General features: G+C 33.0%; 2 protein-coding genes across 5 annotated transcripts; one reads left to right on the top strand and one right to left on the bottom strand.

The window, feature by feature from the left end:
* Positions 1-15437: 15437 nt before the first annotated feature.
* LOC129788793 (frataxin homolog, mitochondrial) lies at positions 15438-16756 on the bottom strand. Its single transcript, XM_055825130.1, has 2 exons — positions 16375-16756; positions 15438-16315 (listed from the first exon to the last, which is right to left on the bottom strand). Exons 1-2 carry the CDS (start codon positions 16684-16686, stop codon positions 16052-16054), a joined length of 576 nt encoding a protein of 191 aa, XP_055681105.1. The 5' UTR covers positions 16687-16756; the 3' UTR covers positions 15438-16051.
* A 552-nt stretch (positions 16757-17308) lies between these two features.
* On the top strand, positions 17309-57376 carry LOC129788731 (moesin/ezrin/radixin homolog 1). 4 transcript variants are annotated; one of them, XM_055825048.1, is made up of 7 exons: positions 17309-17513; positions 20673-20812; positions 36148-36327; positions 48661-49242; positions 51507-52079; positions 52167-52373; positions 54726-57376. In XM_055825048.1, exons 2-7 carry the CDS (start codon positions 20801-20803, stop codon positions 54888-54890), a joined length of 1719 nt encoding a protein of 572 aa, XP_055681023.1. In that variant the 5' UTR covers positions 17309-17513; positions 20673-20800; the 3' UTR covers positions 54891-57376. The 4 variants fall into 4 exon arrangements, with proteins under 4 accessions (XP_055681023.1, XP_055681021.1, XP_055681020.1 ...); XM_055825046.1 differs by having other exon boundaries at positions 17351-17513; positions 52149-52373; XM_055825045.1 differs by having other exon boundaries at positions 17353-17513; positions 20673-30751; positions 52149-52373.
* Positions 57377-60948: the final 3572 nt, after the last annotated feature.

Consider the following 60948-nt stretch of genomic DNA (forward strand, 5'->3'; position numbering starts at 1 on the left):
AAAATTTGAATTGGTTATTTTTCATGAAACCGAATAACTTCTGCTATTGTAACTGATTAACTTCTGCTAAATTAGCTGTTTCAGTTTGGTACAGTGTCCGATAACCAAATAGCTTCAGCTTTTTTAAAAAATTTGAATCGGTTATTTTTCATGAAACTGAATAACTTCTGCTAAATTGGCTGTTTCAGTTTGGTACAGTGTCCGATAACTAAATAGCTTCAGCTTTTTTAAAAAATTGAATTGGTTATTTTTCATGAAACCGAATAACTTCTGCTATTGTAAGTTATTAACTTCTGCTAAATTGGTTGTTTTAGTTTGGTACAGTATCCGATAACTAAATAGCTTCAGCTTTTTGTAAAAATTTGAATTGGTTATTTTTCATGAAACCGAATAACTTCTGCTATTGTAACTGATTAACTTCTGCTAAATTAGCTGTTTCAGTTTACTGCAATATCCGATAACCAAATAGCTTCGGCTTTTTTAAAAAATTGAATTGGTTATTTTTCATGAAACCGAATAACTTCTGCTATTGTAACTGATTAACTTCTGCTAAATTAGCTGTTTCAGTTTACTGCCATATCCGATAACCAAATAGCTTCAGCTTTTTTAAAAAATTGAATTGGTTATTTTTCATGAAACCGAATAACTTCTGCTATTGTAACTGATTAACTTCTGCTAAATTAGCTGTTTCAGTTTACTGCAATATCCGATAACCAAATAGCTTCAGCTTTTTTAAAAAATTTGAATTGGTTATTTTTCATGTAACTGAATAACTTCTGCTAAATTGGCTGTTTCAGTTTGGTACAGTATCCGATAACTAAATAGCTTCAGCTTTTTTAAAAAATTTGAATTGGTTATTTTTCATGAAACCGAATAACTTCTGCTATTGTAATTGATTAACTTTTGCTAAATTAGCTGTTTCAGTTTGGTACAGTATCCGATAACTAAATAGCTTCAGCTTTTTTTAAAAAATTGAATTGGTTATTTTTCATGAAACCGAATAACTTCTGCTATTGTAACTGATTAACTTTTGCTAAATTAGCTGTTCCAATTTGCCTATAATATTAATTCACTGAATAACTTCAGCTTTTTTGACGATTTAAATTAGCATTTTTTCCTGACACTAAATAACTTCTGTTATTGTAACTGATTAACTTTTGCTAAATTAGCTGTTTCAGTTTGGTACAGTATCCGATAACTAAATAGCTTCAGCTTTTTTAAAAAAATTGAATTGGTTATTTTTCATGAAACCGAATAACTTCTGCTATTGTAACTGATTAACTTTTGCTAAATTAGCTGTTCCAATTTGCCTATAATATTAATTCACTGAATAACTTCAACTTTCTTGACTATTTCATTCTGTTATTTTAACCAAACAACTTCTGTTCTTTTGACTTTCGCTGTTTTGTGACCAAATGACTTCAGTCATTTTTACTAAATGGTTCAGTCATTTTAACCATTTACATTGATGTTTCTTTCTTTCATTGTTCAACTTCAGTCAATATAACCTAATGAATAGGTTATAAAAACTGAAATAATTTGGCTAAAATGCCATATGACAGATTGATTTGGTCAATTTGACCAATTTTTTTTTAAGAGTGCAAACAAAAAAAAATTTATGAAAATCTATGGATCCGTTCTCGAGATATGGCCTTCCAAACATTTCTTAGGGTATGACTTTTCTACTTTTCCCGACTTTGCGCGTACTTAAATTAATTCGCGTTCTAGTTTGCTCTCACAAAATTGGTACACTGAAAGAAACACAGCTCTCGTAAGCTTGGTCAGCTTACCAGTACATTTCTTAGTGGATTATGCTCACGTGAAGTTTTCCTTACTTTTTCCCTGCAAAAAGCCTTAGGGAGTTTATCACGAGAGTTTTTCACTCTTAGAGAATATAGCCCCTGGTGTGATTTGCTAAATTTCCATTCAATAAAAGTTGGTTTTCTGACACGTTTTTCATCCCTATTTTGAACTCAATTTCCGGAAGTGTGAAAATTCTTAAGGCCATGAAAAATAAATTGAAAATATCTCAGTATTCGTCTTAATTTTCACAGCTATATTCATTTTCTTTAGCTTTGAAGCTTACTCAAAACTTGACTTTGAAAGTTTCTTTAGATATTTCTAAAGAATCTTAATTTTCTTAACATCTGTAAATTCTACAGGTAAGAATTTCTAGCTTGTTAACCCTCCCCCTCCTCTTCCTTCCGATTAAACGTAATTGTTGCACTTAAAAGGGAAATTATCATTCTAGTTTGTTTAAGAAAATATTTAATCTAAAAAATATTCTTTTGTAGTACATAATTTTGCACACAATGTTTGCCACAGGTATATCCCTCATGTTTGCACACCCTTGACGGTGCAGCGAGATGCAGCGTTAGATGGCTGAAATTCTTGATAAAGAATGTATGAGAGAGTACCAAAAGTTTTCCAACATGGGGTGAACTATTTAAAAGTGTCATACACTCATATATAGGTAAATATTGTCATTACTAACTCAGAGATTTCTCAACTCTCTGCAAACTTTGTCGTCTCTCTCTGTGTGTATTCTAACGTTCTTTTCTAAACCATCCATATAGAACTTTGCACATAGCCACATAATCCCCCCATCCCACCACTCCGCATACAAAAGAGGAAAAAGCAACTTATATTTTATTAAATTGAATATGGTTGAAAATTTATAATTAATTCCTCATCTTAAATTCCATGGGTGAATTCCTCATATTGGGGATTTTCCATATATGCTGTGTTTTCTTTTGTGGGTTTTGCCACACCCACTCACATATCCACATAAGGATAAATCTTTGCCATATTTACATGCATTTACGGATTTCCTTCAAAAATTTTTAACATTCACCGTAAAAGAGGAGAGAAAGTTTTTCAAAAGGAGTCTACGTTCAGGAAAATGTGGGAAAATTTACAAGAGAGTTTTTGTTTTGTGGGAAAATAACCGAAAAACAAAAATAACATTAAGCTTCTTAAAAGTTTCAATCACCCCCCAGTTACCTTAATGGGTAGAATTTTGGGTTATAAAGTATTATTGTATATTTAATTCAAGGTAAATAGACTGCTTGAAAGCTTCAAAAAACGTTGTTGTGAAGTATTATTAAAATATTAATTAATTTCAAAATAATAGTCAATCCTCCCTAAAATATTAACTATTTTCCTTTCAATTATTGAGTTTTCATTTAGCTTTTTTTTGGTATTCTGTAAAAAAAAGAATTGAAGTGTCCACTTAGTTGAAGAATTAAATCTCTTATTCACCCCATTTAACAATAGGGGAGACCGGGGTTAAAAAAGTCACTTAAGGATTTATAAAAAGCTCAAAATATCATATTTCCCAAATAGATAAAACGAAATGTATAGCTCATTTTTTTAGGTAATTTACTGCCCTACAACTCTTTCTCAGATCATTTTGTTCTATCTAGCTAGGAAATATTATATTTTAGGCTTTTTCTAAACCCTTAAGTGACTTTATTAGCCCCGCTCTCCCCTACAGAAAACATCATTTGTCTGCAGTTAAAACACCTTGACTGAATAACACGAAAAGACGTATAGAAAATTTTATATAAATATTCAATAAGAAATCCACAGCATTGTCCAAAATTACGTAGAACGTCTTGAAGACATTGAAAAGAAAGAAAGAACATTCATCGGTGTGGGTGACAAAGTAAAAGAGAATCCCTCCATTTCACTAAATCCGATTAAATGTCAGTGTATTTATAATATTTTGCTTATGTGCGGAAATGGTACATTAAATAACGAGATTTCTCGTGCTCTATAAACTCATTTAACAGCGTGAGGTTTTCTCATAATTTGCTTAATATCACCACAAAAATATATACCGGAAGTTTAAGACATCGATAGCTTGTTTTTCCAACCACTCCCTCCCTCAATATCCTTCCTCATCAATTTTGTGTCGATACGGTTGAGAAAAGTTTTTTGCCATTTTCCCCAGAGTAGGGAATGGGGGTGAGGGAGGAAAAGTTTGTTATTATTTTAATATATTTAACGTACAAAACTTTTGATTTTTATTCACTACCCACCAACTGTCTTAATTACTATTGCCAAGGAATTTATTTGACTTTTCTTAATTACTATCTCTCCATATCTCTTTGGGTGAAGGAAGGCTAAATATTCAACTTATGTGTTAGTATATAGTTAATAGTTGGTATTCTATACAAGTGAGAATATTGAAAAATGAATATTTTGTAGAACACAATGAGCCCTACTCAAAGCAATTTTTTTAATTGAATAATTGATCAATTTAATAAAGTTTCTGACTACAAAAAATTTCAAATAAATTTCCCATAAAAAATCTACAAATTTTTAGAATATAAAAACCTAAAAAAAATAAAATTTACTTTGCAAAATAAATTAATTTTCATTATGTAACATTATGTAGGCGTGGAGCACTTCATGAAATTCCCATCACCCATAAGGGGTTCACCCACTACCCTATTTTCTTCATTTTAATTTTCTTCCGAACTGACTTGCCAAGGTCCATGGGACAACAACTTGATTAGAATCTTTGGCTCTGTTTACAAAAACATCTCAATGATTTCCGTATTTGTGAGATACTTTAACATTTCTATGAGTTAATTTATGGCAAATAAGGAAGATTCCCATCTTTATTATCTCAAATTATACAATAAAAAGTTTTTCAAGTTGAAATTTTTGAATTATTTCACAAAGAGTTTTTATTCATGAAACATGAAGGATCTTTCCTAAAGTTGTAATCAATTTTTGATTTTAAACTATTGTGGAGCTTTGTCAAAGAAAAGTGTGGTTATTTTCCCGAAAATTGCTGTTCTACAATAATTTAAAAAGAAACCACATTTTATTGACTTTGTGTACCATGAATGAGACTCTTTTATAAAAGTTCACGAATTAAATTGGGACTTTTTACCAAAAAAAAATGCAACTTGAGCTCAAAATAACTCAAAAGGAATATTTTCACTAAATTAAACTCATTGAATAGGTAGGGGTCCTCAAAGGGTTAATAGGGGATTAATTCTTCATGCGAGGAAGAAATAATGTTACCTGTTGGTGGGATTGAGATGATTTGAGCTTTCTCAACATTTTCCAGGGAAGAGAGAGAGAGATCAAGGTGAATTAAGCTACAAAGCAAAAGTGAAGCTTTTTCGGGTAAAAGAAGAGTCCCCGATTGACCCTTGAGATTTTGTGGCTTTTGTCGTGAATGTGGGCTATGTGAATGATGGTGTAGTGGGTGTGGGTGTTTATTGAAATTGTAAGCATCAAAGTGATAAAGTTCGTGCACAAAGAGCTAAAGCTCATCCTTTCATCAAACACCCTCTCTGTCGCTGCTAAAGTTTTGTGTCCAAAGATAATCACCCGAAATCTCTGAGAATGATACAATCTCATGGTAAATAGACCATGCTTGAATTATCTGCCACCCTCTACACCCACACATACAGCCCTCTGGGCAAGCACAATTAGTTTAAACCCCCATCTTCGACACAGGGTTTTGTCACACAATCCTTTTCACTTTCTCTGTGCAAAATGAGGGGATGCCATAGTTGCAGGAAAATGGAGCAATTTATTTTAAAAGTTGATTGCAAAAGTTTCCGCTCTGTGTGTGTTTGCGTTTGGAGTTCACAACTTTTTGCAAAATGCACCCACCTCCCCCTATAAACCCCCTATGTTGGGGGACGATGCCTATAGAGAGACACACTGAGAATTGTTTGGGGTGAAAGAAGAGTTTCATTGTTTGGTAATGATATTCATAATGTCCCTCTCACACCCTATATTTTCTAACACATTGTAGCATTAGTGTGGGAGCAAGTATAGGGGTTGAATGGGTTTTTCATGCAAGGGGTAGGGGCACTTTGTCGGTTGAGACTGAATGTTCCTCTAGCCACACACATTGCTAGATGAATTTAACGGTGGGAATGCAATGTTTCTCAACTTCTTCCCACATCCCACCCCCACTGTTATGTGTGGTATAATGCACAAAGTGGTGACGAAATTGCATTGTCTTTCCATCCCTCCCCGTCTAGATAGAAGATTTCCCACCCAAAATAGCATCAAAATGGGATATTTCGGACCACTTTTAACACACCTTAGGAATGACAATTTGGGTGGAAAATTATTTTCCACACAATATTCCCCTTTTCACAAAATATATTTTGGAGTTTAATTGCCCGAAGAGAATTTCACAAAGTGAAATTTCTCCGGTCGGCGAGTGCGGGGAGGGGTTTATTCCGAGCATTTGGAATCTCTTTGACCGTGAAATTCTGAGTTTAATCAAGTTTAGAATGGCAATGGGAAGAATTTTGCCTTTTGACTACACTCAGGCGAATTCTTGGAGTGGTTTTTTATTACTTTATGGTGGCTGCGGCTTGACTTGGGGGATGTCAAAGGGTCAAAGGTATAATTCTGAATTATTTTTTTAATTGGTGATCTTTTAAACGAGAAATAAAAAGATTTTTTTTGATATAAATGTTCTTCATGTTCTATACTTTACTCATGCATTTCTCAGGAAATTTTTAGCACAATTGACAGAGCACTAAGCTCGTACTCAAAAAGTCTACGGTTCGAGTACGGAATTTTCTCATACAAACAGCTCTGAAGAACTTTTTTCTCTTCTTCTTATTTATTTTTCACCTCATTTTCACCTCAGTGTGTTGTCATACTTTTCATTTATCAATCCCCTACCCCTATTCTGGGGAAATTTCAACTCACCAAAGTATTCCCCCCACCCGCGCACTTTCGCACAAAAGTAGACAATCACATTTCTTTCTCCCTATTAAACAACTAACTTTCCCAAATTGTCTCTCCTGTCTTTTGTACAAAAAAGTTCTCTTGCCTGGGTGGGTGTGGGCGCGTGAGAAAATAACCCTCTTCTGCGAAAAAGGGTGCGAAAATTTTTCACTCAACAGGAGAATATTTTGGCGAATAATTTCCACGGGCCATTGTCATATTTTTCCGCTCAATTTTTCTTTCACTCCTTTTTGTGTGTCCCTTTTTTTTGCAAACAAAACCCGCTGGCGAAGAATGTCGGTAAATTAGTGATTTTTTCACGAAGTAAAATTAGTGCCGTGCTATCAAAATTCCGGATGTATCACGTTTTTAATTAAACACAAAAAAAAAAGCTTTTAAATTTTCATCCCGCGTGCAATGGCGTTGCCCACGAAGAGTAGGGGAACATGGGGCAATTTGTTAATTTTAATTGAGAAGTATATTTTCCTTGGTATGTACTGAGAAAATATTTTAATTTTATAATGACGACTGTCTTATAGGAAATTTTCTGGGCTACAACTTTGTCTCACACGATTTCTTTCTATCTCAATGGGAAAATGCATTTTCAGTCCATTTTCCGAACCTTGCGATATAACATTTTACCCCAGTTACCCCTACCCAACCTGAGGGGGGTGGGGGTGGTTTCAATAAACCCCTTCAAAACTATATGTACATTAGAGGGGTGGGGGTGAAAACTAAATGAGGAAAACAAATGAGGATGAAATTTCACCTCAATAAAAGTTCGAAGTTCATTGAAAAAAAAGTGCCCACATGAACTGTTTGCCAATGTACGCGAGTAAACTGAGGGCAAATGAATTTAATTATGCTAATTCACACCACAATTTTGTGTTATTTAATAGTTGAGTAAATTTACTTTTTTTTGTAAAAAAAAAAACATACAAAATGTAGTTGCCAAAACTGAAAGCATCAGCTGTTTTTTTAATGGAATCACTCGCATGTTATGTATATTCCCTTCACATAGCAATGACGGGATTTTTAATTCCATTTTGAGAATTAAAACTAATACCTATATGAAAATGGGGAGGATTATAAAAAAAAACAAATATCCATTAAAACGAAAAATATTACCAACCAACATTTTTATGCTTTTTTACATAACAAACCACTAATATGTAAAATAGTAATCCCACCTAATAAAATCATCTCGTAATGCAAGAGAATTCATTTCATTGAGGCTTTTTATATTAATCCATTTTTCATGATGAAAATTACAAGGAATTTTCATGTCATTTATTGCATGATTTTCCCAACATTGTGTATAAATGTTAATGCACATGTATGCAGCATTAAATTATAATTTAATTATGTAAAAGTATGGGCTTATTACCTTAATTATGTGCCAATAAAAAAAGGGGCAATTTTATTGTCATTTAAATGTGTTAGGAGATTTTAGTGAAGAACAAGGAAAATTAGGGGAAATAACGATTTAAAAGAATCTCTAATTGAATGATGATGAAAATTCGCTAAAGAAAATCAAAATATTCAGCAAATACATATTATGTAGGTAGTTTTTAATCATAAAAAGAATCAGATTAAGGAACAACTCAAGCCTCAAAAGTATTTAATTTAAGCTTAAACAATACTAAATTTAAGCCTATAAAATTGTAAACTCAAGCCTAATTAATAAAAAAATTTAACCTTTTTTGCCACCCTTCCACTCATTAAACCTATAAAGTACTAAATGCAAATCTAAATGTACTAAATTCTAGCCGAATTCTTGCTCTCTTAAAAGCTCAGATTTAAAAGAAAAAGATTAATAAAATCACTTTATTCAAGTTTAAGAAAAAGAACTAATTTCAAGTTTCAGAAGTATTAAAGTCAAGCCTCAAAAGTACTAAATTCAAGACCAAAAAGTACTAAATTTAAGCTTAAAAATTTCTTTCAAACCTAAAATTTACTAAATTCACAAGCCAAAAAAATCAATCGGTTTTTAGCAAGGAAATATTCGGATGATTCATAAACAATCAAAATATTTATCAGATAAACACCCATTGAAAAAACTTCTTTTTATTTATATTACGCAATTAATGAATATTTTTCCCATCAGTAATCAGGAAATGAAAAAAAAAAAACATAATTAAGCACAGATTTTCATCTTCTATGAATTTTGTAATTTTTCACCGGAAATTCCCGCCAAAAATTTTTGGTTTAATGATAGACGCTATTACAGATAAAAGGAATTAATTAAAATCTATCAATCCGGATATAAAATGGAAAAAAAAATGAAAAGATTTTTTTCCACTTACTGAGCACGAGGTCATTTATAAAGTGGGGGCGGGGGAAAGGGTGCGGGTGTTTTTAATGAAAATTGAGAAGTTTTTTTTTCGAGTGACCGGAAATTGGAAACGAGACTCCCTAAATCAGGTAGATCAAACAGGATATCCCCCTATGGGTGTTCCAATCTACCCCAAAATATAATTCAACTCAATTATTTTTCCCCATGGGGATCACGATAGGTGTTTTAGATTGAGGTTTTAATGATTTTGGTTTTGAATTTGAATTTTGACAAAATATCTCCATACACGGATCTCGATTTAATGCAAATTTCACCTCTCCTTCCACCCCCATTGCGTATTTTATCGCTGTTTCCATGCAAAAATATCATTGAACAATGCTGAGCTTTTTTGTATGCTGAGAACTCTTACAGAGAGAATAATTCTGAGAACAATTTGACAAAATGCTTTAAATTATTTATTCAGAGACTTTTTATTTGCTTGATTTGTCTTCGCAGCTTTCGCAGAATTGAAGGAAAGCTTCCCAACGAACAATTTGAAAATCAAAGCGTAAAGAAAAATATGTAGTTTTTGAATTTTTATGAAAAAATTATGGTGATGCTTCACCTCAAACCCGTTGTGGAGAGCTGCCCCACAGACAGAGGATGTGGAGGAGAAAATAGAATGGAATTGTGTCTTCATTTTCATTGTTTTTCCGTACCGTGGCGGGAAAAACAGGTGTTTTCCCCGTGATTCACCTACCGTTACCTCAATAAAATATTTTCCATTAGTTGTTTTTCCAACCCCAGGACACAAAAACACTCCCCCCCATCTAAATGACAGAAAAAACATCCACAGGGGCAAAGCAGTGCAGAAAAAAAATGAGCACACAAAAATACATTCGTTTGGAGAAAAGATTTCGTTCAGATGGATGGCCCCAGTTGTGTGCAAACAATAAAAAATCACACACACACATTTTATTCCCAACACGATGAGAGAATGAAAGTTTCTAATTTAACGGGGATATGGGTAATTTTTCTACATAGCACACGGGGAGCTTTTTGCAGCATACCTTCCCCCCAAAAAAAAAAGAAAAAGCTCCAGAACCCAACAAGTGGGACGAGCAAAAATGCTACGAGATTGTTCTCCGAAATGTGCTGAAGAGGAGAAAAAAAAGGCGCGCTTGCATGGCTCCAAGTAATACCGAGGGGAAAAAAGAAGCGGAAGTTAACCCATTGAGAACCAATGGACTGCACTCTGTGAGAGTTTGTGTCGAGTGGGAAAACACGCTTTGCTTTTCACTATACAATTAACTTGAAACTTTTTCCTTTAACCATGAATTACGTATAAAAGAGGGTGGTTTTCATGTTGTTCGTCCTACAGGGTTGTTTTTCCATACACTTTCCCGTGTTTTTATTTTGCAGCATTCTCAAGAATCTCAAGCTATATACCCTTTGTTTTATAGAGTGTTGCACAGTGGTGTTTACAATTGAATTTACATTTATTTTAATTCAGTCAAAACATCGCAGGAATGCAAAAAGTACGTCGTTAGAAAGTATAATGAGGCAGACATTAAAAACTCTAGAAAACAATTTGAGAAAAAATAAGATTTAAAAGGAAGAAATTAATAACCCTCTTTTATGTGCTTTGAACGCTATGAAATAACTATTGAACTGTGAGCTTTATCTTTGACCACATAACAGTAACTATTAGGAAAACAACAACATAGAGAAACTGACAATTTAATAATAGATAATATCGACACAGCATAACAAAGAAAAAAACTATATAGAACAAATTAGCTTTTCCTAGAGGTGATTATCTGGCGAATATTTTGATTTTTATGCGGAATCTTTATGAATAATAAATAAATCAATAATATTTCTGAATCTTTTGAAATATTTTAGATTAATTAGAATATTGATGATGTTAACAAATCTTAACGAATTCTTAAACAAACGAGAAGAAAGCTTTGAAAGTTTTCAATAAAATTCTTACAAACTGTTAAATAAAATGGATCGAAAAGATCCCTGCATAAAAGTCTTTTTTAGTAGAATTTAAATTTTATTTTAATCAAATCGTCCTTTTTGTATTTTAAACATTTCTAATTTAATTTATTTTATTTATTTTGTAAAATTTTTAAATTCTCTAAACCATTAATTAAATCTAAATTATTTAAATTTTCTCATTAAATTACGTTTAGTACACACGGGAAATTTTTCTTTGCTTACTTTAAATACATAAAATAGTATTAACAATTTTTTTTTAATTTAGTAAAAGTCAAAAAGATTCGTTTAAAGGAAAAGTTTTAAACCATTTTGTATGAAACTTCAAGAATTTTTACTGAGAAAATTACCCTAGAATTGATTTTCATTGAGAATTTTGAAATCAATCATCACAGAACTTTTTTTTAAAATTTTGTACATATCTGGGTTAAATACATATTTTTATTCTTAAAAATTTCCAAAATTATTCGAATATCTGCAAATATTCCGAATATTTTATTCAAAATCAGGATCATTTGATCTCCCCAGATAAACACCCCTTGAGCTTTTTTATTCAAAGTGTTGAAAAAAATTAGCTTTTCAACGTAGATTTAACTTTGAAGCATAAAACGCATAAAAGATTATCGCCGCAGCAAACTAAATCAATAAATTAAATGCGGACTCCCGGTCATGCCATGTCGAGCGAGCTCCCAAAGACGGAAAAAGGGGATGATAATGTAATATTAAAATGTACAAATTCGCTTTGCACGGATGTCATCCATATGCTGTGGTTTTGCCCATTAGAATTCCGCTGAATAAAATGACCGATTGGCCGAAATGGAGTCAGATGGAGTCAAAATATAAAGCGATTAGCGCTTGAGGGTAAAGTTCTCATCATACCACCCCATGTGCGAGGGATTCTATGTATGTATATTTCCCCGTTGATAAATTACCCATTTCCGTGACAAGTCTATGTCCCACCACCCACTGGCCATTACATAAATTCCTACATGAAATTGTCGCTCTAGGTGGGTATTTATGAGAATGTCGGGTAGTTGGGGGGGCTATGCTTTTGAGATTCTCCAAGAGAGGTGACATTTGCACGACCCCTCAACCCTAACCATCCCACCACCCCCCATTGAGCCTTGGGATGGAGCTGCCTTGGACAAGAAGATGGGAGGGAAGACCTGAAGATGATGCGATGCTCTATTAAATGTCTGCAAGGAATCATTCGCCCACACACTCTCACAAACTGCGAGACATTAGATTACCGGAAATTAATACGATTTCAAATGACATAATGCGACAATGTCCATGTCACACATTATGCTCACGGCCCCTTCAGTTTGCCCCGCATATATACGCCCAAAAGTTGTACATAATATAGAAATATTTCTTCTACCTTTTAAATAGAATTAATGTAGGGACTTTCATATTTTTTCTGAAGTTTCTCTCCATTTTTCTCAAAGCTTTAAATCTTTTTTTTTTATACATCAAACGGAAGTAGATCTTTGAAAGCTCTATAAAATGTATTGTATATAAACAGGGGGATGCCCAACCCCGAGAAATCAGTACTTTTAGTGAGGCAGCAGGTTCTTCCGATCAAAATAAGGGATCAGTTCGCACAATTCCACTTGCAATCGAAAGTACATTTAATTAGCTTTCGATTGATCCTTATCTCATTATCGAAATAACATTATTAATATTAAAAAAGTTAAAGTGTTTCTCGGGAATCGGTCGAGATTGAGCGAGATTCGAGAATTCCTCATACATTTTGTTCAACAAAAAGTGACTTTTCTTCACTGAAAATGAGGTTAAACCATCCCCTTGTATATAAAAAAGTACATAGCACACTATTAGTTCAATAGATAAATGATGATGTGAAAGTAAAAAACCTCAGTTTTCGCCATTGAGCTTGATCAAACGAACTTTTGAATTTTTAAAGCTTCAAAGAAACCAGAATGCTTTTTAAATGAAGAGAATCACAACTGAAAGCTCTAAATGGAAAACCAATAAAAAGGAAAGCTGTACATATAGAGAAGAATAAAAGAGTTACTTTTCTTCTTGAATTGAATAACTATTTTTCAAAGCAGTTTTAGTTGATGAAACATACAAATGAAACATCTTTCATTAACCCTTGGAATGCGGAGCGGGGTCGTTGAACGACCCCAGCGCTATATTTCGTGTTATATCTCCATAAATATAAAAGATACCATTCCCATCTTTTGGAAATAAGTTCTTTGGTTATCTGTGGAGGTTGTGTAAAAAATTCAGCGCAATCCGTCCACCACAAGAAAAGTTATTAAGGAAAATGTAGAAGAAGGGAATTCAAAAATTGGTGTAACGGCCATGCTGCGGAAAATTTTTTAGAATGAAGTTAGTCACATCAAGAATCATGTGGTTGAAGGGTTGTGTTTACTTTTTCACTTTACCTTCTCAGTGTCAGAATTATCGCGAATAAGTAACATAATCAACATAAAACATAATTAGAAGCATATAAATTTGCAAAACAATAAAGAATATTCGAGAAATATTGCCATTTATCACGGTGCGGGAAGTGAAGGGAATGATGGGAAAATAGTGAAAAAAATAGTGGTTGCGGTCAACTTCGTGGCAAATTTTTCGAGAAGAAATTGTGAAAAATGAGTGAAAAATGTTTTTCCCTAATATCTTCTTCTGCGTGTTTCCGGGTGGCGAATTTGTGATTCAAGCGGCAAGAGGACTATATAAGGAGTGTAAAGGTAGTGACCCGACAGTTCCCGGTTTTATGGTTTATGAGAAAATTGGCCTTCTTTTTGGGGTCGTTGAACGACCCCAAAAAGTAGGCCAATTTTCTCCCAAACTATACAACCTGGAGTTGTCGGGTTAGTGCCTATAGATTCCTTATATAGTCCTCTTGCACCCTACACCACAAATTCGCCGCCCTAAAATACTTAGAAGGAGATATTAGGGAAAAACATTTTTCAATCATTTTTCACAATTTCTTTTTGAGAAATTTGCCAAGAAATTGCAATTTTTTTTTCACTCTTCCCCACATTCCCCTCACTTCCCGCAACGTGATAAATGGCAATATTTCTCGAATATTCTTTATTGTTTTGCACATTTACATGCTTCTAATTATGTTTTGTGTTGTTTATGCTCTAAAAAATTTTCCGCAGCATGACCGTTACACCAATTTTTGAATTCCCTTCTTCTACATTTTCCTTGATAACTTTTCTTGTGGTGGTCAGATTGAGCTGAAATTTTTACACAACCTCCTCAGATAACCAAAGAACTTATTTCCAAAAGATGGGAACGCTATCTTTTATATTTATTGAGTTATAGCACGAAATATAGCGCTGGGGTCGTTCAACGACCCCGCTCCACATTCCAAGGGTTAACTTGGAGATGAAAACTAATTCTTTTGCCAATTTTTGTTTCAACGGTTTATTTTAGGGACTTCCCTTAAAATCCTTAAATCATTTAGTTGGTATACCACAATCGTGGCATACCAAGTATTGTAATCGTCGGAAAAACCAACCACCTCAGATCGGGCTCAAACTTGGTATGAGCACGTTTTAGACATCCCACATTCCAAAAATTGTGGTGGAAAAATTTTGATCCGGACGGCCGGCCGTCCTGCCGGTCGCCCAAACTTTGCCTTATAGCTCGAAAACGGTGACAGATAGAGACTTCCGGTTTGAAGTTTTCTATAGAAATGTGGGTATAAATTTTCATTTTTCACATTTTTAAAATCCAAGATGGCCGCCGTCCGCCATTTTGAAACACCGTCAACCAGTTCCCTTGTAGCTAGAGGTCTGAAATTTTAGTATGTTGTAGAGCTCAGTGAGACGTTTTCATCGATAATTCATACTTGAAAATCGGTCAAGCGGTTTAGCAAATATGGCGGTCTAAAGCAAAAAGTGTTTTTTCGATATAACTCAAGAACGGCTTAACCGATTTTGGCCATCTTGGTATCAAACGAAAGGTATTGAGAAGCTCTACAACTGTTTAGAACATTCCAAGTTTCAAAAACATCCGCAAGAGGCGCTAAAAACAAAAAACAAAAATTGCCTAACTTTAAGGGGCAATATCTCCGAATCCCGATCATAGATTTTCTTGAATTTTTGATATGTTGTAGTCTGTCTTAATATCTTTCACCAGTCCGAAAATTAAGAAATTCTATGTCGCCGTTTAAAAGATATGGCCATTTGAAAAATTCTTGCATTTGAAAAGTTCTAAGAGCCATATCGCTTGAACCGCTTGTCCGATTTTGCTCAATTTGGTATCAAATTAAAGGTTTTGCAAAACTCTACAACTTTCTGGAACATAAAAAATCTCTAGGACCATTCCTTCAGGACGAAAAGTGCAAAAAACTGTTTTGGTAGAACATAAATCCGCCATTTTGTGTTCTGGGGGTGACCTTGAAATGTATCGAAATATTCATCAGATTACAGTTTATTTCAATAGCTTTCCATAACTAGTCAAGAAATTTCTGTAGGTCTAATAGAACTTAAGATATAAGCATTTTAATCTGTCAAATTGCTAAATTTCACAAAAAATCGACTTTGCCTACTAATACTACTCACAAATTAAATTACAACGCATAGACTGACCCATCCGCGTTGTGGTATACCAACTCTAATAACTGGACGCGTTATGATTGACTTTCCATGTGAAAATGGATCAAATTCTTAAAATGAATTTCAAAAGAATTTTTTAAACAGAAAATTCATAAATTAATGAAAATTCTCTTTCCGTTTTGAAGGTTTTCAGTTTAAGGAAATTCATTTAAAAGAAGATTATTCATCTTAATGGACAATTTTGAGCATCAGACAAGACGTTAAAGCAAAAAAAAATCTTCAAAATTAATCCCCAGAGTTAAAGCTCAAATTGGCAAAGGTTTAGTAATTCAAGGCTTAAGCCCCGTGTCTAAAGAGGCTATAACTCAGAAAAAATAAAACAAACTTTGTACCAAAAAAAAAACATTTTATCCTTCTAATTTATTTTAATTCTGCATGTGGCGAGAGTCCTGCAGGCGTCTTCTTGGGAAGATTCTTGGCATTTCACATGATTCCTATCCAACTATTCTGGTCAGGCTTTGCCACTATGTGGGAGGCTGAAGAAATCCACGTCCTTCTGAACAATTTCCTGAATTTCTTCCTGCAAAAGTTCATGGAGACTCCTGCTGTCGTGCTTATATATCCATTTCCCAGGACCTTTATTCTCTCCGGGAATGAAATCATAGCGTTTGGGGCCACTTGTGGGGGAACTCAGCCAGATTTGTCGATTTGGGGACTGCCGATTTATCACATAAGTCCCATATTTTGCTCCCAGTTTCACGGTGAGCACTCCATCCTGAAAAAATAATCACATTGAACGAATCTTTCTTTAAATTCCAGTCAAGGAAAACTCACGGAATAGAAAACATCTCCAGACTTAAGATGCGGTGTTCCCTCAACCAGCTGCTCAAAGTACTCACAGAGCCCCTCAAGGGTGTCTGAGCACACCGTTTCATAGGTCACCAAATCAATCAAGGCAGCTCCAATTGGATCACTCTTTACCGTGCAGAAGAACTTCCAACTTCCTGGCAATGTGGCCGGAAAATCCTCCTTCTTTCCAAGACGATTTTCTCGCCAATTACACACCTGAGCAGCTGCCTGATAGGAAAATCTTTTTCTCAATGTATCCACCACCAGCCTGGCGACTTTTCTGTGTGTGATATTCATCCTGGACACCGAAAAGCACCTTCAGAAAAACAGCCCTCGCAGCACAAAATCTTTGTTTTGACAAAACAACCTCACAAACTTCGGGAATTTTCGTGTCCTCAAAGTTATCGACGAGATTTTCCTCTTCGGCTCGTGCGGCAAAGAATTCGACAATGATCGGGAAATGTTTCATTGTTTGATTTAGTCGAAGAGGAGAAATATTTCCACGAATTTCATGAATGAATGAAATTTTTTACTCCACAGAAAAAAATCATTTTCCTACATTTTATTAAAGTATTTTTTTTTAAACTTATTTTTTAATATTACAGCTAAAAGATTTAAAAGAAATCGCCAAGAAAGTATATTCAATATTCTCTTATTGGACTTATAAAATTGGCAGAAGTTGGTAAAAAAAAATCCAAATAAATTATTCCCAAATAACTTTTAAGATTTATTCAAAATGTCCAAAACTAAAACAATCAGAAATTAAATCTTGACTCACATAACGACTCTTTAATTGGTCTAATTGTTTGAAAAATAAATCTCATCTTGCAAATAAAATTATTTTCCATTTTTCCTACAAGAAAACTCCAAGACGCGAATTTATGTTTCATCCAAGTTTCCCGCAATTGCAACGCAAAGTGTATTAACGGCAAATTCAAATTAAGATCCCCTCCTCCGTGGCGTGTGTGAGTAACTTCAGTGTGGTAGTTTTCCTCGCACACGAGAGTGTCAAGTTGAGTGTGAAAAAAGCGACATTTTTCTTAGTTTTTCCCATTCTTTTTTAGTTTTCCTTCGCGTGTGGGCATTTTTCCGACCCCGTGCGTGACTCCTTCATCACAAAAAGGGTGAGTGTGGGTGTGCAGGCAAGTGCGGTGTGGCACTTTGCAATGCACTTTGCAACAATGGGTGCGAAAGGGGCAGCAGGTGTTCTCACTGACGGCGCGTCATTCGAAGGAATTTTTCCGAGATCCAGAGAAATCCTGACCCGCGCTGGAGCGCAGCGGCGAGACGCGGATTCCCTGACCCAGGGCACGATGTTCCGGAATAGAGAGGGTGTGTGTGTATTGATTGTCTCTCTGTGGATAGGAGAGGGTGGGTAGCTCCACCCAAACTCCCTCACGCGGAGCAATGGACGGTCAGTGTGGAAAACCTGCGAACGTCATCGTCTTACAAGACTCGCTGGATGATGATTGCAACTGGACACTGGGGCCCCCAGGCGTGGAGATTTCCTCAATTGCAATCTTGGCACTTTCTCCCACTAGAGCGCGACCCACTCTCTCTCAGATTCTCTCATTTTTTCTCTAAATCTGCAACAGAAATACTCTTCCGGACGTTCAGGAAGACTCTCTGAGGCTTTCCTGCCTGTGGTGGATCCCTCAGTGCGCCACTGCACACGAATCTCGCGGCAAATCGATAATTGAAATCACCTTCTCTCAAGCAGCCTCCTCGCATTAATTCAATCGTGAGATTTCGCCACAAATTTATTCACATAAAATGACTAATAAGACGCAATCTGATGTATGTACTGGTCAGGAGTCATCACTCAGCACGGTTTTTGGGAAAAACGCACAGCTAAACATGCTGAGCCGGTTCCTGGTTTATTTGCCACCAAAGTGCCGATTGTTTGTCCAAAATATATACTTTACTCACTCAGAAAAAAAAATAGATTGACTTTCTCGCCACACAGACAACTTGCTGCCTCTTCAGGTGCTTCAGGTAGTGTGCGATCTCTCATTGCACTTTGATCTGTGGAAGAGTTTCGAGATAGATCTCTTTGGGTGCTGAAATGGAAAATTTTCCACAAATTCTGTTGAGTGAATCACTTTTGGAGCAGGTTGACATTCAGAAATTTTCATTTGTGGAAGAATTGTGGAGAATTTAAAAAACTTAAAAAATTTTAATGTATGTAGTTAAAATCTCAAAAATTATTCTCGGCGGGACGTGTAAATAAATACGAAATAACATACCGTAGAAAAACATAACCCGGCTGGTTCATTTTTGTTACGTTAAGGGTGGGAGGGTGGGGTCTCTTGAGAGCTGATGAAATTAAATGTTTATATTTTTCTTGGGGTTTTTCTTAAACTTGGTTTCCCAGTGTAGGCCACATTGAAAGACTTATTATTGAAGAGTAAGAATATAAACTTTCCACCATCTTGTGATTTTCCTCAAAACACAAAGGTAAGTTTTTCTCAGGATCTACTGGATGGAATTTGATGGGGTAAAAAGCAAATGAAAGAGAACATGTCAGTGGAAAATGTACCGGAACAGAAATTTGAATTTCTATTCTGGGGCTGAGAAAAATGGAAAAACGTCAAAAAAATGTGAACAAGTCACATTTTTCCACTTTTCTCAGTCCCAAAATGGAAATTCAAAATTATGGTGCATCAATATTTGCATTGGTATTTTCTCTTCCATTTGCTTTTTACTCCATCAAAATCCATCCAGGAGATCCTGAGAAAAACCTACCTTTGTGTTTTAGGGCAGTTCTCGGGAAAAGTCAAAAAATCACAAGATGGCGTCGCACCTAAGATGGCAAAAAGTGATTTTCTTACTCTTCAATAATTAGGCTACAAATGTAACCAACATCGGAAAACCAAGTTTAAGAAAAACCCAAAGAAAAATTGAAATATTAGAAATGTGTAAATTCCAACAGTTTGCCCAAGAAACCCCCCTTAATTTGTACACTTTTTATTTTATTTTATTTTTTTGTAATTATAATGTAATATTTTTTTAATTAGAGAATAAAAATTGTGTTTATCAAAAACAGATTATTCTGGTGGGATATCATTGTTTTTATACGTTTCGTCCAAATATTTCTGATATCTCATGTTCCAAAAAAAATGTTTCGGATGTTCAAACATTTTTTAGAAAGAATTTTGGTTTTTTTTAAGGATTCTGATGAAGTTTTTGATGTTTATTTCACATTCTTTGGATTTTGTGGTGTCTAGTGTTTCATCTGGACAATTTTTTTTGGATTGTGTGGAACAATTTCTAGTTTCTTGTGTTCCATAGAATTATTGTTTAGGATTTCTACATTTTGTAGTCTTGCTGTCTCGGCTCTTGTTTTGCGTGGAGACAGTATCTGATTATTTTTTCGAATTCGGAACAATTTTTATGGTTTCGTATGTTTTTAAAAAAAAAAAGTTTCTAAACTTTTGAACGCTTTCTTCAGAACGAATTTTAAGTTTCACGTATTTCATGAAAATTATTTCAAATTTTTAACGTTTTTGCGTTAATTTTGTTATTTTACAGAACTAGTTTTCTATGTTTCATTTAAAATTTTTCTGTTTCTTGTGTTTCACTGAAAAATTTACGAATCAGTAGGTACCTAAATTATGTTTAAAAGTTAAAGATCTTTATCCAGTATTTTTTTTTTTCAATTGTTGATTTTTATCAAGTTTCACTAAAACGATTTTGCAAAAAAACTGAATATTAAATTTTTATGACTATTGACTCAATTGCAGAGTTTTTCAACATTATTCCAATTGCAAAACGTCGTCAGTTCTTATGCTATCAACCAGAGATATTTCATTCCACAATTTTATTCCTCCAATGCCAGAAGCATAAACTAACTACATATAAAACATAATTAACTAGTTTTCCTATCATTTTATCTCTTGGAACGTATTTTAATTTAATTTTTCAATTGAAAATTCTGCAAACTCGCTCATATCTCTCCTCAGGGAATACGCGTAATCTCTGTGAGATTTCCGTTCTCTCGCCACCGCGTGTTTATTTCCTCGTGCTATCGAAATCAATGGAAAATTTACTCATTCTGTGTCTGCAATTCAATGAATTAATGAACAAAAAAATGTGTGTTTGAGGGGGGGGGCTTCACAAAGAGAATCCCCACACAATCCATCGCAAAATGACCACACCGATGATTTTTTTTTTCTACCATAACACACCATAATAATTAAGCAAAAGAAATCACTTGCATCAAATCTATTTTTACATGTTTGTCATTCGCTTCTTTTTTTTCTTCTCTTGTCCCTCTTCAACAGATAAAGTTTGTTTCTCGCAGAGTGTGGGTTTGTGTGACACGAGAATAAAGTGAAGGAAAAAAAAGGAATTGTGACGAAGATCGCAGAAAGAATAAAGAAGCGGCCAAGGGAGTGAAAGAGCTGCAAAGATGCCGAAATCTGTGAGTACGATGGGAAATTTTATTTATTTGGTGGTGGAAATTTCTTTATTTGACTTTACATTTGTTCATTTTTTTCTTCGTGAATATTACGGCTTCTGTGAAAATTTTTTAAAAATAATTTTATTTTTTAATGGTTGCTGTAGAAGTTTCTTCTTTTATCTTTAATATTTTGACTTTTTCCTATTTATTTTTTATTTATCAATTCATTTTTCATTTTTCCCAATGATCATCTTAATATCGATCACGAAGATAAACTGAGAATTTTAAGGAACATGATCTTCAAGAAAGATCAAAATCTTTAAGATCACCCAAAAACTTCAAGATCAATAAGAGAATTAAAAAAAAAAAAGATTAATAAAAAAATCTCAAGGAATATCTTCAAAAACAGTTTAGGAAACAAATTATCTTGATAATACATATTAAGGAAGATCTTTAAGAAAATTGAAAAAAATTAAAAAAGATCATCAAGAAAAATAAATAATAAAAACAAATAAAGATCACCAAGAAAAATAAAAAAAAAACTAATAAGATCATCAAGAATATTAAGAAGGATTTTTAATTTTTTTCACGATCATCTTCAGAATAATCTCAATGAATAGATAAATATAAACATTTTCAGGAAGATCACCACAAAGAAATTAAATTCTTATGAAGATCATCAAAAAATTAGAAGATTTTTTTAAAAAAAATTTCTTGATGATCTTTTTTACAATATTTGATCTTTCTTATTGATTTTTAATTTTTTTCTGATGATCTTTCAGATTTTAAATTTTCTTGATGATCTTCTCGCGAATTTCAATCTTTCTTGTTGATCTTTATTAGAAGTTTTATTTTCTTGTGATCATTTAAAGAATTTTTAATTTTTGTGAAATGTTGATGAAGATCGTTAGGAAAATTTCAAAAGAATAATAAAGGTCAGGAAGAATTAAAAAAAAAAGCTAATAAAGATCACCAAAAATATAAAAGATTTTTCATTTTTTCTTGGTGATCAATCATCTCTAGGATAAATATTAAGGCCAAAATCGTTATAAAAGTCATCAAAAGATTTTAAAGAATTTTTTTCAAAATTCTTTGATCTTTGATCTTATTGATTTTTATTTGTTTTCTTTTCTGTTGCTGATTCTCTCTGAACTTCTCTGCTTAACACTAACAATCTTCTGCCTAATTTCTTTAAAATATTTTTTAAACCCTTCATAGTCTTAATGTTAAATATTATATTCTCTTTTCTTGAATAAAAAATTAAATAATATTTTGTCTTAAAAAGTTTTCTAAAAATTTCGAAAACAACAAAATATTCTTCTGTAAATTTTTAAAAGAACTTTCTGCAAAAAGCTCCTCAATTCAAATAAATTAGTTGAGCATAGTTAAAATATCATTCTTTGAGTATATTTGTGAGGAATGTTGGGCGTCTCGCGAGGTGATTGTGTGGTGTGTCTGTTAAGGAGGTTTGTGTGCTTTTTTTTGTCGCTCTAACTGATAAGACGCGCGGCGCAGTGTTAAGACAAATTATTAAAAAAGAAATAAAATGTGGGAGAATTCTACGATACAAAAGGCCACGAAGGAGCGAGATACTATTTTTGTGTTGGAGATAGATAACATTCTCCATGGTGAGCTTTTTTTTCTTCATTCTTTTATCAATTCAGACCACATGCGAGGCAATACCGCCACCAATTAGTGCTCCAATATTATTCCCTCCAATTGTGAAGCATTTTCTGGGGATGGGCACGCTATACACAATTTTCCGCGCAGCCCATTGCTTTGGGTCTCTTTTCAAATTCCTCACGGGGGCTTTCCATGCTTTTTTTTTCGGAGTCTCTCTCTCTATTTCCACGGTAATATGTAATTTAGTACGTATTTTTTTTAATTTCAATTGTGCCCCACTAATTCAACCTTGATGGCAACAACAACAAAATGTAATCTCTCTCTCATTTTTGCGCTCTTCTCCGTCCTCTCACCCGCACATTGTAGTTCTTTTCATTGGTAATCGATTACGTAAAGGAAATTGGTTTTTTGATAAGTTTTTTTTCCAAACGCAGATCCACACACATATTATGTGCGAATGTCACCAATTTGGGCCTCCGAAAAGAATCTAAATAAGCGCGAGACTCTCGCGGCAAAAGGTGATTTATCAAGATTCCCAAAAAGTTAATTTATATTCCACAAAATTCAAACACCATCCTTCAACGAAAAGAAAAGGAGAAAAAATGTATTTTTGCTTGTTTTATCTTGTGGACGAATTGGCACGCTAAATTAACCTGTTGCGATTTTTGCATACCAAAGAGGGTCAAATTGTAGAGGTTAAACGAAAAAAAAAATTCAAAAATCTTCATGAAATTTCAACATATTGCAATGTCTCGTGAAGATCATGGGTAAAAAATTGGGAAGCTTGAAAAGAGAGCTTTTAATTTATTTTAATTGATTTGTTAAGTTGAAAGACTTAGAAAATGAATTTTAACGTCGTTCTTGAATGGTTCTTTATCCTTTCTAATAAATTTATCTACCAAGATATTTTTTCTTCGTTTTTAAGCTAACAAATTTGAGGCAAAAGGTCGCCTAAAAGGATCTATAAAAAATTCTCATTTTTCTACGCAGTAACGATTTTTACGTCAATTTTGTTTGACGTTACCCGGCTGGCAAAGATTAATTAATTTTCTTTAAACCGTATTTATAAAATTCAAGAATAAAATCTCTTTGAAGTTTCAAAATTATCATCACTTCACAATAAATAAATTAATAAAGAAATATTACCCAAATTATAAGTAAAGGAGGGCGGGGCTAATAAAGTCACTTAAGGGTTTGGAAAAAGCTTAAAATATCATATTTCCTAGCTAGATAGAATAAAATGATTTAAGAAAGAGTTGTAGGGAAAGAAATATCCTAAAGAATTGAGCTATACATTTCGCTTTATCTGTTTGGGAAATATGAAATTTTGAGCTTTTTCTAAACCCTTAAGTGACTTTTTTAACCCCGCTCTCCCCTAAGTTTAATTTCTAATTATTTTTGTTTTCAAAAAATAATATAGATTTCCAATTAAACTTAATAAGAACTAAATCAAGAATGATCTAAAAAAAAAGATAGATTTTTTTTTCATTAGCAATTCTTCCTGAAATCGTAAAAAAAATGTGAAAAGATCTGTGGTCCAGTCGGGTAAGCTTTTTTGACATGACTGACAATTTATTACGTGAGGGTCTAAAAAGAACTTGTTCAAGAATCATAACAAGTTTACTTTTAGAAAATATTTAGAACTAATTTTATCATCAGCAATTCTTTCTCGAATCGTTAAACAATAATAATGTAAAAAGACCTATAGTCCTGCCGGGTATGTTTTTTCGACACGAATGACAATTTATTACACACACTACGTAAAAAATTACTGATATTTTAGAGGTTCTAAATGAAATTAAAAGAAAATAGAAATGAAAAATTCTCTTTAAAAAGAAATCCTTGAAAATTCTACGTCGTAAAAAACAATTTTTATTTTCGCTGTAAAATTAAAATAATTTTCTATCTCTTTTCAAATGCACACAAATATGCAATAAATTATGCAAATAAATACTAAACAAATTATGCGAGGAAAAATATGATATTGACGAATGACTTTAAACAATTATATTGAGCTATATGCGGCCGGTGAGGAAGAAACCATTTGCTGGCGATTTTCCACTGAGATGCCTTCCATAGATAAACTAAGGCGCAAAATTACTATTTAGTATGTGATATATATTATTTTTTGTTTTACAATTGTGCAAGATTAGATTAGACACGCATTTTTTCGGCCTTATATGGCTGCCAATTGATGATGCGACCTTTGGAGAATTATAATCGCAAAAACTCTGCTATAGGCGCGCGCTATTTATAGGAATTGAGTAAGATTTTTTTATTATTTTTCTTTGAAAAGAAAAATCTCCCTCTTTTGAGCTTTTTCTGCATGAAATTCAAGACATTTTTTTCTTCTTATTCATACCACAGCAGAGGAAATGAAAGAGATGGAGTGCAATGGACAAAATAATATAAAATTGCACTATGTTGCAGATTTTATACATATTTTGCAACGTTTTTTTTTTACGAATAAACTGCTGTGTTTGTGCATAAAGTTGAATTGGCGACAAGTTTGGGGGTAGGGTGGGAGGAAGGAAGTGCAAGAGTTCGATATGTGTGTGTGTGGAAAATGGGCGGGAAAACCTGTTTGAATTTTAACCCGAAGGTAAATTCAAAGATTTTTACCAATTAGAAAATGAGATGTGGATGGTTATCAGATAAAAGCAAGTCCACTGGTCAGAGTTCTCCCTGCTAAACACGAAGTGATTGCACGCTGGGCTTAGGCTACGTGAGAGATGCTGAGACGAGAGAAAGAAAGAAAAAAAAAAGAGCCAAATGAAAATTACTATTGAAACTATTTGAGAAATCTCACTTATAGAGTGTTTTTACCTTCAACCACCTGTTGATTGCTTTGAGAGTCTCGGAAACTTTCACCCAGAGTACTTGTGCGCATATCTCTGCTCAATGTAGGCAAATATTATTGAAATTAATATAATATTTCTCTCTCTCATTTGCCCATTTTACTCTCTTTCTCTCCCCCTGGCCCAGTATGATCGTTTTGTCACCATTAAACCAATGAGCTATCTATGTACACATAGATTTATGTTGTATGTATGATGATGGAGTATTTAAGAAAATGCTATAGCACGTTAACTGGGGAAATTGGAAGCGATGTCTTTTTTTTTTTTTCATTGAACATTTCCGAGGGAGTTAAGTGAAGCAGTAAATCATAATTTCTGCAGTTTTCTCCACACTGCTGGACGACTGGAGGAGGCTGAATAAGGGGAGGCAGAGGCGCGAGAGGAGCTAGATGCACAGTGCAATACAAAGTAGTTTTAATTTCAAACGCCATCCGCTTTCAATTTGTAAATATGTAATTCTTCTGTTCTAAGGTTTTTACCAAAGGGGAGGATTGTTTGTGAAATAATGGGCCTAATTCAGCTACCAAGAAACCCCTAAAATCTTTGAATTTTGTACTGAAATTTCAAGATTTCAAGCGAATTTCAAGGGTTCCTTAGTCGCTGAATAGGGCCCAATATTCGGAATTTAGTTAGGATAATTAGTTATTAACGATTATTAAAACAAAATTTGTTCTTTTGAGTCTTTTTGCCACTTTAAAAAAGCCTGAAAATGAGAAAAAAAATCATCGAAACGTCGCTAGAGAGCTACATAAAAAATCATTGAAATTTCAAAAAGAATTTCCTAATTATTCGTTTCTATTTGGAATATTTGTAAATATTCGCTAAAGAATAGTTAAAATATTAAGTAGTTTAACACCCCTTGGATTGTAATGCTGCAAATGTCTGACGCATACTTATATGGAGCAATTTTCCTTTTAGATACGTGATGAAGTTTGCAATAAAAGATCAAAAGAAGCGAAGAAAAATGTAAAGAGATATGATTTTGGTGTTATCAGACGAGAAGAATATACTTTTTCCTTGGGGAATTTATCAAGGTTTCTTTCGCCATATGATTGCACACAATCTTATCCTTGATCTTTCAGCTGAGATTCGTGAAATATTGTATGTAATTTACTATCAAAGTGTGATTGAATATTTAATTTTTTGCAATTAAATAGTGAAACTTCTTTTCCAAGAAAGGAGATGTGATGCACTGAGAGAGAAAAAATTGTCGCATTGAAAGAAAATTGTTCTGAAAGAAGATGAAATAACGAATAAAATTGAACTTGAATGTCTTTTAAGAATTGACAGGTGTCAAATGTGAGATGATAAATAAATACGTGATTAAATTGAATCTAACATGTGTCTCTAATGCCAACATTTCATTTTATTTAATCAGAAGCTTGAGTTTTGTTTATGACTCATTTTCACACCATTGTGTATGAAGTTATTACTTATCGTTAGAATATGATGAGATGTATGGCAATAGCATTATTTTACGTCAGATTAAATGACATTTTAAACTGACAGATTAACATAACCTCAATTTCTTTGACGTTTCGAATCGGTTTTGATGCATCATCAGTAGGTAAGAAAAAATCATTTTAACTAAAATTAATGCGAAAATTTAGATTATTTATTAATCACAAAACAACGCAGAGTTCTCAACTAATTACGCCACATACGTACATCAAGTTTGATCGATAAACAACCACCAACTTTATCTTGGAGTGCATCCTTCCTTTTGATATACTATGTGGATATTTTTAGGGTTGTTGCGTGTTGTCTGAAAACTTGTAACGAAGGGTACAACATAATATGAGGTGAAATAGACACCCCGCTAACCTACATTTCATACAACTCTCTCTCTCTCTCTCTCTTTTATTTTCACCCACTGCCTCACTTCAATAAAATTGACCCACGACGTACACACCAACCTTGAGTACAAAATGTACAAGAAGAGTGAAAAAAAAATCACATAAAACCTACAAGAGTGCCAATAAAGGTGCAAAAGAATGGTTTTTATAAAGAAAATGAAAATAAAAAAAAATTCAATTGAGAATCATTGAATGATTTAATTCACTTGACGATGATTAATACTCTTCTGCCTTGGAAAAATCACCTGCAAATGTACGTTGGTGTATTTCAATGGAAGTGTCTTCGCGCAATTATTCTCTCTCTCTCTCGGTCGGAGTTAGAAACATTTGATGTGGGGGCATGTGAGGCAATAGAGCGCGGTGTGATTCACTCACACCTTCTTTGACGGATGATCGGAGGAAAAAGATGGCGTGTGGAGTTTATTGCTTCTTCCATACAATATTTACTTCTATCTCTATGTAATGTACAGCATATATCCCCAACTTTCCACCAATGTGTGTGAGATTGTCTCAAAAGGGGGATGAGAGGAGGGGAGGCAAAAGCATCAGTTTGGAGTCACAGTCTTGACTTCTCTTTTTCTCCATTTCAGGTGAAGGTGATTGTTGATCAATTTTTAGCGCTGTGTGAGGTTGATCTTGGGGGAATTGTGTGAGGGATTTCAGCTAGAGAGATGCTTAATTTTGTATTCATGACAGTATAACAGCTCCTCACACACCGTATGCCAAAACTGGGGAGGTGTCTCTGATCTAGTTGTGCTTGAAAGATTGTCTGTTGAAGATAGTTTTGTGATATGCATATCACGAATGTCTTCAATGAAAGGCATACTTCAAATGAAATTGAGATGTGTTTGAGTTCCGTTTTAATATAAAACTTTCTTAAGCTTGTTAGAAAGATGGAAGAATTGCTTGAAAATTGTCTGAAGGTTGTTCTGATGTTTTGCGTTTAGTAGGCTTCCCTGATTTTTCCCTGATCTGTAAACTTAAAACTAAACAAGTTGCCTAACAAGCTTAATTCTTACTAATTCTTACGTTTACCAAGTTTCACTGCTGTGGGCCCCAGGCCACTCGAACATCAGCGGGAATGAAATGGCAGATGAGCTAGCTAGACTTGGGTCTAGCAAAAGCCTAATAGGGCCAGAACCCGTTTTTGGTTTCGCCGCATGTGAATATAAATGCCGCATCCGGGAATGGGAGTTCGAAAAAAGAACAAACCACTGGAATTCTACTAAGGGGATGAAACAGGCTAAAAAGTTCTTCGGAACGAGCCTACCAAAACACCCTGAAATTATAAATCTGAGCAAACCGCTGCTTAGAACCTACGCATGGTTCGCAACGGGCCACGGCCCTATGAACTACATGCTTAAAAAATTCGGCAGGTCCGACACTGACGTCTGCAGATTCTGCAATTCCGAGGTGGAAACTGCCGAACATCTTCTCTGCCAGTGTGACACATTGGTCCACTCTAGGAGGCTGCATTTGGGCACAGGCAGCTGCAAATTGCCTCTCCCAAAAAGCATTACTCCAATTGAGGTCGTCAACTTTATCAAACGCCTCAATATCCACTATTAATCAAGGGGACGCACAATAGACCCACATGGGCCGCAGTGCACAGGAGATGAAAGTCTCCTAGCCCCATTTAACGTAACGTAAATTAATTCTTTCGTTTATTTTAAAGAGTAAATAAAAAAAAAGGCTTAAAAGAGTAGATTTTCATTCTAGGTCCTTGCAAAGGTTAGTTCTGTAATATGCTAGGAGAAAGTTCAGTTAGCAACCTATAGGTTTTATTCTTTCCCAATCAGAGCTAAAAATGTGATAAAATGAGTAGTTCTATAGGCTTACATGCAGCTCGTACAATTCCAGTCAAATAGTTCTTTTAGAAGCAGAATATCAGTATTCTCTGAACGAAAACTATCGTCTGATCTCAAATGCAAACTGCCTTTTAACGAATTCGCTCGTCAATGTTATACAGACTAAAATATAGTTCTATAAGAAAAGTAAACTAGACGTCCTGTTCCGTCAAGTCTTGACGGTTTGGAGTCTACTCAACAGGCTCTAGGAATATCCTGCAAACGATTATTATTAACCGATTTATTGGCTGTTTCAGAAGCTTTGTTTATTCATATTTTAGGCCCACTTTTGTGCATAATTTTGAGGAATCTTCGTAAGATTCTTTACGAACTGTTTCATAAGGCAACCTGTAAACTCCTTCACTGAACAATCAGGACAGATCTGCTTGTCTTTTAAAAAGCCTTATTAGTCTTTTGCTTGCAACAAATTATTCATTTTGCCATGAAAACTATACTTTTCTGTGCCTTTATAAAATGATCAAATCTGTTTAGTTTAGTTCGTTTAAGCTCTGATCAACGTTTAGGTTCTTAAGAACGCATTTTCTTCTCATTTACAAATATTATTTCCCTCTTCTTTTGTTTCTGAAAAATCAACCCAAATATCTTCCTTGGTGGCACCTTCAGAGCGATATAATTCCGGCGCGGATTTCACAAAGATTATACGAGATAATCTCTAATCTTTCACGGCTTTGTACGGGAGGCGTCACGTGCTTGTTGACGCGCGTCAACAATTCCATGCTCTCTTGAGTCAACAATGACCACAGCCGCTTTTGCTGTGTGTCTCGATCTCTCGTACAGAGTGCATCGGAGAAACGCACTATAAAATGAATTTACTTCTTGCTTTGTGTGTGTGTTTGTGAGGTTTGTGCTGCATAGTTCCGTTTTACCTGGACGGTTTGCTCATCTCACCTGGAATTTCGGTTTTTTCTTCCATTCTACAATTTGAAGTCTTTCCTCTCATGTGTGGTAGAGTGAGAGAATGAAAAAAAATAAGCAACGTATGAGAAGGGGAAAAGGCGGTTTATCGCGACGCTTGGCGCTCTTTTGAAAAAAAGAATTGCTTGGTGGTATCGTGGGCTTTCCTCGATGTAGTGTGTTTGAGAAAAAGAGTCTGTCAATTTCTCAACATCTCTGGACCATAAAATTTTGCTTTAATATTGGTGTGGAAGACAATATAGCCACAATATAAAGAAAGGAAGAGAAAAAAAAAAGCTGTGAGAAGAACTCGAGTTCTCCCTCTTCTTTTGCCAATATAAAATACTCTTTGGCAGTTGTATTGGGGTGTACATAGCGCGATTTTATGTATTCCCCGGTCGTGACGCAATCAACGAATTATGACCGTTGGTTGGAAGTAGTTTGAACAAATTGAATGTGCTCAGTTGGGAGTTGGATATTGCGGTTGGCGTGTGGATGAGTTTTATGTTGAAAAAATTGAGAAAGTCAAGTTTCTCAGCATTTGAAGAGAGTGCAAGGAAGCAAGTTTAGTTAGTACAGACTTCGAGGGCGATCTCAACTAGCCACAATCATTTGGATTAAATTTAAAAAAAATAATAGTTTTGTGCTTCTCTGTGCTACGCCAGTGTTTGTTCCAACTATCAAAAATCCTTTCCACCTGGGACGCCGTTTCCTTCCCACAACGTTCCTGAACATTCTGTGAGCCATATTGAGGATAAACCCAATCCTTAGGAAGAAAAAAATCAAACATTGTGCTTTGTGTAAGAAAGTGATCAACACAAGAACAAATAATAATTAAAAATGGTTGCCGGAGGAAAGATGGTTAGTTTAATTCACAACTTTCTTACAATGTGATTTGTATGTATAAACCGCGCGCAATAACGTCCGAAAAAAGAAACCTTCATCTGCACCTGACCACCAATTATGCTTCTTTCATAGCTCAGAGACTCTTTTTTTTAAACAGACAAACTAAGAGAAATTTATTTTATTCACCAAATGGCTAAAAAATTCCATAAATTTTAACACAAAAAGGGAGAAGTTTCAAATTTTTTTTTTCTCCTAAAACTTCTCTCAGCGTAGCATTTCAAAAGAAACCCAAATTTTAGCTGAAAAAATGTGCAAACACATGGTAAAAAGAATATTGTGAGACGTACAAAAAAGACGAGACGTATGAAAAAAAAAATTTGAGTGCCTACAGAAGCTCATTTGAATGCGCCAACAAACGTTGAATTTCGCCAAAGAGCGTCTTTCCTTTCACTTACATTATATATATCTTATTCTCAATGCAGAGAGACGCGTTCACAATGACCTTGGAATATACTTATTGTGAATTTTTTTTGGGGCCTCAAAAAACCCCAAAAAGGGGAAAAAGTGAAATGTTATTTTGCAAAGGAAAATCCCACAAAGACTGTGCTGGCGTCTCACTTAAAAGCAATTTAATGAGAGAGACCCCAAGCAACTCAAAGTAGTCGTAATGTACTACATTCGAAAATAAAGTAGTACATAATGTAATACATAAACTTATACGTAAAGTAGTCGTATAACATTACTTTGGGAATCATCAAGTAGTACATTTTTTGGTCGAAGCTGACAACTTTACGTAATACTTTACGACGTGAAAATTCCTGGATTTAGGCAAAAATTTTTTTGCAACATTTTGCATTTAGTGAAACATTTTTGTACATTTTGTATGCTTTTTTGCCCTTCTCGTTCATATTTATTGCACTCACTCTCTCTCCAAATTACCTGGTGAAGCACATTTTGGGTGCACAAAAATGTTCTCTGTTTCATGTCGTCCCTTCTCTTAGAAATATTCCCTAATATTTTGCCACATATAGAAATAAAAAATTTCATGCGTATATAAGCTAATAATTTTATGCGAGACTATATCCTCGACAGGAAATATGTCATAATATGGCAAATATATTGAGAACAAATAAAAATTTTGACTATTTATTAAAATTTTTAACTAAAAATAAATATTTTTATATCTCAAATTAATTCATATGTTAAGTATTTGCTTTGCGAATGCTTGTACTAGCGCATAATGTGAATTTTATTTATATAAATTTACTCAAATATTTTATAAAAATAGTGAAATTAATTTGGGCGATCAAAAGCAGCCGCATTCGCGAATTTAGTCAGTTACATCAGCATAATTTGTACGTTCCATGGGATTTTTACAACAGATGTAAAGAGTGGTGATAAAACCGACGATTTTTCCACCATTTTTGTGAATTGCATACCTTATTTTGCAAGAATTCACAAATATTGTCAATAAACAAATATTGCTAACAAGGAATTCTCTAAAAGCTTTCTATAATTATTAGTATAAAAAACGTGTGATCTTATAAGATTTTATAAGAGTTTTTAAAAACAAAAAGAAATTTATAAAATAATATTTTAGATTTTTTATGACATCTTATCTGTTCTTTTACTTAGAAATGGGATAAACTTAAAGATTATCCTGTAAACTTCATGGAAAACAAAAATAGTTATTGAGAAAAGTTTACCTGCGCACTGCAAATTTTATTGCCCTTAACACTTTTTAAGTCTGAGGGTCATAAAGGGTATATTTTTCAGGTACCCATAATTGAATTCCAAGAACTGGAGATATTTAAATATTATTCACTTGAATGCATATACATAATTTTTAAGAAATGTGAATATTCGTTAAAATAAAATATTAGTTAGATACATATTGTGTTAAAAAGTATAAATATATTTTTATCTTCAGTTGCATACATTTGAATCATAAAGATGAGGTAAGGGAAAAGCTTACGATGTTTGGGACTTGTGAACAATTTGCCGGAATGTTCATCCGGAATGAGGTTATGCAACACAATATTGTAAAAATCTTAAAATATCGTAAAATTCTTTGCGATATTCAATAATAAAATTCGCTGATAATTCACAAAGATGATAAAATTATTAAATAATTTAAAAAGGTTCAAAAAACAATAAAATTTGTCAAAATTCATTACAATATTTACGACTTCTTAAAGACTTCTTTTTGGTCGTCGTTCATTAAAATGTAATTTTAACATGTTTCTAAATAATACAGAAACTAAAATTACAGCTAAAGATGTGTGCTCCATTAAAACAAACCCTTTGAAGATATTTTTACTTTATAAATAATCAGCAATTTCTTCAAATTACAAAAAATTTCAGCTGCGTGATACCGTATTTTACGACTTCTTAAAGACTTATTTTTGGTTGTCGTAGAAATGAGTCGGTTACAAAAAAATATTTTTTAATTTTCAGTTATTTTTTATTAAAGAAGAAAATTCAAAATTGTTTATTCCAATGATAAATGTAGTAAATAAAATTATTATGTAGAATTAGTTTTTCTAATCGAATAATAACCGCGGAAATATTCAATATTTTGTTCAACGCATTATGACTTCTTTAAGACTTATTTTTGGTTGTCGTAGAAATGAGTCGGTTACAAATAAATATTTTTTTAATTTTAAGTGTTTTTTATTAAACAAGAAAATTCAAAATTGTTTATTCCAATGATAAATGCAGTAAATAGTATTATCATGTAAAATTAGTTTCTGTAACTAAATAATAACCACAGGAATATTCAATATTTTGTCCAACGCATTATGACTTCTTTAAGACTTCCTTTTCATGGTCATTCTCGTGTTTTTCTTTAATTGCGTTTTATTGTAATTTTAATCAATATTTTGCACTAAAATGTATCCAGGAATTGTTTATAAGTAAATTACAACGATGAAAGCATTTCAAAATGTGATTTATATTAAAAGATTAAGCAAAAATTGGATTTTATGTTCACGACTACTCACGACAACTTTACGGATCCTCATTACAAAATGTTGTCAGAACTACGACAACATTACGACTACTTTTCTTAAAAACTGCTAAGCATTCAGTTTTTGTATATTATTTTTATGTCAAATCGTAGAGTAAATGGCGACGACCACTTATATTATTCAATTATAAACAGGGATGCAATAATAATTAAAATATTGAGAAAAGAGTTTTGACTAGTCGTGAAAACCCAAAAATACGACGTCTTAAAGTACTACATAAAGTTGTCAAAGCAGTCAGTAGTCGTGGCGTGTTGCTTGGGACGTTTAATTGACTTTGCGTGATTGAGAATCTTCACTCATTTAATGACCACTTTAATGGGAAATTGCTATCAGTTTGTATGTTTTTTTTTATTTAGTTGATTTACTAAATTGCGGACATATCTTGAGGGAATGTTGACGCAGTTGCAGTACTTGGTAACCTCATGAACTAAATATTTCCACAGTGATGGGGAAAAGGAAGGGAATGGGTTTATAGGAAAGGGGTCTACTTTAGTTTTCTATCGTTAAAGGAACTTCATTAAATTTTTCAGAAATGTTCTCTTGATATTTAATTCAATTTATAATTTTCTTTGTTGATTTTGAATGTCTTAAAATGATAGAAAAGTTCTTATTTTCCCAAAAACCTAATGGGTTCAATTAAATGAAGTTTGGTTTAAGGATTAACTTTTCTAGAAAGTCTTGAAGTCTTGAAGTTAGTTATTTAATGTTTAACTTGGAAATTTAAATAATTAAGAAATTATTTAAATTGAATTGTTAAAACACACTATTTTAAGCTGAAAGAATTTAATTATAAAACTCCTGACAATTTTAAAGTAAAATTGAAAGAAAATAGACCAAAAAACGCTCAGATAATTAAACCATCTATGGAGTTTGAAACCTAAACTTTAGAAGGAAATAAAAAGTGGAATTTACTTACAAATAAAAAACTGTCTTAACGAGAGAATCCGCTCAGACCCTAAATTTTTCAGTTAAACTGTTTAAATTGGTATACGTGAATTCCTAATGTTAAAAATTAACGTAAATAGAAGAAAAACAAATATTTCAATAAATTAAACAACACCTAAGTTTCTAATTCTAAATGAATTTAAAAGAGAAATGCAAAAAAAAGAAAAACAGAAGAATGAGACTAAGCAGGTTTAAATCAGTCATCTCTAATCCATTATTGTTTTGACAATTTTTAGGAATAAAAAACAATCAAACCCTCACTAAAGAATTAAGAAGCATTGTTTACAGATTTTTAGAATATAAATCCATAAGAACTTTAATAAGAAATGGAATTAAAAAAATTAATAAAATTAATAAAAAATAAGTCATTAAGTGAGGTAGGTTCTGTCCAAAATCGTTTCGATTTTGACGGTTAATATTTTTTAATCACTCTATTGTCGTTTCCTAAAAGAAAAATGAACGATTTGTTCCATAAACAGTAAGAAAAATCTTTAAGATTCTTGGAAAAACAATTTTCATTTAAAGTACGATTAAAGAAATAAACTGACGAATTCTAAAAAAAAAGAAAACATTTCCAACAGAATCAACTAAATTGTTAGAAAAAATTTTCAAAATAGATTTTAGCTGTGTTTCTTTCAGACACAGCTTTTTAAATTTAACAAAAGGACATTCCCAAATCTTCGAAAATTGATTTTGGATAATAAGAGAAGTCAATGAGCTCTTATTTTGCTAACTTATATCCACCAAAACGCCAAGAAAGTATTTGTCTCCAAGGCATTGTCGCATGGAAAAAGCATTAATTTTGCATGAAAATGGGTGTGAATTGTGTGCAGGGAAAAGTGTCTGTCTGGTGTGTGGAAGAGTTACACGCGAAGGTGTCTCTTAATTGGCTTAAATAAAGAGAGTGAATACGAAAAATCCATCAAACATGTGATGCACGTCTCTCTTATGCTCCTTTTAGCATGAATTACTTTCTTTGTCATCCGTTAGGTACTGCTGTGAGTTTTTTTTTTTTTTTCACAAAATGGGGCATTCTGTCGCATAATTCTTAGAGTGGTTGTAGTGCTATGTACATAATAAATAAACTATGTGCAAAAGAGGTTATGAATGGAAGTGAATTTTAATACTTCTTCCGTTCGCCCTGTATGCATTTGTGTAACGGCTGTTGGCGCAAAATCGGTTACACCATGCAGTGGTGTATTTGATTATCTCTATGATGGTTGCCAGGAGAAAGAAACCTTCTCATGGAGAGAAATTTTCACTATATTTGCCTCTCTTATGCTTTGCTTTTCTCTCTCTAAAACATACATAAATGGCACAGAGGCCTAATGCATGTCTAAACTTTGTAATTGATTTTTTGTTGTTGTTGTTGCCTATTTAATCTTCGATCACAATTTATTCATTTGGTGCGTCTTTTTTTTTCTTTTTCCTGAATAGGTAAATGTACGTGTTACCACGATGGATGCCGAGTTGGAGTTTGCAATTCAGCAAACTACCACCGGCAAACAATTGTTCGATCAAGTGGTCAAGACAATTGGATTGCGCGAAGTATGGTTCTTTGGACTTCAGTATACAGACTCAAAGGGGGATCTTACGTGGATTAAGCTGTACAAAAAGGTAAGATTTCTTCTATTTTAATAAAGAAATTATTATTTTTTTAATTACCAAATAAGATGAAATATTTTCAATAAAACGTCCCCACAGTATTTTATACGTAAAAGGCTAGAAAAACCTCCAATAACTAGCTAGTGGCAATATATATACTCTTGTGCTAAAAAATTTCCACATAATACATTTTAATTCTTTTTAGAATAATAAATTTATCACAAAAAAGGCCATTGATTATGGGGGTTATAATTGCAAAAATTAATTGACATTTCAACAATGATTTTTAACACAAAAATGGGCAAAAAATGTCACCATATATTGGATATCACGAACTAAAAATTGAAAGTTAAACACCAATTGAGTCGCGACTGAGGAGAAAAACGTGACATATATAAGAAATATATATACATATATTGGTCCTCAATTTTTCTATTATATAAAACTTGTGCATAAAACGAACGCGCGACCATGAATATAAAAAGGCATTGCTTTGAAGCACCTCTTTTATTTTATTACTTATACGTACATTTTTCTACCTCCACCACAATCCGCATTTCGTGTCTCGTTGCGTCTTTTTTTTTCTCTCTTGTTGTATTTTATGAGAAATCAACAAGACAAAAATGCATATTCACGCATTGTGTTGTCGTTGAAGTGCTTGAAGCACAGAAGAATTACTAATAAATTGAAACAATATTATTGAACGATTTTTTTTTTAATGTTTTTTAAGGACTTAAATGGAAAATGAAAAGATAATGAAAATTTAAGTCGTGAATGATAGAAATGTCTAAAAATTCAAATAATGACGTCACTGTTTCTTTAAGGGGGGTCTCTTGGGAAAACTGTGAGAATTTTCCCATTTTTAATGTTGTCATTTTCTTGGGGTTTTTCTTAAACTTGGTTTTTCGATGTTGGTTTTGTAGCCTAATTATTGAAGTGTAAAAAAATCACTTTTCGCCATCTTAGATGCGACGCCATCTTGTGATTCTCCGACTTTTCCACAGAACTGCTCTAAAACACAAAGGTAGGTTTTTCTCAGGATCTACTGGACGGATTTTGATGGGGTAAAAAGCAAATGAAAGAGGACATACCCATGCAGATTTTGATGTACCAGAATTTTGAATTTCCATCCTGGGGCTGAGAAAAGTGGAAAAATGTGACTTTTGTTCAGATTTTTTGACTTTTTTCCACTTTTCTCAGCCCCAGAGTGGAAATTCAAAATTCTGGTACATCAAAATCTGCATTGGTATTTCCTCTTTCATTTGCTTTTTACCCCATCAAAATCCGTCCAGTAGATCCTGAGAAAAACCTACCTTTGTGTTTTGAAGAAAATCTCAAGATGGCGTCGCATCTAAGATGGCGTCGCATCTAAGATGGCGGAAAGTGATTTTCTTATTCTTCAATAATAAGTCTTCAAATGTGATCAACATTTGAAAATCAAGTTTAAGAAAAACCTTAAGAAAAATAAAAACATTGAATTTCATCAGCTCTCAAAAGAGACCCCCCTTAATGTTTCAGTAAATACATGAAACATTTAGGCTCATGTTTCATCTATGAGTTTTGCCGAAAAATACTTTTGAAACATTTTTAAATGAATTTTCTTGATGATTTTTACATCCCATTTTACATCGTCTACAGTACAAGTATTTTATCATGTTTATCTCTCTGATGAAACATTGCAGTGAATGTTTCAAACATTTAAAACATGACAAAATTGATTTTAAAAAAAAAAGTTTTCTTTCCACTTCTCCCAACACATCTGGTGCTCTCAGAATTATTCCGCACCAGCACTTTTAAATAAATTAATAGTGCTTGAAGTTATTAAAATTTATTATGACAATTTTAATTAAATAAAAAACATTCTTTATCTCTTTAATTTCATTTAAGAGGTTTCGCGTAGAGAAACAAACTTCTGTTCCTCCAATGAAAAAATCTCTTTGAGAATCATTTAAAATTCTAAACATTTTTTAAGAGAAATAAAAGAAGAAAATAAAACATTTAATTTGTCACACTTTTCCCTCTTTTATTCTTGCTTTTTTTGCCTTCGATAAATTCTTCATACATACAATCTATGTTTTATCATGAAGTACATAGGAAAAATTGAATGAATAAAACTAAAATTAACAACACGTGCCTTAACCACTTGGTTGTGAATTGAATTATATATTGCGCGGTATGTAGTAGAAGGGGAGGAAAGGGGGGGACCTATGTATATGCATTTTAACCCAGAATTTTATTAGTTCTCATATCAAATTAATCTCTCTCTTCTCATTCATGAGAAAATTCCATAAGTCGGGGAATTTTTTTTTCTTTTGTTGCCGCCGTACTTTTGAAATTTCTTTTCGCATGATTTTTTTTTGTTTTACTTTGGGGAAATATAATAATTAAATGGAAGAAAAAAAAACTGATTACCACACAGAGTAAATCACAAATTTAGAATTTAAAAAAAAAGAAAGAAGAAAAAAGGAACTCTCTTGTGAGTTTTCGCTCGATTATGAAACTCATAATCTTGTGTGTGAGAGAAAAATCTCTTCTCAGATGAGATGGCGAGAAATTTTATTGCTTGTTGTACTTGTGCTTTGGCTGATATTACAATTTTGTTGGCATTTTAATTGCACGAAGATCCAGAGGGGATTTTTTGAGAGAGATAAATGATAAATCGTGACTGAATTTATCATTGATTAAATTGTTCTTTGAGGATTTTTTTTTCATTCTAAACAAATCAGATGGAAAGAAGCGTGAAAAACTCTTAAAGTTTCATTCAGAAGCACCTTTAGGCTTGACCTTAGTTTAGAGTTAAAAATTAAAATCATTTTGTTTATCTTTTTTGCTTCCGATTTAATTGTTATGAATAGTTTATCATTAAGTGATGTTTTTTTTTTCTTATCCGATATATTTAATTTCAAGGAAAATACTTCGTCCTCGAGAAATATCTCACTCTCTAAATTGTTAGGTTTTTGCAATTATGTATTTTTTATTTGTCTCAAAGCTACGTCTATTTGTAGAGTGAACGTGACATCACAAAATTTATTTTATTAATAAGAAAAAACTGTCCAACATTTTTTTTTGATTCATCTCCATCATGAGTAATGTTTAATTGTCTGATAAGACGCGTAAGAGCTTGAAAAAAAAATGAGGGACTTGTTTGGAGAAGAGATGACAAATGCGGGAACCATCATCATACCCAACAACGTATATTAAGTCTTTCGCTCTAAGCTAGAGAATTGAAAATTAGGTCGCAGCTTTATTGAATTAATTTTTCCACATTATTTTTCTTTTTAATCTCTCTCGGGGGGTGAATGAAATTAGTCACTGTGTCGCATAAATTTATTTATTTTTTCAAACTTGTATGTCTCTTTACGTGGCAGTTTTCGTGGAAAGAATTTAATTTAATAATTCTTTTAATATTTTAAGAAATTTATTTATTTCTTTGAAAAAAATTGCTTTCAAATAAAACTTCCCTAAAAGGGAGTTTAATAGAATAAAAATTTGCAAATTTAAAGCCTCAAAATATTCAAAGTTTTATCGGTTTAAGAGCAAGAAAAACTCCACCAAATAGAGAGGAAATGTGAAGATTATGCAAAAGAATGAATCTTTTGTATATAGTAACGTCTTTTATTTACTCTAGAGAGCGTACCCAACGAACCACCAAAAAAAAATGCTTCGCAGTGTAATTTTGCTGAAAAGAATTCATTTTGAGGCACAATATGTGTGTGAGAAAAGTGAACAATTTGATAAGACATATTGTTGAATTATTGCGATAATGTGTCGCTTTTTTGTCACCTCTGTGGTGCCTCTGATAAAGAAAAAACCACGGAACATCTCCTCATAGTTAAACACTAATTTGAAATACCGCCTCGCACGTAAAATGAATCTTGATGGTCTGTTTTTTTGTCTTTCATTCCATTTCTTTCAATTCTTTTAACCTTTTAGCTGAAATTCATTTGAATATTTGTCTAAAAGAATGATTTTTAAGCACAAATTGATTAATCTTTTAGTAGTTCTTAAGAAATTATTAGCTCAGAGCGAAGAATCTCGACTGGAAAGCAAGAAAACTCCGGTTCAAATCTCACGATTGAAACTCAACTTTTATATTTTTTTTACAAAACAGAATCAAACAAATGGCTTTCACTAATAAAATCTAAATCAAAATTAGCTAAAATTGAAGCTAGAAAAAAGCTGGAAATCAGTATTTAATCAAAGGCCAACATATTTCGAGCTTTATCTCGTATTATGCAAGAGCTTTTTAAGCTCAACCTTACAAAAAAGTGCCTACATAACTATTTTCAATTGAAAAAAAAAATAATCATCAATCTCAAATTGCTTCAGTCAGCAATATAGTGTTTTTATGTCTCATCTCAGCGCCGCTTAATTGCAGCATTTTCTTCATTTGAGGTTCTTAGAACTTTGCCGGGGGGATAAAAAGAGCGGCTAGCATCAATGTTCCGGGATTTTGAAGAAAAAAAAATCTTACATAGATCGCACGAGAAGTTTTTCCTCAACATTTTTGTGGTTGTGTAGAGGTTTTTTTCTAACTCTAGATAAACATCGCGAGCCCTTGAAAATTCACCTGAATCCGTTGTTTGCCGTGTCATCATCATTATGATGAGTACGGGGGCTGTATGTGTGTGCTGGAGAACTCCAATGATTTTTCCTCATTCCAATTGACTGAAAAATACTTTAAAAAAAAAGTTTTTTTTTTCGTTCAAACGATCGTATTTTGCCGAAAAATGTGATTTATCATTGCCTTTTCCGCTCTCATTGGTAATGAGTGTAAATAAATGTCAAAGAGGAGGTACTTATTTATCATTTGCACGGTAATTGTTTTAATGATAATTTTTATATTGTTATTAAATTCATATATCAACCTTGTTCCATATAATATATTTATCAACAAACTTTCATTGAAAGCTCTCACTGCAAAATTTGTTTAATGAAAAAGAATAGTTCATGAATAAAATGGATAAGACTTTCATGAAAAAAATGCGTCTAAAACAGCCTAAATATTTGTCTGACTTATTGTTGGTTTGATCTGGATTTGAACCGGAGGATTCTTGCTTCTAAGACTCAATACTTTGCACTATGCTAATGAAAATTTTTATCTAACGTTTTGCTTCAAATATTTCTACGATTGTAAAGTTTGGGAAATTCTTTGAACAATTTAAGCTGCTAAAAAAAACTTTTATATGATTCGAGAAATTGAGCTTCTACAAAGCTTTACTTTTAAAAATATTTTTCAATCAAAATTTATATAAATTAATCTTCAATTTGCTAAAGAATAAAAAATACATCTCTGGATGTATTGCAAAATTTTACATACCTACACATATTAAATATATATAGAGAGGAAGGGAGTGGGTATATATATTGTATTTATATATAAATAGAAAAATCCGGCAGAGATAAAAAAAAATAACAACGCGAGGCTATAGTAATTGTGTATGAGAAAAAAAATGCAAAAATTCATTCTGTCTCACATGTTTACAATAATCATGGAATAGTGGAAAAAGAATTTTCCCTGACCCAGCCATGCAAACGTCTAACTTTGCCTTTTTAAAAGTATATTTAATTCGTTGATTTACTTATATTCTCTTCTCGTTGTTTTGCAATTATTTTTTCTTCCTTTTGTTTCTTTATGCATTTCTTCCATGTGCCCTTATAGGGTGTATCCTAAAATGGCTTTTCTAGAATTTTTAACACCCTTAAAAATAAATTTATTAAATTTTGTGTAAAGTCCCAGAGAAAATTGCAATTTCCTCATTTTTCCTCACTTTCCCATCTCATGTTGTGTTGAATTTTCACATTTTTTATTAGTTAGTTTTTCAATTTGATGCGAATGAGATGGAACGATGCTGTGTTGTGAGAGACAAACACAATGTTATTCACTTTATTACATAATTTTCTATTTTTGCATGCTGCCTGTATTTTTTCTCCACGACTATTCACACAACAAATCAACCTGATACAACACAAATTTTAATGGCCAATGACAAAATGAAAAAAATTTATGGTTGGATTACAATCATCTCTTTTCGCCAAAATCTATCTCTTTTTTTTGTGATTTTTTGGTTTATTATGCAAAAAAAAAAACGTTCTGGGGGAAATCCGCCGTGTGATTGTCGCGTCAATAATCCAACAACAACAAAAACTAAATAAAAAAAAACTTAGCCGGAAAATGTGATTTGTAAGCAAGTGAAAAAGATCAAGAAACTAGCAGCGGTAATTAGGAAGAGATGGCAGAATCGGGAGAAAAGCACCAAGGAGATGGAAGAGGAGGAGGAAGATGAGGAAGATGATTTGGTAAGGGAGTCTTGCGAGAGACTTTTAATGACTCAATCTTCCAATTAAATTCACTTTGTGATGATGAGCAATTCATTCATTGGGCAATTGGAGGTGTGCGCGAGCCCACAAATGTGGCTCTCCCAAAAAAAAAATTACCAAAGAAAAACCTTTTGGCACCTATTTTTTTTTATTCTTTCTTTTCTTTCACCGTGTGATTGTTGGGAAAGATGTATGAAATAATCACAAATCTTCGCTGGGATGCGATGCCTCTTCTTTGCGACTATCTGCCTCAATTTTGATGGTTTTATTCATTTCTTCATACATAATCCGACAATTTTGATGTTGTTCAAAAAGCTTTTGAGCTTTTTTTGTGCTCTGCAAAATTATGTTGGCCAATCGCAATGTTGGGACAAAAAATCCTCAAGTATTGGCTCACATAAAAGTGATATTTCTCTGATGATTTATTGATTTTTCGATGGTTTTTTTGCTGCCTTAAAGGTTGTCAATCATAGATTTTTATGGATTTCAACATAATTTTTCTTATGAACATAAATAAATAAACTTCAATCAATTTGATTGCATAATTGAAATTAAATGCAAAATATTTGGTATGTCCCGATTGTGGTATACCAACTAATAGCAGGAAAATAACAATTTTGCAATTACCTCAATTACCCTTAAAAATAGATGAGTGAAATGTACAAAAAAAAGGTTGAGGTTCTAAAAGAAAGTCAATCATAACGCGTCCAGTTATAAGAGTTGGTGTTCCACAACGTGTAGAAGTTTGTTTATGCGTTGTAATACTATTTGTGAGCAGAATTAGTAGACAAATTTGATTTTTTTTGTAAAATTCGGCAATTTGATGGATAAAAATGGTCATATCTCTTGTTCTATAAGACCTACAGAAATTTCTTGACTAGTTTTGGAAAGGTATTAAAACAGGCTATAAATTGACATGAATTTCAATAATTTTCAAGGTCACCTTCAGAACACAAAATGGCGGATTTTTGTTTTACTAAAACAGTTTTGTCATTTTTTGTCTCGAAGAAGTGGTTCTAGAGGGTTCTGATGTTCTAGAAAGTTGTAGAGTTTTGCAAAACCTTTAATTTGATACTAAGATGAGCAAAATCGGACAAGCAGTTCAGGAGATATGGCTCTTGGAACTTTTCAAATTCAAGAATTTTTCAAATGGCTATATCTTCTAAACGGCGTCATAGAATTTCTTCATTTTCGGGCTGGTGAAAGATATTGAGTCAGGCTACAACATATTAAATTTTAAAAGATTTGCCTAATGGGGATTCGGAGATATTGCCCCTTAAAGTTAGGCAATTTTTGTTTTTGATTTTAGCGCCTCTTGCGGATGTTTTTGGAACTTGAAATGTTCTAGACAGTTGTAGGGATTCGCAATACCTTTCATTTGATACCAAGATGATCAAAATCGGTCAAGCCGTTCTCGAGTTATATTGATAAAACACTTTTTGCTTTAACTTTTTGCGTCTTACTAAGCCCTACAACATACTAAAATTTCAGACCTCTAGCTATAAAGGAAGTGGTTGACGGTATTTCAAAATGGCGGACGGCGGCCATCTTGGATTTCGAAAATGCGAAAAAATGAAATTTTACACCCACATTTCTATAGAAAACTTCAAACCCGAAGTCTCTATCTGTTACCGTTCTCGAGCTATGAAGCAAAGTATAGCGCAGAGGCCGGCAGGCCGGCAGGCCGGATCAAAAATTTTCCACCACCATTTTCGTAATGTGGGATGTCTAAAACGTGCTCATACCAAGTTTGAGCCCGATCTGAGGAGGTCGGGTTTTCCGACGATTACAATACTTGGTGTTGGCCACGAAGTGGAACACCAACTAATTGCTGTAAAGATTAGTTAAAATATTTTGTAAACAAAATTTGCAGAATATTTATTTTCTCTAAAAATTCTTTAAAAAAAAACTTTCAAAAATGATTCTGATTAACATTTAGAAAACTGAAGAATTAACTTCGTTTCACTCTTCATTAGAATCCAATTTTTTTATAATTTTTTTCAAATTTATAACCAAAGAATTGCATTTTAATTTCTTTCTCCAAAATCCCCGAATATAATTCATCTTGAAACATAAAATTGAGGTCCATTGGATTTCCGTCTAAAATTTTACTTTCATTTCCACTTGTAATTCTCTGTGCCTTCCGTCTTGTTAATCAAAATTTCAATGAGCCTTATGGATCATTGACCATCAGAGTGAAAAAATTTGCTACGAAAATTAAATTCGCAAAAAAAGATTTATTTCATCTTCCTCTTGTTCTGAATTTTTGTTTTCCTGGTTAACAAAATGATTGCTGTTTTGGAAATTTGTTATAATTTCTCTTGAAAGTTGCACGCTCTATAGAATGTTTTGTCATTAATGAATTTAAAATGTTCTAAAGTCTTCAAAAAGAAAATTATTCGTTGTGGTGTACTGTGCCTTGGGGAATTTGTATCTCCCTTAGCAATAGAATAAAACTTGCCATTGAGCTCAATTTATGCTGTAAAAGATACGAAAATTATTGGAGTTTCAATGTGAAGTAATACGCGCGCGCGATAAATAGAATAATTAGCTTTGTAAAGAGACAAAAAAGTGCCAAAGCTGACAATCAATTTGAGGATTGTTATTTCTCTTTTAAAATCACTTTTTATTGTAGAATAAAATGTTACCTATCAATGTTTTTTTGTTGTACCTAAAGGATTATGTAAGATACATTATTTTCGTCGTGCTGTGTCACATTTTGTCGAATGATGGCGATTGAGGAAAACTTTGCGAGTAATTATCACAAATGTGGTAATAAAATAAATCATTTCATGGTATATATTGTAGAGGAGTTTTTTTTTCCTCTTTCCTCTAAAACTCATCACACAAATAATCTTGATGATTTTGTCACGAGAATCCAATAAAGCTCCAACAGTATGACAAAAGGAGCAAAATTGCAGTGTTTTTCTGCAAATATTTAACTACAATTTTTTTCTGCATATTATCACAAACAAAAATGTTGTCGTCAGCAAAAATGACTCAAAATTGTATCATCATGATACTAAAAATAAATCCTCCATTTTAAGCACATTTTGTACGAATGGAATTCAAAAGAAAAAACCATCTGTTTGATTTCTCTTCGTCTCAACGGGCTTTTAGCTTTTTGTGTGTTTAGCTTCCGGTTGAAAAATCCTCCCCAGGAATAGAAAAGAAAATAATAATTCATACGATGTTTACACAAGCCAATAAAATGGGATCATTGAGAGAGAGATAATTTTGAATCATCGTATGGTGTAAATTGCAAATGATTCTGTGAAAAATAAATACAATCCAGACGCAATTTATTCATCATCATACACAGAGAGAGAGAGAGAGTCTTGTTTGAGAGAACCTTTATTGCCTGGATGTAGTCGTCAAGTATCCCAGCAGATCATGCGGATTTTGTTGGGAGGCAGAAGATGAAAACCTTCTTGCACACTTGCTTATATATAATTATCAAATGTGAGGTGATTGTGACGCAGAATGTGTGTGAAAAAAAATTACCTGTCCCCACCATTATATACTGCTGTATACACACAATAAAGTTCCCCAACTTAAAGCGGGGAGACGATGGAATTTATTTATTAGAGAAAAATATTAACCCTTGGAGGATTTTGCTGGCCAAAGTGACCAAATTGACTTTTTTTTAATCGCCACAGAATTGAAATCTATTTAACATTTCTTGATAAATTCTATATCTATGTATAGGGGAGTTTCATTACTTCAAGATCGTCAAAAGAAAACTTGGAAAAATATTTTCTTTTAAGAGAAAATGAAAGTCAAACTTTTGAGGTTAGAAACCACGATCTTATCTAATTTTTTTTTATCTAATTTACAGGACTGGAAAATTTTTAAAAGATGTTTTTAAAGACAACATTTTCATTGAGGATTGTCCTTTAGTAAAAGGAGTCTATTCATAGTTGACTGAATTACTATATCGTGCAAAAATAAAGACGAAAGATAATAAAAATAATCTTGTAAACAATTTATATCATTCATTATTCTTTTCAATTTTGGAAGAGTTTTTCATTATTTTCTCTTCATTTATTGTAGGGGTAACTGGGGTAAAATGGTGAATTTGAAAAAAAAAAATTAATAACTCAAGAAGCAGTGAGAGCTAATCTGTCTAATTTTGTCAGTAGTTGCATTTTATACCCCTGCCTAAGCCTAGAAAGTTTCATAACAATTGATCCAATATTTTGGCTTTTATTTTAAAAACAAATTTTTCGAACCTCAAAGTTACTCTGACCTCTCAACTACAAATTCAGTTTTGGCGAAATTCTCTGCGATATTTTTGATCCAAATGCATTTTTAGACAGAGTAACTATTGCTAAACACGAATCTAATCTGAATTTTCCGAAAAACTTTTCCGAGTTTTCCCGTAAAACACTGATAGTAAAAAGTACCGCTTGGGGCAAAATGGTGAATTTGGTGTTTTTTTAAAATAATTTTTTTTGAAAAAATAATTTCCCTTAATTACTATAACTATTATATACAATTTGGGATGTTTAATCACTTACTATTACCATTATATATATATTATATATATATTATATATATATATATTATATATAGTGCCTTGCTGAAATAATTTCATTAAATTAAGATTAGCGAACAAAAAACGCAATTAACCGTTTTACCCCAGGATTTTTGGAACAGGCAAATTTGGAAGGGTTTGGAAAATGGCCTGAAAAAGCATTTTCCCATTGAGATAGAGAAAAATCGTCTGAGACAAAATTGTAGCCCGGAAAATTTCCTATAAGATAGTTCTCATGGGAAATCTCAAATATTTCCATGGAACTCAGGAAAAATTATCTCCCACAAATTCACCGAATTACCCCAGTTTCCCCTACTATATTTTGTTCATTAATTTTTCTTTTTTCTATATATTGTAAGTTGAAGACAGATCTGTGGACTCTTAAAAGAATTTGTAAATATCTAATGAAATAAACATTTTATTATTATTATTGCGTGAATTTATATCATTCGAGAACTATTTGATCTTTTTTTTTCTGACAGATAAAATATAAATTGACAAAGTACAAAAAACATACATAGTTTTATAAATTTAAAGGAAAGAATAAGTCGACAGTTCCATTTAAAACTATTCCCTAAAATCGTTTCGTTTTAAATGGAATTTTTATTATTTTTGTGTTAGTTTTGTTTGGAACTATTGAAATATTCTGTATGTACACCACAACACCTAAAATATTCCTCCCTTTTTCCTCAATGAAACATCACCTTTAATTACAGTTTGGTTGTGATAAGAGGGTAAAGCACTCAGATATGCGTGGAGAAAAATTCCACGTTGAAGTGCTTTTAATTTCTATGAGTGAATGTTGTGAAGGGGTTGACGTTTCCCCCCTCCTCTTCTATGTTGCCAACATTATTCCAACAACAAAAATCTCAGCTTTGGGAGAATGTTAATTTATTTTTTTTTTAATTAAATCTCTTTATGTAATTTCTCTCTTTAACACAAAAGTGTGTTGGTAGGTTACAAAAATGCCCAATTTTTCGGTACTCAAGAAGAACTTCTTTTGAAAAAAAAAGAAAGAAATTCCGTGAATTATGGGAATAATTTTGTTGAAGAAAAAAAAGAGTTTTTGATGCCTTTTGGGAAATTGTATGTTATGAGAAATCAACATACAAATTATTTATGCTTTTTCTTCTTTTAACTTTTTTTCTATTCTTTCTCCTCCCAAAAAAAATATGCCTTCATGCATTTATTGGACGTACATAGCCAGGGTCTATGTCTCTTTCACATTGGGTAATGTATGAGAAATAAATAATAATATAATGTGAATTATTATGTGGCGAAAGACGAAGAGGAAGAAGTAGAAAAGTGGAATGACCGTAAAATGCGGCATTTAAAGTTCCATTTTTTTGGAGATTTTTTCTTTCTTAAAGAAATTATTTTTTGTTGAAGAATTTGATGACAAATTGGCATAGATTTGTAAGAAGGAAGAAGAATTTATTCATTTTCTCAATGAATAAATTAACCTTTTTTTTTGCTTCTGTGTGCAGGTGATGAATCAAGATGTGAAGAAGGAGAATCCGCTACAGTTTAAATTCCGTGCAAAATTCTACCCAGAAGACGTTGCGGAGGAACTCATTCAGGACATAACGCTGCGTCTGTTCTATTTGCAAGTCAAAAACTCAATCCTCTGTGATGAGATTTACTGTCCGCCCGAAACGTCAGTCCTCCTGGCATCGTATGCGGTCCAGGCGCGTCATGGGGACTTCAACAAATCCAATCATTCGGCGGGTTTCCTGTCGAATGATCGCCTCTTGCCACAGCGTGTCATTGATCAGCACAAGATGTCCAAGGATGAGTGGGAGAAGAGTATTATGACGTGGTGGCAGGAGCATCGTGGTATGCTCCGTGAGGACGCCATGATGGAATACTTGAAGATTGCGCAAGATCTCGAGATGTACGGCGTGAATTACTTTGAGATTCGCAATAAGAAAGGTACGGAACTGTGGTTGGGTGTTGATGCTCTTGGGTTGAATATCTACGAGAAGGATGACAAGTTAACACCCAAGATTGGCTTCCCCTGGTCCGAGATTCGTAATATCTCATTCAATGACAGGAAGTTCATCATTAAGGTAATTTTGCCCAACTTATTTCAAAAAGCTTTCCGTGTCATCGCGCGGACTTTCTCTCAATGTCACTCTACTCTACTTTTTTGTTGCTTTATTTAATTTAATTTTCATTCTTCATGTGACTTTCCCATCTCTCTAATGCAATTCCACCACAATATAATATTTCCCTCCTACCATGACAATCCATCACCCTTAATGACCACTTTTTTATTTATATGTATATACTTACTTATTATACCGCCTGACCGTGAAAAAGATGCTCATAAAGTGGCAAAATAGTGTGTGATAAAAAAATATATAATATGAGCTAAATTAACCGCAATTTCCGATAGAGCTTCCTCTTTTTTTTATTTAAAATTTTTATTTTTGAATAAAGCTACGGAAGAAAAATTCATTTATTTTTCTACCTTTGGACGTTCTAGATGTTTTTGCGCGGAAATGTTTTATTTATGAGAATTTTTCAAAAGGAAATTCTCATTCCGGGAAGCTTTTTCGGATAAACTGTCTCAATGGGAAGAAAGTTATTTGTAAAAGTTTGCCTAATTTTTGGTACAATTTTGACAAATGTTTTATAACATTTTACAATGAAAAATGTTTCCAGAAAGCGATTAAATTTACTTCTGATATTGATATTAAAAATAAAAAAAATAAAACGTTTTTTATTGATTAACTTCCGTAGAAATAAATTTAAAAGAAAAGTTTATAAAACCAAGTTTTTTTTAAAATTTATTGAAAGAAAATCAATGGGTGTTTATCTGGCGAATATTTTGATTTTTTTAACCGAATTATCCGAATATTTCCGAAGATCTGAATATTTGACTTCACACAAGGGGATGGTATAACCTCATTTTCTGTGAAGAAAAGTCACTTTTTGTTGACCAAAATGTATGAGGAATTCTCGAATCTCGCTCAATCTCGACCGATTCCCGAGAAACACTTTAACTTTTTTTATATTAATAATGTTATTTCGATGATGAGAAGGGATCAACCGAGAGCTAATTAAATGTACTTTCGATTGCAAGTGGAATTGTGCAAGCTGATCCCTTCTTTTGATCGGAAGAACCTGCTGCCTCACTAAAAGTACTGATTTCTCGGGGTTGGGCATCCCCCTGACTTCACATGAACATCTTTTGCTAAAACCAGAAGAAATCAAAACCGAAAAGTCCAAAAACGTATTTAAAACTTTTTGTTTTAAATTAAGTCTCTTTTGGGTTCAATTTACTATTTTTTAGCATTAATTTACTACTTTTCGATTTAAATTTAGTCCTGTTTTAGGTCTTAATAATTTCTTGAATAAGTTTTGTTCCTCAATCTGTGCAGTTTTGGGACTAAAAACCAAATTTTATTTATTCTTTTTTGGGGGTTGAATTTACTACTTTTAGGTTTGATTTAAGTGTTTTTATGCCAAATGTTTAGGCTTGAATTTAGCATTTTTATGTTTAAACATATATTTGAATTTCCTTGGCGAATCATCCGAATATTAGAGAATACATAATCCGAATATTTCCGAAGATTCGAATAATTTCGTCCAGATAAACCCTCCTAGAAGAAAATTCTAAATAAGCTTCTAACATTCTTTAATAAGGAAACATTTATAAATATTTTAATTAATTTATTTTTTAATTGAAAAAAAAAATGTCAAAACGTCGTTGAATTTCATTAAAACCTTTTGTATTTTTTTTGCTAGTTGAAAGTCTGATATTTTAAGTATGAGTTGGGTTCATCAAAACGTTTCCAACAAGAATCCGTTTTCAGTTTCCTTTTCTATTTAGTTTTTGTTAGCCAACCATGCCCCAAACTTCAAAATCGGTCAAGCAGTTTAGCCAATAAGCCCGCTATAACTATTTTCAGTGACAATCGTTTATATCTTCGGATCTACTGGTCCGATTTTGATCAAATTGAGCTCAAATGAAAGCTCTCCAGAAGCTCTATGAATTCCTAAAGCATCAGAAGTTTAAAAATTAACCGCTAGAGGGCCCTTAATTAAAATAAACTTGGGTAATTTCAAATTCGGATATCTCAAAATTAACTTTGTCGATTTTGATGAAATTTTTGTTAATCAGAGCTGTGGTCAAGACTTTACTGATCTTATAATCTTTGCCCTCTCTTCCCCTTTTCTCTCCTCTTATAAAAATTCAAATAATAACTCTTAGCTTCATTTTTTTTCTCCCCGTTTAACCGCCCTTTCGATAATTTTTTCGCTGTGATTTTTTAAACAGAAATAAATCAAATTAACTTTCTTATTCCACCTTGAAAAAAAAAATTAGCCAATTGACAAGAAAGCCCCAGATTTCGTCTTCTTTGCCCCCCGCGTGAGGATCAACAAACGCATCCTGGCACTTTGCATGGGCAACCATGAGCTGTACATGCGTCGCCGTAAGCCCGATACAATTGACGTGCAACAGATGAAGGCACAAGCACGTGAGGAGAAGAATGCAAAGCAGCAGGAACGTGAGAAGCTGCAGATGGCCTTAGCGGCACGCGAGAGGGCTGAGAAGAAGCAGCAGGAGTATGAGGATCGGCTGCGCTCAATGCAGGAGGAGATGGAACGATCACAATCGAATCTTGTGGAGGCACAGAATATGATTAGACGCCTGGAGGAGCAGCTGAAGCAGCTGCAGGCGGCCAAGGATGAGCTTGAGAAGCGTCAACAGGAGCTCCAGGCCATGCTGATGCGCCTCGAGGAGGCAAAGAATATGGAGGCAGCTGAACGTACGAAGCTGGAGGAGGAGATTTCAGCCAAGCAGCGTGAAGTGCAGAGGATTCAGGATGAGGTGGCAATTAAGGATTCCGAAACGAAGCGACTACAGGAAGAAGTTGAGGAGGCACGTCGTAAGCAGGTGAGATTTGGTGGTGGAGAAAACTTGATTTGGTGGGAGGACGAATTGAAATTTCTGGGCAATAAGCAGGAAATGTTGACATTGCAGAGTGAAGCTGCGGCTGCTCTTCTTGCTGCAAGTGCCACGCCACAGCACCATCATGTGGCTGAGGATGATCACGATGAGGATATGACGAATGGTGAGGGCAATGGGGATGTTTCACGTGACCTGGACATTGATGAACACATCAAGGATCCAGTTGAGGATAGACGTACGCTGGCAGAGCGCAATGAACGTTTGCACGATCAACTTAAGGTGAGTCACACCGCTCTCTTCTCTCTCTCTCTTAATTCGTGGAAATCCCTCAAGACTAATCTCTCATAGAAATCGAAATAAATCGAAAGTTCCGCGAAAGAATAAAAAAATAAAATAAAGTGGGAAATTGTAAATTCTCAAAGCTCTCGAAGGAGGTTTTAATCACTCAAATTGACTCAAATTCCATGCCCGTTGATAAGGTCGTGAGGTAACAATTTAGTCATCGCGCATAGATTGAAGTGCATGCGAGTTCTATCGTGAATTACAATGTGATAAGATCATCGCAAAGGGGGGAATTTGTAGTCAGTTGTTGACTTTAAATTAAACTCGGATGAATGTTAAAATTAGCATCTGCCACAATGTGAATTTATTTGAAAATAAAATAAAAAATTCTTCCGGATGAATCATGTTTGAAAGTCAGAGAGAATCTGCTGGAAATTTTCTTGGAAAAGAAGTATTTAGTTTGTTTGGAAATACAGCGAAAATTCGGAATGTTCAATAACGCGGCGAAAATTCGGAATATTTGAAAATACGGTGAATATTTGAAGTATTTGACGACCGAAAATTCGGAATATTTGCAAAGTATTCTGAATGATTGACATTGCGGCGAATATTTGAAATATTTGACGAGCGAAAATTCTTATTATTTGAATAGTATTCTGAATGTTTGACATTGTAGCGAATATTTTAAGAGCGAAAATTCAAAATATTTGAAAATACGGCGAAAGATCATAATATTTAAAGAATGGGGAGAATATTGTGAAAATCTGAAAATACGGCGAATATTTGAAATATTTTCAGAGAGAAAATTCGGAATCTTTGAAGAGTATACTGAATGATTGGCATTGTGGCGAATATTTGAAATATTTGAAGAGTATTCTATATGTTTGACATTGCGGCGAATATTTTAAGAGCGAAAATTCGGAATGTTCAATAACGCGGCGAAAATTCGGAGTATTTGAAAATACGGCGAATATTTGAAATATTTTCAGAGAGAAAATTCGGAATCTTTGAAGAGTATTCTATATGTTTGACATTGCGGCGAAAATACAGATTATTTAATAATACGGCGACTATTCGGAATATAAAAAAAATGTTAAAGAATACAGAGAATATTGGAGTATAAGGCGAAGGTCAGAACACTAAAAAAAAACGGAAAATTTTCGGAACATTTATTTGACAATTCAACAACAGTTTAAAATATTTTAAGAATACAGAGAATATTCTGAATGTTTGACATTGCGGTAAAAATTCAGAATTTTTGACAATGCAGAAGAAATTCCGAATATTTCAAAAGTATTCCTAATGTTTGACACTTCTGTCAAAAATTCAGAATATCGAAAATGGAGAATGAACAGAATATTTAGAAATACAGAAAATAATCAGAATATTCAACAAATAAAAAATAAAAATATTCGGAATACTTAAAAATAAGCAAAGTTTAGGATATAAAAAATTACGGAAAATAATGTTTAGCACCGCGGTGAAAATTCAGAAATGCGGCGAAAATTCGGAATTTTAGACAATGGAACAAAAATTCCGAATATTTGAAAATTATTCTGAATGTTTGACACTGTGGTGAAAATTCAGAATTTCTAAAATGCGGCGAAAATTCGGAATTTTAGACAATGGAACAAAAATTCCGAATATTTGAAAATTATTCTGAATGTTTGACACTGTGGTGAAAATTCAGAATTTCTAAAATGCGGCGAAAATTCGGAATTTTAGACAATGGAACAAAAATTCCGAATATTTGAAAATTATTCTGAATGTTTGACACTGTGGTGAAAATTCAGAATAACGAAAATGGAGAATGAACAGAATATTTAGAAATATAGCAAGTATAATTCGGAATACTTGAAAAATAGGCGAAGTTCAGAATATTAAAAATTACGGAAAATAATGTTTAGCACTGCGGCGAAAATTCAGAATTCCGGACAATTCAACAAAAATTAGAAAACTGCGATAATTTGGCGAAAATTCAGAATTCCGGACAATGCAGCAAAAATTCGGAATTTTAGACAATTCAACAAAAATTAGAAAACTGCGTAAATTGGCGAAAATTCAGAATTCCGGACAATGCAGCAAAAATTCGGAATTTTAGACAATTCAACAAAACTTCGAAATCTTGGATAATTTAGCGAAAATTCAGAATTACGGAAAATGCGGCGGAAATTCGGAATTTTAGACAAATCAACAAAACTTCGAAATCTTGGATAATTTGGCGAAAATTCGTAATTTTTGACAATTCAACGAAAATTCGAAATCTTGGATAATTTGGCGAAAATTCATAATTCCGGACAATGCGGCGAAAATTCGGAATATTTGAAATATTCTCTCTTCTCATTCCAGGCGCTGAAGAAGGACTTGGCACAGTCCCGCGACGAGACGAAAGAGACGGTCAACGACAAAATTCACCGCGAAAATGTTCGCCAGGGACGCGATAAGTACAAGACCCTGCGGGAAATTCGCAAAGGTAACACGAAGCGTCGGGTGGATCAATTTGAGAATATGTAAGTGCAGAATTAAGGTCTTTATTTGTGGGCTCTCAAAGGCACACACAAACATACGCCCTTGTGTGTAGCAGACCAATTTGTGGGCAGGGAAAACAACTAAAATTAAAGGAAAAAAGTGTCGCGAGAAAGATTTTTTTTCTATTAAGGTGGGGAAAGTGAAAAGGAAAAACAAAACAAAAAAGTGGCAGAATCTGCATTCGAAAAGATAGAATCATCTCTAAAAGAATTATTTCTTTTTCTTTTTTTTCAATTTATCCATTTTATTTGCTCTTCAAATGGGGTTTAATATTTTTTTTTCTCTTAAATTTTGTTCTTCGTTTTTTTTTTCGTGAAACACAAAGTTTGTAACTCTGCGTGTTGCGAGATTTTTTCATAAACTAAAAAAAAATTCTCATTTAAAAGAATTTTTTTTAAGAGTTCTTCCAAAAAAAAAACACGCATTCAGTTGAAAATGATATAAATATTACATAATTGTTATTTTTTTTTTGATAATTAAGGGAATTATTAATTAACTCTATAATATATATTATTATATATTTTTATAGTAAAAGTCAGAGAAAAAAAAAGAGAAATTAAAGTAAAAAAAAAAAGAAAGTTTTAAATGGATTATGTGAGGTTATATTGAATTATTAATAATTATTAATTATATTATTATTATTATATTTTTGCTACTCTGCCATTTAAATTGATTTAGATGTGAAAAAATGACTGTGTACTACTTCTTTTTTTCCACACGAGAACATTGCAAACAAACAAATAAACATTCTCTGATTCGTTAGCATGCTGAAAATATGTTTTTTTGTCTTTGAATTTAATATTTTGGGAGATTTTTATAAAAAAAAATATTTATATGAAAAATAATTGTTTTCAATAGAAGAAATTGTTCCCGATGAAGTTTTTCGCAATAAAATTGAATTTTCTTAATGAAAAATAAGTTTTCTGACATTATTTTTTGAAACTTAAACTAATTTTGAGAACAGAGAATAATTTTTTTAAAAATAGGAAATGATTTTTCTAACCAAAAACAAAACTTTTTCTGCTTAAGAAATAATTTATAAAAATCAGAAATCATTTCAAAACAATACAAAAAATAAATTCTAAAGAAGAAATACTTTAAAAAAAAACAAAGAAAATAAATTCAATAAATGAATTCCAATTTAAAAGAAAAATATCTTTTCGATTTTCCTTTCATCTTCCAAAAGTTGAGTTTTGAAAAGAAATGAAAATAGAGGAAAAAGTAAATGTTTTTTTAGTGGTAGCTATTTTGAGTAATAAATAAATAAACATTTAGGTAGGGTATCAAAGTATTAGAAGAGACCGAAATGAGGGGGGAAAATAAGAGAAATTAAAAAAAAACATAGTTTGTAAATAAATAATAAAAACTAATAAAAAAATGGAAAATTCTAAACAAAAAAGAAAATTCCCAATCCCGCATTGTTCATTAAAAAAATAAACTCTTTTTTCTAATATATTTGCGCATACGTAAAAAATAATAATTAAAAAAAATAACTCCTAAAAAAACGAATAAAAATAAATCAAAATGTGGCCTTGAGAGTAATTAAAAAAAAAAGACGAGAATAATTCTAACATTAAAAAAATAAATCCAAGTGAAAGCAAAATAGGAGATGAATGAAATTTTTATACAAAAATTTTGTATACAATTTTTTTTTGAGTTTACTTTTAAGGGGCGCGAGAAAATGAAAAAAAAAACATGAAAAAACAATAAATTGAATATTTAAATTCAAATAAACTTTATATATATATTTGTATCGTACGATTTAAGTATATAATTAAAATGAATAAAAAAAGGAGAAAAATCAAGAGAAATAGTTGATAGAAATTCCAAAAGATACGACCACTGAGGGAGGGCTAATAAGTAATTTTAAAAAAATGCATTTTTCTTTCACATAAAAAACCGCAAATGCGTGTTTCATGCCAACAATGCTTATAAATCTACCGATTTTTCCATTATTTTTTTGAAGCTTTTACATTCGAATTATTTTGACAAAATAAATTCATGAAAATAATCTACTTAAAGCCGATATTTGGGCATTTTTTTTTTAAACAAAAAGAAGAAAGAAGAAGAAAATGTGCTAAATCCGTTTAAAAAGAAAAAAAATATTCCAGCCACAGAAAACGAATTCATTGCCGACAGATATAACAATATTTTTTTTGTAAGTGAAGTGAATTAAAAAGAAAAAGAATAAAAAAAAGAAAAAAATCATTAGCAGGTTAGAGGAACAAAAAAGTGTGTGTATAGACGGAATTGAGAGGATTCTTTTATATTTTGTAAAGGAGCCAAGTTGAGTAGCGCCGGAGGATTTAAAAGAAGGAGAAGCAAAAGGTGTAGAAATTGTGGGAAGAAAAAAGGCAAATTAAAAAAAAATTGGACATCAGAATGAAGGAAATATTACTTAAAGATGATGTTATGTTACTTTATTACACATATTACACAATTTAAATAAATAAATGAATAGTAAAAAAAAACCTTTTTTATTATTATTTTTAATGAGTTGTGGATGAATGACGATTTTTTTGATTTTTTTACATCGCTGGTGTAGAAAACTGTCAAAAAGTTTTCATTCCACAGCCGGGCTTGCCATAAAAATGTATAAATTCTTACTTAAGGGGAAAAATATCTGAAAAAAGTCACATTTTTCCACTTTTCTCAGCCCCAGAGTGGAAATTCAAAATTCTGGTACATCAAAATCTGCACGGGTATGTCCTCTTTCATTTGCTTTTTACCCCATCAAAATCCATCCAGTAGATCCTGAGAAAAACCTACCTTTGTGTTTTGAGGAAAATCTCAAGATGGCGTCGCACCTAAGATGGCGGAAAGTGATTTTCTTACTCTTTAATGATATGTCTTTAAATGTCACCAACACTTGTAAACCGAGTTTAAGAAAAACCCCAAGAAAAATTAAAACATTTAATTTCACCAGCTCTCAAAAGAGACCCCCCTTATATAGCTCTTGAAAGCAACCCAGCTGGCAAATTCTTGGTAATTATTTAAAAGAAATATTTCATAATAAAAAAAACTCGTCTTTGGGATAGATTCTGGCAAAAATCTTTTCTTTTCCTACAACTTAAAAGTTTTTGTAAGATTTTGACAATTGATGCTTTTAAACCCTTCTATTGTTGTTTTAGAAATGAAAAAATCGAAAAAATTGTTTAGGAAAATAGTCATAAAGATCTCTGAAGAGGACTGGAAAAGTAATTTTCTTTAAAAAATCCGAATAAAGAAAGAAATAAAATGTCAAAATTCTATAAGATTTTTCCTAGAATATCAAAAATCTTATAATTGACGAATTGTAAGAAAAGATTTATATCAAAATCCTACCCCCTTATACATTTTTTTTAACCCAATCCCACCTCATTTACATTTTTTTCTTATTTTATTTAATTTTTTTACTTACACAGAAAATAAAAGTTCGTCGAAAGTTCGTAGAAGGTTCGTTATTTACTCATTGGTCTTATGGGAAAATCAACCTCCAGTTCGTAAAATGGGGTCTCCTTTTTCGTAAAAAGGTTTGTAGTTTTGAACTCCAAATTCGTCAAATTCGCTTTTGAACTCCAAATTCGTAGTTTTTTACCTCCATGTTCGTGAAGGTTCGTAAATTCCTTTAATAAGCAATTTGCCATCTTTGGCTATTCCGGGAATGAATGTTAAAGATTTTTACCGCCTTTCTGGCCATTTCTGTTCATCTGGGTATTTGATACCATCACTGAACTTCCATTTCCTCCTGATCCTCCTGACCAATACTAGATTTTATGCATTCCTTACACAAAAGTTAGGAGTTTTTGCCGGATTTGTGGTCGCTCCTCTTTGATAATGATGGAGTGACCTCCGGAATGACGATTTCATCCCCGGATTGTCCCAGGGTTATCAAGTCCTGGGGAAATAGGGGATGCTGGTGCAAAATGGTCGATTTTTCGCCAGTTTTATGGTCACTTCTCTTTAGTAATAATGGAGTGACCTCAGGATTGGGGATCTCATCCCAGAATTGTCACATCCTGGACAATTAGGGGAGGCTGGTGCAAAAATTTAAGGTTTTCGCCGGATTTGTGGTCACCTCATTGGTGATATTGCAGTGACCTAAATTTTTCGCGTCAGCATCCCCTATTTAACCAGAATGTAACAATCCTGGGATGAGATCCTTAGTCCGGAGGTCACTTTATCATTACCAAGGAGAAGTGACCACAAAACTGGCGAAAAACCGACCATTTTGCACCAGCCTCCCCTATTTGTCCAGGATGTGACAATTCTGGGATGAGATCCCCAATCCTGAGGTCACTCCATTATTACTAAAGAGAAGTGACCATAAAACTGGCGAAAAATCGACCATTTTGCACCAGCATCCCCTATTTCCCCAGGACTTGATAACCCTGGGACAATCCGGGGATGAAATCGTCATTCCGGAGGTCACTCCATCATTATCAAGGAGGAGCGACCACAAATCCGGCAAAAACTCCTAACTTTTGTGTAAGGAATGCATAAAATCTAGTATTGGTCAGGAGGATCAGGAGGAAATGGAAGTTCAGTGATGGTATCAAATACCCAGATGAACAGAAATGGCCAGAAAGGCGGTAAAAATCTTTAACATTTATTCCCGGAAGAGCCAAAGATGGCAAATTGTTCATTAAAGGAATTTACGAACCATCACGAACATGGAGGTGAAAAACTACGAATTTGGAGTTCAAAAGCGAATTTGACGAATTTGGAGTTCAAAACTACGAACCTTTTTACGAAAAAGGAGTGAGACCCCATTTTACGAACTGGAGGTTGATTTTCCCATAAGACCAATGAGTAAATAACGAACCTTCTACGAACTTTCGACGAACTTTTATTTTCTGTGTATGAATAATTCTTAATCTCAAAGATTTTTATTTCTTTGTAAAAGTTGTCACGTATTTGACATTTTTCTCTTATCAATACATAAATGAATAAGAAAAAGAACTTTTATTTAAATTTTTTACACGTCCTGTCAGAATCATTTTCATCTCATTTTTTACTACAGGGATGTAAAAAGTTGTCCTGATTGGTAAAAATTTAGCAATTTTAATAAGTGGCAATAAACACATTCACAGGAGCCTTCATTCAAATAATTTTAAAGTTTTGAACTTGAAAAGCGTTAAAATTGTTCTAAAAAATTCTATAAAATAATCGGAGAACTTTGCTAAAATATAGCCCAATTCTCCCCTATTTAAGCTCAACGGAACTTTCAAATAATTCAATTGCAAAAGTTTGTTTCAAAAGCTTCCTAAACTCCTACCTAGAGTACGCTACAAACGTTTGAAAAAAACATTCAAACTTACCCAAGTTAACGTCTCTCTTGAGCTTTTTCTTCTTCGCTCTTTCCCTTGTGGGAGAAAATCCAGACAATTTATCCTCCTTTTGGGACTCCTGTCATGACTTCTTTTCTCTGCACAGTAAATGAAAGACACGTGTGTTGAAAATACCTGGGATTTATTTACATTTCTCATCATTTCGTGCCTCCGTCCACGCACCACAACTGCTTAAAGTCACCCCCACATTCTGCACCATGTACAAAAATTAACTTTTTGAAGCTTTGCTTCATTTTCTTCTCAACTCCACGCTCTTTTTCTTTGCCCTTCTCCTCCTCCTTCTCTCTCCGTCTTCCTCTCGTCTGTGGCATTGCAAACATTCGTGATTGGGAGCTGTGTATGGACCCCCGCAAATACAATTAAATCTACAAAGTCACTAATGAGACACACTGAGGACGAAAAATTGCGACAGGATTGGATTCATTTCTCTCCATTCCTCTTCATTTTCTCATTCCCTCTGCGCCGACCCTCCGTGGCGTGATGACCCCCCTTTGGTCCCAGCGCGACTTTGCGGAGATTTTCTTTTCTTTTCCCTCTCTAAATTAACTCAATCAATTGGTTGTCTGCAGGAGGTTGGAGGGAAGGGAATTATGACAAAATCTCTTCGAGAAAAAATTCTTGAAAACTGTTGCGTGAGGGCCGGCATTTTTTTCTAATCTTTACCAACAAATTCATTTCTGTATACAAAATTTTATGAGATAGAATATCACGAG

This window comes from Lutzomyia longipalpis, chromosome 2 (assembly GCF_024334085.1).
Source record: "Lutzomyia longipalpis isolate SR_M1_2022 chromosome 2, ASM2433408v1".
Lineage (NCBI taxonomy): Eukaryota > Metazoa > Arthropoda > Insecta > Diptera > Psychodidae > Lutzomyia > Lutzomyia longipalpis.

Coding starts and splice junctions, on each gene's coding strand:
- LOC129788793 (XM_055825130.1), bottom strand. CDS start 16,686: ATGAATATCACACACAGAAAAGTCGCCAGGCTGGTGGTGGATACATTG. Junction 16,316..16,374: donor CTGGAGATGTTTTCTATTCC/GTGAGTTTTCCT, acceptor TTATTTTTTCAG/GATGGAGTGCTCACCGTGAA.
- LOC129788731 (XM_055825045.1), top strand. CDS start 30,731: ATGGTTGCCGGAGGAAAGATG. Junction 36,328..48,660: donor GGATTAAGCTGTACAAAAAG/GTAAGATTTCTT, acceptor TTCTGTGTGCAG/GTGATGAATCAAGATGTGAA. Junction 52,374..54,725: donor GTTTGCACGATCAACTTAAG/GTGAGTCACACC, acceptor TTCTCATTCCAG/GCGCTGAAGAAGGACTTGGC.